Here is a 72089-nt window from a genome sequence, read left to right as displayed (position 1 = left end):
TTCTCGAAGCTGGTCTCAGGATACACGAATCGCCAATAATTCAATTATATTTTGAGATGCCGAATTCTCAAACAGATAAAGTGCATCTTTACACTTTGGACCCAAAACGGCAACTGCCCAAGTCATCCCTTGGAAAACCGCGCTTTCCTTGGGAGTCGCCAAATTCCTCTCCCTCGCTGTCCTTGTCTAGCATAGACCATATGGTTATCATATGGTCGTCGAACCGCCTAAATCTCTGAGTCTCTCATTGTTTTCGTGAAGTAAGACCCAAAGTTGTTGTCAAGCGAGTTTAAGACATTTCACAAAAATTTCCATTCCGACATATATAAGAACAATTCGATACGTACTTTTAAGTGTTAAATGTGTGTTTATATTTAAGTTATACACGAATATATGTGTGTGTCATAGGTTAGTTCATAAGTGTTGACGAACGTCGAAAAGTGATACAATAATTGTTCTTTGTTTGTGCGATTGATTATCCAAATATGTGAATGAATGAGTGAATTTCAGAAAAACTGTGTGAACAAGTGGAAATTATTTTTTTTATTTTACAATTTTTTTGAAAGTCAATGAAATTCTCAAGCAAGGTACTAGAAATTTTCATTGACTGCTTTTGAAACTCTCATGCAAAAGTACTAGACTGTTTTTAGTATTTTGTGTCGTATCCAAAAGTCAAGTACCGAGTCAATGAAAATTTCACGTAGTTTTTTTTCCGTGCACACATAAAAGAGTATCTCTTATACATACTATTCACTCATCATACTTTTCTATATTTCTAATAAATTGTTCGATTATGATTAATAAATCTAAATTACAATTACACCACATTTAAATGTATGCAGTGTCTTACATTACAATTTATATTATACATAAACAATATAACTTGAAGATAATATAATATATACATAATTTCTAATAATTAAACATACTCATGTGCATATATATATACATTAATTATTATAGAAATTAGAAATGAAATCAATTTATATTTATTTATCAGAAAAAATGCCAAATGTGGAATTACCAAAACGTGCCTTTTTCATGAGAAAAAGGATATAACGAAATTTGCAGACAGATGTAATTTTATTGCTCTACCTAAAAAGGGTTATCTTACGAAATTGGTTTGCATATTTTTATGACACCTTCTTTACCTACGGTTTACAACTCTATTGGATTTCTAGAAAACGTTGTTTTTTAGTTGACAAGAAATTCTATTTCCTTATTACTGGAAATGTGTTTTTGAGTCTTAGACTAAGTTTTATGATTTTATTAGAAGAACATATTGCTTGGAAATCCCTAAGGCTATTCTTAATTCTTCTTTTCATTCATATTTTTAACATAAGAATGTTTTTTGAACACATTCTTACTTGAAGGTATATTTGTAAAATGACGATGCTAAGTTCAATTCAATCTCAAGGCTTTAAGCAAAATATAATTAATATTATATTTTGCCGCGACATTTTAAACGCATCTCGATTAATCGAGAAACACTCGAGCGAGATAATAGTCGCTCGTCACAGTTTGAATCGCCAAGCCAAGAAGACCAACTCGAGTATTTCCGATGGTCCCGATTTTAACGTACGACTGGGCATACTACCCCGAGGCGCACTAGTGTTCTGCACATCCCAACACATGCATAACTGTGTATATTTTATATATATTCCATCTGACAGCTGTAACAGCTGCAAGTTTTTATTATCTTCTCCATATTGAATAATAAGTGTAAATATTAAGTGAACTTAATATTTTTAATACAAAAATTTCTAAAAAAAAGTGAGAAGTGTATTTAACACTAGTGTTTTAAATTATGATTCGTCTTGATGAAGAGTGTTAATTTAAATAATAAAAGTTGTAATGGGATTTTCATAACCATTTTTTATCTTACAATAAAAAAAGGGCATGTTATATTATAAATTATTATCGCTCCTATTATAATATATAATTCATTATATATTTATTATTGCTGCAATTATATTTATTAGTCACTATTTTTGCGCGCTCGGCACGCCCCTTTTCTTTCTGCTATTAAAAATAAAAATGTTTTTACACCGAAAAGTTTCTAATATTACTCTAAAGATACACATAGTTCTTTAATTGGTAAATTTTGTCGAAAATCTCCGCCTAGAATTACAATTTTACCACCAAAAGGTTCGTTGGAATAAATAATCCATAATTTCTAAAGCATATTTTGGAGCCATTGGTGCTTCATCCCAAATAGAAACATCTATATTTTTTAAAAAGAGGCCTTCTAAAGATTGAACATTAATGTTTGAAGATAAATCACTGTATAATGGAACGGGTAAGCCTAAAATTTTATGAACAGTATTTCCATTAGGAAGCAGAGTCGCAGCTATACCTGTAAATGCCATGTTGCAAACATTTATTCCTTTACTTCTTAACAATTGACATAGAACCATCAAAAGAAGAATCCTTTAGGGGATAAAGTACATAATCAACTACAATTTTTTGTTTTACATTTAATTTAGCATAATTCTGTTCTTCTACGTTAATATGTTCTGCAATATTTATATTATTAACTTGTTCAGTAAAAATTTCATCTTGTATATCTAATAACCCCTGAAAGTTAGTTAAATTATATCCTTCGTTAAATAACATTGTTTAAATATTTCTACAAGCCCTTTGTTCAGCTTCAATGTCGTTTATTTTTTAATAATCTTCTGACATTTGACCCTTAAATTGTTCCCATATATAGTTTATCCGGATGTACAGGATGACATTGAATTAAAATTCTTGTAAATAATTGGCGAAGTGAATGAGGCATCATCCATAATGCAGCTTCTTCGATTGTTCTAATCCACTCACTATCATCTTCTACAAGTCCTAATGCCAAACAAGCAGTTGTAAAAGATTCATGAACAACTCCATTAACTGTTCTCAAACTTTCAAAAGAAGTTGCTCCTTTTACTGTAAGCAACAATAATCTAAGATGAAATAACTCCAATTGATGTGAATTAACTGAATACATTCTTCCCTATACTTTTACTTTACGAATTCTTTGTTGAATATTATTTTGCATGATAATTTTATGTAAAATAGGATTCATATTTTCATCAGGAATTTCTGCAGAAATATAACGATTAACACTTTTAGCTTTTAATATTTTAGAATTATCTTTCAATATAACTAACAAATGAATGTGTGGAAATCCTCGCTTTTGAAATTCAATAACATAAACATAAGATTTGACTTTTCCAAATAATTTATTATCAACAATAGGTTTAAGTAGATGTTTAACTTTTAATGCGAAAACCCTAGTTACTATATCAGGTCTATCAGCAGCAGTTTGATGGAGGAATAAATTTTCCTGTACCTCTTTCCAATTTGGATTACACGTCATTGTGATAAATAAATCTGGTCTACCATGACGAGCAACAATAGCCATCGAATCCTGATATTGTTGCATCATATTGCGAGGTGATCCTATAAAAGTAGAAGGCAATATAAGCGCTTTTCACACGTGTACATCATTTTCCAACACGTGATTGAGTAAATAATCCATCAGTCCTTTATATCTTTCACTTCTCACTTGAGCTTGATTATTTTCACAAAATCTTAATCTATCTTTTTCTATTTTTACATCATTTTCAACAACCCATTGTTTAAACAATCTACCTCCATATAAAAATTGATTAAATTCTTTATCTCTTACAGCAATTTTGTATTCAATGTAGGCAGACCTAGAAATAGTATGATTTCTAATTCTGTAATCACTATCACAACGAATCATATTAATATTATAACCCTTCTTTCCAAGTGGATAAAATATGGGATAAATCCATGGTTCAACATTCGGATCTAAATTACTAACCAATTTTAATTCCTTTGTAGATTTATTTTAAACCGTTTCATAAGATTCTGGTATTTATCCTTCAGAGTCTGCATTAAAAATTGCAGCAACTTCATTAAAACTTTGAGAATTGTATCTATTTTTATCAAAGCTTTTTTTCAACGTGAACAATAATTGTAACTCAGGAATTTCTTCATTATTTGTCTTGCTAATTCAGCTTCTATTTGAATTAGCTCTGACATCATCATGTGAGATTTTGTGTATGCATTAGAATTTCTCATAATATTTTCTATAGATTTTAAACCGTCTTCATCCAAATTTTCGTTACTTTTTAATCTGTATCTGATTAATTCCTCAGGGTCATAAATAAATAATTGACCAAAACATAGATCCTCACCTTTATCCGGATATAAAGCACTATTAATTTGATAGTAAATTTGACCTTGAATTTTGTAACAGAATGGTCCTCTTCTTCTGTCATTAAAATTAATTACATTAGCATTTAAAGATGCAAAAAAAGAATTATTATACAGCCTTATATTCTTTTTAAAATGACCTGATTTTTTATTAAACCCTTCTAACAAAAGCCTTAATTCTTTTGGATATTGTATTAAAGTTAACACAACATCTCCATAACTACAGCAGTCATTAAAACTAACTTTTTTACCAGTAACTTTTTTATCTTTAAAATGTTTAGCTTGACAATGTGTGCAGTAATTATTTATCGGACCTAGACAATTTTCAACATTAAACTCATTTTGAATTTGATGCTTTAACCACTTCGGCGGCATGGCGTTCCAATTGGCGTTCCATGAGTAAGTGTCAGAAGAGGCAAAAAAATTCGAAAATGGCGTTCCTATTTAAACTTTATTTCTATACTCTGTAAACACATTAAGTTTACTAAACCAAATGTTTTATACTTTTTGAGATTATGAATCTTAAATTAATTTTCAAAAATTCAAAAATAGGCGGATCCAATATTGTGAACCATTTTGGGTAAATGTTGGAACGCCATTCGTAAAAAGTATTAAAAATTGGTTACATTAAAACCCTTATAAAACTATTTAACACCTCGAAAAAATAATTTTTTCTTGTCCTATTCGTCTTCATTTATCTCAAATAATAAGAATATTTGATTTTGGAAAGTTTAACTTGACTACAAACTTTTGAAATCGAGTTCAAGTAGGAACGCCATTTTCGCACTTTTGCCGCTTCTGCCACTTACTCATGGAACGCCAATTGGAATTCCATGCCGCCGAAGTGGTTAATACTCCTTCCACGGTGGGCTTGAACCAACTTTAAATAAAAAGTCTTGCGAAATGGGATTTTTTTGTGGATTCCAACACTGGAGACCTCTCTGAGTATTTTGCAATAAAAATTAAAATAATCCATCGGGCCGTTTTTGAAAAAAGTAATTTTTAGTATTTCCATCGTGAACTATGTATACAAGCACTTTAAAAAAAAGTACAAAATTTAATTTAAATTTCATGAGTGTACAATAGTATTTTGGATCGCATAATCTGAATTTGATGTTGGATTTAAGAATTTCAAAATGTCGAATCCAATTTAGCGACCAAACAGTTTAAAAATTGTTTAGATCTTCTTGAACCTCAATACTTGAGGGTTTTCGGGGTCACTAAATCTGAATTCAATGTTAGGTTTTGCAAATTAGAAATGGCGGATCCAATATGGCGACCAAAAAGTTTAAAAAATTTTTAGATTTGCTTGATACTCATTACTCGGAGCTTTTGGTATCGCTGAATCTGAATCCGAATTTCCGTATTTGAAAGAATTACTTTTATTAAAAAAGAAAATAGACAAATAAGATTATATAAATAATGACATTACTTACAATTAAAATTAACACTTATTTACACATTATAGCACTGTAATAAATTATCTATTAAAACTGCTTTGATTAATCTTTGGACGGGAAAGCGAGGTTCATTAGTCTCCGCAAGTATCTCTTTTTCAAATTTCTCCAAATCCGTATAAAAAAATGAGTTTATCCTAGAAATTCTCTTAAATAGACTAAAAGTACCATCGAATAATCTCAATATTTTTACAGTTATCATATTCCAACTGTTAATAATGTCACGTGGGTATTAAAACATTTTACCAGCACGAACTGGCAATCGGGGTCCAGAGGACCCCGCAATGTCATAATGATAAAAATTGTACTAAGTGTGTTACATACAAATAACAAAATAGTGTTTTTCTTTCAAGAAATTTGCGCCTACACAAATTAATCCTGCCTTGCACTCAGAACGGTGTGTGTATTTTCCAGGATACTGCGCAAATCTAACAGTTCGTTAAATTTAAAATCTTAATCATCATTTTTATATTTTAAATTTAATGCATTAAAATTAATAATATAATAAAAAGAAAACAAAATATATACAAAGATCTACGTTTTTGTAAGCGTTTTTAAAGCGGGGTCCAATAGACCCCGCTTACCCACTTACGTAATTTTTTTAGCTTGCCCGCCCAAGGGTTAAAAAATATTTCAACAATGGAAACCATTAAATCCACATACTATTTCAAAAATTTTGTTTACCATATTGGATCCACCATTTCTAATTTTCAAAAATTTACATTGCATTCAGATTTAGCGATCCCAAAAACCCCCAAGAATTGAGTTTCAAGTATATCTAAACAATTTTTAAACTTTTTGGTCGCCATATTGGATCCGCCGTTTCTAATTTTCATAACCTAACATTGAATTCAGGTTGAATGACCCCGAAAACCCTCAAGTATTGAGGTTCAAGTAGATCCAAACAATTTTTAATTTTTTTGGTCGCCATATTGGATTCGCCATTTTGAAATTCTTAAATTTAACATCAAATTCAGATTATGCGATCCAAAATACTATTGTACACTCATGAAATTGAAATTAAATTTGATTTTGTACCTCTTCTTAAAGTGTATGTATACAGAGTTCACGATGGAAATAATACTAATACCATTTCGCAAGACTTTTTATTTAAAGTTGGTTGGTTCAAGCCCACTGTGGCTTCACAATAATTTCTTTGACATCAAGTTTTCTTTGTTTTTGACAAAGAACTTGTATCACCATTTTTATTTTTTAATTTAAGGTTCTCAGCATATTCTATTTTGGATTTGACTTAAAGTTTTTTCTTAGTTAAAGTGTGTTTTTCACTTTATAATTTACGTTATCAATTGTACGTTTTAATTTTTGCCTCTCCCGATAATTTTTTTGAATTTCAGTCCTACTTTCTTTAAGTGTTTTTGATGCAATATTTCTTTCTTTATTTTATTTATAATTCTCGGGAAAAATTTTAAAAAAGAATTTAGTTATCTTTTAAAATCCTTCGAAACAATTTAATTATTCTCATAAATACCCTACTAAAAATAAAATCACAAAACGACAGAAATTTAGTCAGAATCTCTGACGTTTTTAGGCTGCATTTGTTACCCAGTAAAAAAAATTCGATACACGGACCGCGGAGTTCGTATACGAGCTCGGTAGCTCGTATGAGAAAACTCTCATACGAGCCTTTTCCGTAATGAGAAGTGTATAGATGCTTGTATACGAGGTGACTTTTTAAGCATTTTTCTTAATATAACACTATTTTAAAGTAAATGTAGATAATAGAAATGAATTTTCAAAGTAAAACAAAGCTAAATTCATAAGGGAAATGAAGTTTTAAGAAAAAAAGAATAATTTTGTTCAAAAAATTTATTCACACTGAAAAAAGGTTAGAATTTGATAATTCCTTGTTACTCTTACTTACCGACATTAGATATTTCTCGATGCAGTAAGCACGATTTTGTATTAAATTTAATTATTTTATATAAGAACATTTTTATAATAAATAAATAATAATATATTATTAATTAGTAATGAAGAATAACTTATTTATTCTACCGCTAATACAAAATCGTGCTTACTGCATCCGAGAAATATCTAATGTCGGTAAGTAAGAGTAACAAGGAATTATCAAATTCTAACCTTTTTCAGTGTGAATAAATTTTTTGAACAAAATTATCCTTTTTTTCTTAAAACTTCATTTCCCTTATAAATTTAGCTTTGTTTTACTTTGAAAATTCATTTCTATTATCTACATTTACTTTAAAATAGTGTTACATTAATAAAAATGCTTTAAAAGTCACCTCGTATACAAGCATCTATACACTTCTCATTACGGAAAAGGCTCGTATGAGAGATTTCTCATATTTCTCATACGAGCTACCGAGCTCGTATACGAACTCCGCGGTCCGTGTATCGAATTTTTTTTACTGGGTACGATTGCAGCCACAGAACGTCAGGCTTGAGTCATGCTTAATCAGAAAGCTTCAAAAGTAGTCAGGTTTTTTTATACAAAGTCGACACCCTTTTTTACCTGGAAAAAGGTCAACTGAGCGTCATAAAATTGAAGGGAAATCTTTTTATTTGTTTATATTCATATTTATTTAAACATTATACTTGTTTTTCATCGACTTAGAATTCATCTAACAATATATGCTCTTATTATGCATGCAGTATATCCTTTAGAACTTAAATTCAAAAATGATATCCTTTTTTATTTAACAATTACGGTTTTCGAGATACGTTACAGTTTCCTTAAAAAAATGTTTTTTATAATAAATTTTAGATATTTGTAATTGTGGAGATTTCTGGATTTTGAATTTATATTCATTTTACTTGAAATTTTAAAATTGCAAAACTTTTGAGCAATAAAAATTAGGTTAGAGACCCGAACCTCGTAACAATAGACCCGCAATTCTATTGTCAATAAAGGGCTAGGCACAAATTTCAAGTTTTAACGGTACTTTACATTTACCGGCTATATTTCGGTGAGGGGCTGTAAATAAAAAAAAAGATTTCAATGCTTAATAATCACAATCCATAAACATCAGGATTTAACAGGAGCATAAAAAATCCTTTAATCAGAATTAACCAAAAGCTTCAGGAATCGTCAAAGTAGTCACAAAACATCAAAATTTCTGACGTTCTCTCTTTATTTCTGATTTTATTATTAGCAGGGTAGTACAATTCTTTGCAAAAATTCAATGACTTTAATTACAATTACTAAAATATTTCATGATAGAATTTATTTTTTAAAAAATTTTTAGAGAAATTAATTATTTCAGAATATTGTGATAAAATTCTGAGAAGAAATTAAGTATTTTCTAAAAATCTCTTATTATATTAAGTTGAAGAAAGAACGACCGACCGACCGACCGACCGACCGACCCTAGCCGTATATATATGTATATCTTTTAAAAATAATATTAACACAAATGTATACATATTCACAATGTCACGCATGCGCAGTAGTGTTCTGTCAATGTTACGCATGCGCAGTAGTGTTCTGTCAATATTACACATGCGCAGTAGTGTTCTATCACTGTTACGCATGCGCAGTAGTGTTCTGTCAATATTACACATGCGCAGTAGTGTTCTATCACTGTTACGCATGCGCAGTAGTGTTCTATTAGTGCCACGCATGCGCAGTAGTGTTCTGTCAATATTACACTTGCGCAGTAGTGTTCTGTCAATATTAGGCATGCGCAGTAGTGTTCTGTCAATATTACGCATGCGCAGTAGTGTTCTATTAGTGCCACGCATGCGCAGTAGTGTTCTGTCAATATTACACATGCGCAGTAGTGTTCTGTCAATATTACACATGCGCAGTAGTGTTCTGACAATATTACACATGCGCAGTAGTGTTCTATTAGTGCCACGCATGCGCAGTAATGTTCTGTCAATATTACACATGCGCAGTAGTGTTCTGTCAATATTAGGCATGCGCAGTAGTGTTCTGTCAATATTACGCATGCGCAGTAGTGTTCTGTCAATATTACGCATGCGCAGTAGTGTTCTTTAAATATCAGGCATGCGCAGTAGTGTTCTATGAATATCAGGCATGCGCAGTAGTGTTCTATCAATGTCAGGCATGCGCACTATTGTTCTATGAATGTCAGGCATGCGCAGTAGTGTTCTATCAATGTGAGGAATGCGCAGTAGTGTTCTATGAATATCAGGCATGCGCAGTAGTGTTCTATGAATATCAAGCATGCGCGCATAACACCCACACATGTATACTCACACATATACACTAATCACATGTACATGTATACTCACACATGTATACTGCTCATATGCAGATATAAACTCCTACATATACACAAATCACATATATGTATAGATTTAATAAACGATTGATAATATAAATTGTTGAATTTTTTAAGGTTCGTTGATGCACGTAGTGTCTGTTGAAATTTTTTTAAATATACGTAAATACCTCACTCGCTAATGCTGCGCTGTCTGTGTTGTAATGGAACTTATTTATTTACTTGTGTATTTACTTATTTATTTCAGGGTTGCCACAAGACATCGATTTTAAAATTCCATGACTTTTCCAGGTTTTCCAGACCATTTCTTAAAAAATTCCAAACCAGAAATAAAATTGTTTTGGTATGTTTTTAGCTAATTACGACAAAAAGTATAAAATCCTTTAAGTAAATTGTTAACAAAATAAGTTATTAATTTTTAATTTCATTATTAACAAAAAATTAAGTTAAAATTTGTAAGGTTATTTGAGATACGCTCCGAAGAAAGATGAGGAGCAAATCTTTTTAAATTTAAAAATTTAGTTAAGTTTAGAATTTTTCACAATTATTAAACCAGTATTTTAAAAAGCATTTTAATAACATTTTATGAAACTGAAGTTACCTACGTTTATTCAATGACAATTTTTTCTTTGCTAATTATTTATTTTAATGTTAGAAGCCTTTTAAAAAATTTTAAAAGATCGAAGTCGGGGAAATTATTAATTTTGATTTTTTACACAGATTTTCGAAAAATCCATATATTATTTAAACAAAATTATTATTTCCTCACCTCATAAGCAATTTTTTCTTTTACAAATTATTTATTTTAATGTGACAAGTCATTTAAAAAAATTGTAAGAGGATCTAAGGAAGGCAAGGAAATTAGTGATTTTTAATTATTTTTTCGTAGATTTTCCAAATATCCCGAAATTTTAACTAAATTATTATTTCCTTGCTTCAGAAGCAATTTTTTTCGATTGCAATTTTTTAAAGGGCTTCTTACATTAAAAAACAATTAGCAAAAGAAAAAATTTTCATTGCATAAAAGTTGGTAGCTTCAGTTTCATAAAATTTTGGGGTTTCTAAAATGTATTAATTTAAAAATTATTTAAAGGAAGATAGAGACCAAAAGAAACTAAAATTTAGAAATGCCATATTGATTTCAATTGTAAGCACTAAATTTAAAATCAAAAAGTTGTATGTCAACTTGAAAACTTGAAATTTTTACGACTTAAACACAAAAAATTGAGCTTTTAGTATCAGGCTTTATAAAATTCCCTGACAATTCCAGATTTTTCAGGTTTTCCATGACTGAAAAAAAATTCCATGACAATTCCGGGTTTCCCAGGTTTTCCAGGTCCGTGGCAACCCTGTATTTGTTTGGCAGACATCAACAATAATTTTTTAAATGGATAATCAGTGAAAAATGACTTATATTTCTGTAAGTTAGTGTTTCACTTCGATCCGCGAATTTCATTTTTTCGAGCGATTATTTGGTTATCGTCTTTGGTTTTCAAACGATCATCTTGTTTATTCTTTTGTTAATTGTCAAATCGTATCGTCTAATTTTCTAATTGTCATCGACCGAACTTCTCGACTGCTTCTCGACTTTCCCATAACTGACAACTAAAAATAATACAATAATAACCTATTTTTTGAAAAAAATCGATATCCAAAAACATTTAAATTCTTTTTTATTAATTCTATTAAAAACTAAAATTAAATTCATTTTAGTGAATTAAAATTATTATATCAAGTTAAAAATTAATTCAAGGTGTCTAGTGAATTATTATTTTTAAATTCCCGGACCAAAAATAAATATTCCCGGATTGATTTTTTAAAACAGCAATTACTATAAAATTTAAATATTAATACTTTTAATAAAGAAATTTTTAAGAAAATCAATTTTAAAAAGTCAATAGACATCTTTATTTAGAGAAATATATATATAATATTACTTGTTATATATTACTTAATAAATCTATAACATTGTAATAGTTGAATCTAAATTTAAAATTAACCTACTTTTTTATTTTTCTATTAGTTGGGCTTTTTTGCGGAGTATTATTATTATTTTTAATTGTGTATTTAAATAATAAAAATTAAAAATAATTATTTTTAATTTTTATTATTAAAAAAAAAAAGTTGTCTGTTCATTGAACAAGACCTACATGTCTTATAGTATTTTGGCCCCCTGAATACGAATATGAAGTCAGAATTGCTCCATCACCCTCTGTTTTCTTTTAAATCGAAAAAACTACCCTTAAGTCTAAAATTCAAGAATTAAAGTAAAAAAAAAATAAAAACACGGTTTTCTTCGGAGTAGAAGAATATATTTATGCGTTTTTTTCTTTCAACAACTCAGAAATAATGTCAAAATTGCTCCACCACCCCTACTTTTTTTTAAATCGAAGAAAGTACCCTTAAATCTAAAATTCAAGAACTAAAGTGAAAAAAAATGAAATAACCGGTTTTCTTCGGAGTAGAAGAATATATTTATGCGTTTTCTTCTTTCAACAACGAATAATGATAAATTAACTCTGATTCTGCTTTTTAGTTATGAGAACAAAAATAAAGGAACGTATGCTTTTGTCTAAAACTAATTGTTTTTATTGTTGTTAGTATACTCTGGGTTCATACTTAAAGGGGTAGTTTTTTCAATATAAATCAATAAGAGGGTGATGAAGCAATGCTGATGCTTTTTTAAAAAGTACATAAATATATTCTTCTACTTTGGAAAAAACCTGTTATATCATTTTTTACTATAATTCTTGAATTTTAGATTTAAGGGCAGGGGGTGATGGAGCAATTTCGTCATTATTTCTAAATTGTTGAAAGAAAAAAACGCATAAATATATTTTTCGACTTCGCAAAAAAACTGGTTATTTCATTCTTTGACTTTAGTTCTTGAATTTTAGATTTAAGGGTAGTTTCTCCCATTTAAAAGAAACAGGGGTGGTGGAGCAATTTTGACATTATTTCTGAGAGGTTAAAGGAAGAAAACGCATAAATATATTCTTCTACTCCTAAGAAAACCGGTTATTTCATATTTTTTTACTTTAGTTCTTGAATTTTAGATTTAAGGGTAGTTTCTCCCATTTAAAAAAACAGGGGTGGTGGAGCAATTTTGACAATATTTCTGAGTGGTTGAAGGAAGAAAACGCATAAATATATTCTTCTACTTCGCAAAAAAGTGGTTATTTCATTCTTTGACTTTAGTTCTTGAATTTTAAATTTAAGGGTAGTTTCTCCTATTTAAAAAATCTGTCCGCGCAAGCGCGGACACATTCTCATCCGCGCTTCGCGCGGGGGCTCGCTTCGCTCGCAAGTTTCAGCGCGCCTCGGGGCGCGCGATTATTGATCGTCGCGCTTTGCGCTCCGGCGATTATTTCGCACGTCGCGCTCCGTGTGTTGTTGCGCGCTTCGCGCGCAAATGGCTCGCTTCGCTCGCCGGGGTCTGCAATTGTTGTGCATTATTTATGTTTTTGTTTCCTATTATATGTTTCATAAAACAGTTTTTTTTTCTTAAAGTTACTACGACTTTAAGGATTACATTCTCATCACATGTTTAAGTTTGCTGATGATTGCGATATTAAGTGAATTTAAATGTATATTTTTGGTCTTGATGATTAAAATTGTAAAGTTATTTTTAATTATACTAACTCCCTTAGTAAAAACATGATTTGCAGAAGCAGCTAAAATATTTTTAAAGAATTAGTATCAAATTTTTTGTGTAGTGTAGACCGGAGCGTAATGACTAACTTTTCACTCTTTGTTTATTTACTCAGACATTTTTGTTTTAATTAAGTGTTTATCTCCTAGAAAAGTTACTCTGGTATATTACTTTCTCATATGTGATGAGAATGTAAAAAACCATTTCCAACAAGATATGACCAAAAATTGAAATGTAAAAAGGGGTCACACCAGCCCAACTGTATTAAAAAAATTTCATTGATTTTCTAAAATGTTATATCTTTTATGAATATATTTTAGTTACAACATTTTAGAAAACCGATAAAATTTTTTTAACCCAGTTGACCTCGCCTGACCCAAAAACTTAAAAAAAATTAAGTTTCTATGAAAAAATGTTGTAGAGAAAAGTTGTTTGTATTTTTCTAATCGAAAGTAATATAAAATTAAAAATATTGAAATTTGAAAAAATTGAATTTTCAAAATTTTGAAACTACTGTAGTTTGTGTAGTTTTCGACGAAAATGGCTGGCTAACGAACTCGATCTGTATTTTAACAGTAACTTTGTGCATGCAAAGTTGCAAGTTGATGCAATAAGTTTTTCAAGAGTTATCGTAGGGACACCATTGTGTCTACAGACAGACACGAAGACAGACATACAGACAGACACTTTTTCTAGACCATGTTTAACAGACTCAGGGGACCCCAAAACGTCGAGATTTCAAAAAATTAGCGAAAGTCAATTTTCGACCAAAACTAATACTTTCTCATGTGATAATAATGTAAAAATGATTAAAAAAAAAAATATATTCAAATAGTGCAATTGAAAATGAAAAAATCATATTTCGAATTTTATATCGGTTAACCAGAACTCAAAAAAAATTTGTTTAATTTAGAAATACTAAAAAATTAAATTTTTAATAACTTCAAAAAAAATTTCTGAGTAATATGTAAAGCAATATTTCTAAACAATGTTGAGAGACAAAAAAAAATATTTTAATATGAAAATAAAATTTTTTAATTCTAGATAAACCGTTTGGCTAAATCTGGCCCAAAAACTTAAAAAATATACCTGGCCCAAGAACTTAAAAAAAAAAAAAAAAAAAATTCATAACTTTTTTGTTTTTTGTTGTACTGAAAAGTGTCTAAAGGAAAAGTTGTTTGTTTTTGCACCAAATTTAAGGAAAAAATTTTAAAAAAATATTTTTTTGAAAATTGTAAAAAATACAAAATTTTGAAAATTTCAAAATTTTGTATTTTTGTTGTTTTTTGACGAAATGGGCTGCCCAACGAACTCAGGCTTCATTTTTATGGACTAAAAAAGTGTGCCAAATTGCAAGACGATTCATAAAAATTTATTCGAGTTATCGTGGCGACAAATTTTTCTACAGACAGACGACAGACAGACAGACAGACAGACGGACAGACACTTTTCTAAAAACCATTTTTTTGGAATCAGGGGGTCATGAAACGTAAAGATTTAGCAAAATTAGATATTGCTCAAAATCGCACAAATCCAAGACTTTCTCATTTTTGATGAGAATGTAAAAAACAGGGGTGGTGGAGCAATTTTGACATTATTTGAGTTGTTGAAAGAAGAAAACGCATAAATATATTCTTCTACTCCGAAGAAAGCCGTGTTTTTATTTTTTTTTACTTTAATTCTTGAATTTTAGACTTAAGGGTAGTTTTTTCGATTTAAAAAAAACAGAGGGTGCTGGAGCAATTCTGACTTCATATTCGTATTCAGGGGGCCAAAATACTATAAGACATGTAGGTCTTGTTCAATGAACAGACAACTTTTTTTTTTGTGTGCCTGTGATTGTAATCATGCCTAAATTAAAAAAATTTAACATTTTTAGGTATAAAATAATTTTTTAATAAACATTAATAAAAATTTAGTTTTCTAAACATTATTCAAAAGTAGACGAAAGAACAAAGTTTTGTCCTCTTGATGTAATTTTTCTAAATTCAATAGATTAAGTTATAGATAATTAAAAATAAGTATACTTAGATTTCTTTGAATAATTTTTTAACACAATTAAATTTTTCAAATATGTCTACAATAGAAACCTTTTTGAATAGTTGAAATTGTGCAAAATTTAATTGAAAATAATTAATTTATTTCAAGTATTTTGTTACAATTTTTTGAAGAATTTTAATTGCAAATTTTGAAAATAATTGAATTACCAAAAATTTAAAAAAAATTTTTAAAGGTAAATTAGGATATAAGAATTATTTTAAGAAATTCAATTATTTTCGAAAAATAACATTATAATATTTTTAAAAACTAATATTATTAGAATTTTTTTATAGTAATTTTTTAAGATTTAATTATCTTCGAATAATGTAAATAAACATTTATGAAAATTTACTTCAATAAGACGAGCGAACATGACAGCTTGGTTATCAAAACAAAAAGAAAATCGTTTTTTGTTCGTTTCTCGGATCGTGTTGCTCGAATGAAACACTACTGTAAGTGTAATTTTCAACTGACTTTTAGTAAAATTATTTGTTTGACAGAAATTTACAATATTAATAAATAAATCACAATAAAATAATAATCAGTGAAGAATGACTGATATTTTAGTACTTTTCAACTGATTTTCAGTAAAATTCCACTGATTATGAATCCAAAGTCACTTTTTAAAAATACAAAATGGCGAATCCAGGATAGCGGACGAAAATGAAAGGTTTAGTAAGAGAATACGTAAAAATAACATTTCGTATAATGTACAATGACATTTTTTGTAAATGTCACTTCATAATTTTTGTCTTATTACACAATGATTTTAAATAAAATAATTTATATTTTTATAAATATTAATAATTTTTTACATTTTCTAACCACTATAAGGTTTTAATTTTGTAAATGTTCAAATTCTGGTTTAGAAAGAAAAATTTATATTATTATACAACTATCTAGACTTGCAAAAACCCAAAGTCTAGACTTTGTTGTAACAATATTGTTACAATATATATTGTAACAATATTGGTGACGGTGACATGCGTAAGAATAGTGCAGTAAAAATTTCAAAAAAACACCCTGATCATTACCTACAGAAAATCCTATTAGTAAGAAAAGAATGGACGTATCTTCGCCCTTTTCTTACTAATTATTCAGAGAATCAGGCTAACATTCAAAATCTAACCTTCTAAGTTTAGTTATTTCAAAAAAATTATTTTATTGATGCAAATAAATATTTATTTTAATTAAAAACTATGCATTATTTAATCAAGTAATTTTTATAATTGATTTAAAGCAATATTTATTAAATTAAATTATTCTATTTAATTGACTTAAGTAATTTGTATTTGGTTCAAATAACTATTTAATAGATACCATAAATTAAAATATTTATGTCCAGTAAATATTTACTTAGTTCAAATAAAAAAAAAAAATAAGTAAAAACTAATAAGTTTAAATACAACCGAACGAGCGTTAGCGAGTGAGGTATATGTTGCTAGTTTTAATAAAATTCAATAATTTAATTTCAATTATTAAGAAACATGATTATTTTAAAAACTTGAGAGAAATTGTTAATAAAATTCCATTACTGTAAATTTTTTCAATTAAAATTATTTAAAAAAACTCTATTATTTAAAAAAATTGAAATAAATTCTTCACAAGAATTTATTTGCAAAATTTCAATAAAATTCATTGCAAGAATTAAATTATTTTCATAAATAATAAAAATCTTCGTAGAAAGTCAATTATTATCAAATTTTTCAATAAATTATTATGTTGATTTTAAAATTGAAAAATTAAAAAAGAAACTTTTTTTAAAAAGTTAGGAAACTAAAAAGCAAACAACAACTAACACGAAAATGTAAAGAGATTACCAAAATATAACGATTATTAATATATATTATATTATTATCGTTGAGAAGATCATTAAATTTATATTTTTTTATTTTCCAAGAAACAAAAAAAATAAAAGTCAGTCAGTTATTGAGAAAAAAATTATGAATATTATAAACATTATGAATTTAAATATTTATATAAAATGTGTGAACTTTAAATTTGAGTATTATTTTATAAAAAGTTCATTATGCTAAAGAAAAGTGTGTGCTGAATTCAATTAATTTTTTTTTGGAATTACGTGAAATAAGTTTTCTATAATGATGCTTATTTGATTTATATATTTTTCATTTTATGAAAAAAATGTAAAGCACTTATAAACTAAAATTTCTTACATCTTTTAACCTTTGGAAATAAATAATTATTTTAAAAAATTCTTTTCTAATCAATAAAAAATTTTAAACAAATTTTTTCTAGTACTTATTAAATTATTTTGAAAAAAGAACAATAAAACAGAATCCTACTGTCACAAAATTCAATCTACAAAAAGTTTGCTTTCCAAAAACTTAAACTTTATTCTTTGAAAAAGTAACATAGGTACGCAAAAAAAGGTACATGGCCGAGACATTTGCAGGTTCGAATTAATAATTAAGAAATTAACAAAAATTAATAAAAAATATAATATTTTACGAACAAATATAAACTTTTCTTACTTTTGAGGAATCTATCGTAAAGATTATCAAATTTCGCATTGATAATTTTAACTATTTTAACAAGTATAATTTTTACCATTTTTTATAAATAATTATTTATGCGGTATTTGATCATTATTACAATGATTGGCTCTTAATTAAAAAAAGTTTATGTGTTTTGTAAAATATTTAATTTTTTAGTATTTTTATTAATTAATTAATAATTAAAAGACAATTTTTTTTTGGTGCATTATTATTAAAATTGCATTTTGCTGAATACAAATCCAAAGCCTTGAGTAAAATATCAAGAATACCTAAATGGACTGATTTAATGAAGAAACGATTAAAACAAAATAAATTGGTTATTTTTTCTCCTTTTTTTAAATTCTTTGTTTTAATTATTATTTTTAATATTGAGCATTTTCTTTATTTTTTTATATTTATTATCATTTAAAATAATAAAACTCTTAAAAATAAAGTTAAGCTAAATTTTGGATTTCTATGGTTATATAGCTCCTTCATTTAATAAATAATTAGCTAAAATTTCTTTCAGTTGGTTTGCAAGTCTCGGGTTTACATCGTTATCTGCATGTATTATATTTTCACGGGGGTTTTCAGCTGCACCATTATTCCTCTCAGGTTGATACAATCTGTCTTCTTCCTTTAAATTCAATTCTTCGTTTATCAAGAAGTTATGCAGACACACTAGACCGAGAACGATGGTAATGGAATTTTCTAATTTAAAATCTACACTGAGAGAAGACCGAGACGTAATAGTTCCCGCTAGACGTCGCTATGAGCTACTCTGCTTGTCGTGTTTGAGTTGTTCCGAATCGGATGCTGAGACTCCCCGATCCAGTCAAACATTGTTCTCGCATGTGAGAAAACAACTGGTGGCAAACACTGAAAGTTCTGTGTAATCTCGCTTCAGGACGTTCCACGTTTCGCATCGGGGCTTGAGACATCCCGATTCGAGGGTTCACATAAAAACATTCAAAAGTACAACTCAAGGCTCGCACGGGACGTATTAGTTCCCGGACTTCTCTCAGTGTAAACTGTTTTTTAAAATACGCCATTTTGTGGTGATAAGTCCAAAAGCATCTTCTATACAATTTCTGGCTCTTGACAATCTAAAAAATTAATTATTACTATTATTTCAAAAAAATTTTAGTGTAAAAAGGACTGAGTAGAAAAAAGCGGGAGATTAAAAGTGATAACAAAATTTTCAAAGAGGCATATATAAATGACCCTTTGTTTAGTTTTCGAAAAAAGTATCTTCCTAGTTTCTAAAATATGTTTTCTATAGAAAAACGCGTAAACATGTTTCATAACGTATTCATAAGAATTAATATTATTTTCCTTTTGTATCTTTTTTTAAAAATGGTTTAAGACAGTAATTTTATTATTCGAAAGTCTATTTAAAAAATAAATTTTCTTGAATCGTTAATCAGAAACCTTTTTAAGACCCCATGATGTGTATTCCCTTATTGTATTGTGCCGCAATTGGTAATAAAAAAAATTTGGATGTAAGAATATTGAAAACTAAGAAAAAAGAACGTAATTTTACTACAATGTAACTGAAAAATTATACATATTCTAATCTAAACTACCTTGTGTTAAAATTTTGTTGCTTTTCATTCAAACCATTATTTCGTGAAAATGGGCGCATAAGGTAAGGCTTTTGAGTGAAATTTTCATCACCAATAAAATAGAATGGAAACATAATTTCGGAGTTTGGTAACTGAGCATTTGGTGGAAGGTTAGCTCTCCCTGTTTCTAATGCTTCATGCAGATCAGTGTATTGGAAGGCTGAAATGTCGCTAACTGAACCTAAAAAAGATAAACATAAAGATAGGATTATAAATTTTAAATGTTTATGAGATATTTTTTTAAATAATCTACATACCTAAATCAATTATTAAAATAATTAACATTTGTATTATTTACAATATTGTAATGTGTATATAATTATATATTTCTTGTGTCCATAGATTGATTTCAAAAGCACTAAAATTAAATAAAATAGTAAATAAGCTACACATAAAAAAATTTTATCTGAAAAGTAGTAAGTTTTTCTAGAATATCAAAAGTCTTAACTGAAACAATTACAAATTTGGCTAATCGAGTGAAATTTGTAGCTGTTATAGAATGAATATTTTTTTCCTAGCCACTTTTTCTAAAACGTCTTTTGAATTTTTTTTATAAAAAAACGACTTCTAATCGAATATGTCTTTTAAAAAAGCGTTTTCCTCTAAGTTTTACTTCCTAAATAATTTTTTTAAAAGTTATGATTTTTAAATTTTATTTTCCTAAAATTTGTGAAATTCTGTAATTATATGATAGAAGAGTAAATTGTTAGAAAATAATGATTGGGAAATGAAACTGTTTTGTATATTTTATCAGGGTTTCTACTAGTCATAGAAAACCTGAAAATCATGAAATTAAAATTGGATTTTATTTTGGTTCATAGAATCATGGAAATCTCATGGAATTTCTAATCAGATTATTTAATTTTTTAAAATTTTTATTACTTACCCTGGCAAAATTCTCTTTACAGCTTTCTAACACTGAATCAGTGAAATTTTACTGAATTTCAGTGACTCTATTCTCATGATTTGAATCAGTGAAATTACACTAAAAATCAGATAAAAATGATTAAAATTCCCACGGGGGTGAAACGCAATGTAATACTGATGGCAGAGCAATACACTAGTCATTGCGCTACTATAGAAATAGGCATATCTTTGACTTCAGCAGTTTTGCGCAGCAACATGGCGGCGCTGGGCGGGGAATTTTAAATTCTTGTAATTTATATATGTATATTTAAAGTACACTCTAAATCTGAATCAGTGAAAATTCCATTGATTTCAATTCAGTGGCCCAGGTTTCTTTGATAAATCAGTGGTTTTAACTTATTCTCAGTAAAATTCCACTAATCAATTAAAGAAAACTGGGCCACTGAATTAGAATCAATAAAATTTTCAGATTCAGATTTAGAGTGTTGTATAAACACTATACTAATAATAAAAAAAACCTTTTTTTGATAAAATACTTTCTGTATTTAAATCAAAAAGGTTTTTTTTTTATTAGTAGTGATTTACAATTTTAACTTATTCTTTTTATCTAAGTGTCTTCTGGGAAAAGTAATAACAAAGCTAACTCGATAAAATTACTTTGAAAAGAAATAAGACAAAGTATTTTAGTGTAAACAAAAATATAATTTATTTATCATTTTTAAATATATACACATACTTGACAATACAATTTTTTTAAATTGAAAAATGAAACACTTAACATGACAATATAAATTATATTAAATCGTTTTTTCCAAATATTTCCGAAACTTTAATTCACCATTTTTTAGAAATATTTGCAAAAACCGTTTTTAAAAATTTAGAAACACATAACATATAAAAATAACGAGAATATTTTTATAATAATAGAGAAAATTTTTTTATAGTACTATTTATATATATATATATATATATATATATATATATATATTATATTACATAAATATATTAAAATTAAATAGAAAAATATTATTTTGACGCGTTAGTCAAAGAGAACAATTACAATTAATATTAAAATAATAATAATAATCGTTGTAAAAAATTTCTTATTTATTTAAAAGAATATTAAAAATTCGTTTTTACACTTACAATAAATAATGAAAACACTGCTGCGCTGCGACAAATGTCAATATTGCAGAATTGTCGAAATTCGCTCTTCTTCTCAGTAAATGCTGGAATAATGCTGAAAGGAAAAGTAAACAATTAGTATAGTTCATGAAATCTTAAAGTTATTTCAATTTTATTACTTAATATTTTTTATATTATTTAATAAACACTCTTTTATTTATATATGTAATATAAATTATAATAAATTTAAAAAACAATCAAGCTGAATTATAATTCTAACCTACAAAAACATAACATGCATTAATTATTTCTAAATTTTTTTGGAAACTTTTTAATTATAAGCTTGGGGTACTTACCATTGATTAACCTCAAATTTTTTTCATATTTGCACGTAAAAGCACTATTCGAATTTCACAGGTGAGATATTTATAAGTATCTCAAGTATCTTGTTACCTTGTTGTGATGTTGTTGTGACATCTTGTTTATGTACTTTATCCACCATTGTACTGCTGGAGTCATCAAGCGACCATTAGAATTAAGAAAATAGTATCTTCAAAACTCCAGCAGTTTTGCGCGGCAGTGACGTCACAAAAAATGCTCCCCTTCCACTAAGCGTTTCACCCCCGTGAAAATTCCAGTCATTTTTCACTGATTGACTAATTATAAAAAAATGAAATTTTCAATGTGTGGCAGAAATTTTTAGTAATTTTTTAATTAGCCAATCAATGAAAAATTACTGATATTTGTGTTATTTTCAACTGATTTTCAGTCAAATTCTACGGATTTTGATTTAGAGAAAGGAAAATAAATATGAATTTTTACGGAAAATGAATAAAATCTATGAATTTTAATATTTTATAAAAACAAAAATTATAACCTTTCCTGAATTCAATTATTTTCTACAATTTTCTACTAAACTTCATCTCTAAATCAATCAATTTAAATAATTTTTCAAAAGTTCTTGTAGAATTAAATTATTAAAATACAAAAACAAATTTTTTTATAATAATTGTGAGTTTCCTTATAGTTTTTTTAAGTTGTTAAGAAAAAATTTTCAAAAAATTATAGAGAAATTCTTACAATTAATTTTTAAAAAATATTTTAAAACCATTTTTGAATCATAACAGTATTTCAATTTTTAAAAATTTCCAAACTATTAAAATTTGTTAAAATCTTTTTAAAATAATTAAATTTTTGAATAATTTTTATTATAAACAGGACCATGATTTTTAAAAAATTTTAATAAATCCAAATATTAAATTTTGAATCTTAAAAAATCATTACAAAAAGATTTTAATAATTATTTTTAAAAAATTTTTAATTTTTGATAATTCTATTATTTTCAAAATTTGCAATCAAAATTCTTCAAAAGTTGATTTTCAAAAATTGTAACAAAATACTTTAAATGAATTAAATATGTTCTGTATAAGATTTTAGAAAATTTAAAATATTCAAAAACAATTTTTGAAAGATTTGTTTATATTTATTTTTCGCATTATAAAAATCCAAATAAGTTGCACTTTTTTACTAAAAATTGTGGTATTTTGTTGCAATGTTTTGAAGAAAAGTAAAAAAAGTCACAATTTTTGAAAATAAATCGAAAAAATCAGAATTTTTTTAATTTCTGACAAAAAAATTTTTTATGACATAAATGTTCATAAATTTACCTGACTTAACTGACGAAAAATTTTGTTTTAATGTGTCATGGAAATTTTATCATTTATCGCCTGGAATTTTATAAGGAGAAATATGTAGGCCCTGTTTATGTTTCTCAATAACAATTATTCTTTTCACAAAATTTAGAATTTCTTTTCAAATAAGAAGAAAATATGTTGCAAAATTCCAATTTCTAATCATAATTTTTAACCAAATTTTTAAATATTAATAATTTGCAAGATTATTATATAGATTTTACAATTTCCACAATTAGTATATTTATAAAAAAAAATTTTAGAAAATTTTAAATATCTTTAGGAAAAAATTCATATAATTTTTATTTAAAAAATTATTTGCCCAGTTACAGAATATATTTTATTTTTACTAACCATAGTCGCCTACGTCTATTCACGAGAACCGGTAGTTTGCATCAGCAATTGCCAATAATTTGAAGCTGTAGTATTTTTTACAATTAAAAAATAAACTACCGGATTTTGGCGGTCTTTTAATTCGAATTTCCTTTCCGTCAATAGCTCCCACACAGTTAGGTAAGTCCCATTTTCTTTGAAAGTCGTTTGCAATATTGATGTAATTTTCAACTTCATTATTTGTGAAATAGAGGGGACCCAAAACCTCCCAAATTACTAAGCACACCTCCACAACAATCTCATAGGTAGTAGACCGCCCAATTCGAAAAAATCTCGCACTTGTAGGAACACTGTCTCCGTTTCCAAGATAACTGTAAGTAAAAATTCTTTTTTTTAATTTGCTTTCTTTTGTATTATGAAAATTCTTAAATTATTTGCAAAAAATTTATTTCATTTAATTAAAATGTTTTTATTAGACATATTGCAAAAATCATAGTAAGTTCCCTTTTTCGTAATCCCAGGACTCGGATCGTCTTTAAGACTCAAAAAAATCGCTTTAGTCGCATAAATTTACAACAAAAGTCAAGAAAAGTCGCATAAAATTTCCAAAAATGTCGGAAAAAAGTCGCATGAAATTTTAGAAAAAACGACAAAAAGGAAACACGAAATTGTCAAAATTGTGAAAAAAATCACATTTCTCAACAACAAATACATTAATATCAAACAATCAGGAATAAAATTTTAAAAAATTTAATAAAATTCATAGCAAAATTTTAATTAGGTATTTTTAACATTTTTTAAAAAATTCTCTTTAAAATGTCAATTATTTTTATAAATAATAAAATTCTTCTCCGAAATTTAATTATTTAACAAAAATTTTAATAAAATTCTTGTCAAAATTCTAATTATCTTTATAAATAATAAAATTCTTCGCAGAAATTCAATTGTATTCAAAATTTGTTTTAAATTTTTGTCAAAATTTTATAAATAATAAAATTATTTCCAAAAGTAACATAACTCTTCTCTAAAATTCAATTATTTGAAAAGAATTTTAATAAAATTCTTGTCAAATTTTCAATTATCTTTGTAAATATCAACATCTTGGTCATCTTTAATTATTATAAAACATGAAGACATCAATTGCTCTAAGTCGAAGACTCGGAGTGATCGATTTCTTCATGTTTCGTAACAATTTTTTATAAGTTCTTTAATTTCAAAAAGATTTGAATTTAAATCTTTTGAAGAATTTAAATTCCTATGGAAAAATAATAATTAAATATTTATTTAAAATAGAAGTTATCGGTGTTTTCGAAAAATTTGAAAGAAATTTGTAAATAAATATAACAGAACATTCTTTTTATTTTATTCGTATTATACTAAAGAAAATCTCGAAAAAGTCGATTAGTCGCATTTTTTCAGAAAAAAGTCGAAAAAAGTCACATTTCCTTAGAAAAGTCGAAAAAAGTTAAAAAAGTTGCACAATCCGAGCCCTGTAATCCTCGTTACTATCCCCTGTTTCCCTCTTTACCCTTGAATTAATAAAACCTTCGAACATAGTTAAAAAAAAGTTTTTTATTTTTTGCAAGATTAAAAAAATTATTTAATTTATTTTCTTTCATTAATTTGATTGAAAATTTCATTAAGGGGACTTAATGCCATATATTTTTTAAGTTTTGTTTTATACACGGAGAAACTTTTTCTTCTAATATTGAATATATTTGGTTATCTTTATTCTAAAAGTACGTTAGAATGTGAGGATTTTTCGTGCGTTGTGCTAATAATTTCAACATTAATACGAAAATATGATAAGTTCGTTATATATTAAGCAACCTTCGGTGTACAACAATTACTATCTGCATTAGAAAAAATAGTCTTATTTTTCTTTAGAAAAGAATAAAATGCTAGTTTTTGTTTGTGAAATAATACGGTAATTCTAACCTTTTTTCCACATATAGATAGAATATATAACAGACATTCTAACGTAACATACCAATTTTGGAAGGACTGCGGGCGGACTTAACCGATTTCGCCCGAGCATCACCGAGTCCATCACCTGACGTCGCGAACTAACCCTAATGTTTTCGAAGATGAAATTCACACGTGTATGAAGGAAAAAAACCTTTTATTAATAAACGTGAATGTCTCCTCATGCCAAATTAAATTCAAGAACTGTTCCTCAATAGGGTAACTGTACCAATTGTCGAGGGTTTTAGGCAACATGTGACTTTGACATTTTTTTTCTCGGAAGTAAATGCACTTTAAAATTTGATTTTTGTATATTTGGACGAAGGATCTAATAATGTTTAATATTCATATTTATTTTTTTAATATAAACTAAATTGTTAAGCAAAAAATATATTTAAAAGTCAATCGAGCAAAGGCACCATTTGTCGATGGTCTTGTGCTAATTTCTCGAGGGTCTATTCCAATTGTCGAGGGTATGACATTTTTAAACATATAACCCAATATAACCTAACAATTAACCTGTACAGATATTAGAAAATCGAGTAGATATTTATTTTTTCGATAAAAATATTATAGAACATTACCAGAAAACAAATATATTTATTTAACTATAATTGAATAATTTATAATATCGATATAAAACATTTTTATAGTAGATGATACAGGACAGAAAATTATTTAACTGTTTTTTAAACTTTTATAAATATAAGTTAATTAAATTTAATCAATTTTGTTAATCAGACATTAATTGAAAAAATAAATTAATTTAAGTCACATTAAATTTGTAAACGAATAAAATAAACTTTTATTACGAACTGTAAATATAATGGTTAATTATAATTAAACTAAAAAACAAAAATATTAACCTTCAAAAATGGCGGAAGGGAAAAGAAGGAAAAAACGATATGGAGATATGGGCAGACTGAACTTGAGGAGGTGAAAGAATTCAATTATTTGGGTTTCTGGTTTACAAGCAGAAACAATTATAATACCCAAATAAGGAAAGTTGCTGGGAAAATGCAGCAATTGATTAACAAGGCTTGGGGTGAAGCGAAAAGAGCATCAATTAATGAATTGCACAGGAAGTTATTTTTAATGGATACGACAGTTAAGGCGGGGGCACTATACGGAGTTGAAATATGGGGGTGGCAGAGAAATGATATAATTGAGAGAGTACAGGCAAGGTTCGTAAAGGCAAGCATGGGTTTACCAAGAAACACACCGAATTATATATGGAGGATGGAGGCAGGAAGAAGAGAAATAGAAATAGAGGCTTTTAGGAGAAGCATCAAATTTGCAATCAAAGTATCGAAATTGAACGAGAACAGATGGGCATATAAGTGCTTAAGAGAAGAGATAAGAGGCATAAAAAATGGGGAACCAACAAGATGGGGAAAAACGATGATGGAGGCTCTAACAGAATTAGGAGATGGACAAATAATAGACATGCTTTGGGAGAATCAAGATGTAGAAAGAATTGAGAAGAGGGCGAATGAACTAATATTAATTAAGGAGGACCAAAGTGTACAAAAAGACTGGATTAGAATAGACAAATCTAGTTATTGCAAATACTACAAAGAAATAAAAGAAAGTAAAGGAATGGAGAGATACCTAAACAGGAAAGATATAAAAGAATGGAAAAAAATAATCTGGATGAGATGGAGATGTGGATGCGCAACAAGAGGAGGCAAAAAAGGCTTTGAGAATGACGGATGTAGAGGCTGCGGGTTAAAAGAAGAGACGATTGAGCATGTAACATGTTGCGAGAAGATAATAGGGAAGTTGGGCAGTGAAGCAAGAGAATTGCTAAAGAAATGGAGAAACGGCAGTGAAAGAGAAGAATGGAGGAAAAAAATAGTGAATAAGTTAAATCAAAAAATAGACAAAGACATTTGCAAAATATTAAATGAAATCAGTTCTCTTTTGGAAAGTGAATTGTAGTTTATTTAAAAGAAGTTTATCATATTATTATGGAAAATCCCTTCGTTTTAATTGTTGGCATGTAAATAGTGAAATGTGAATGAGGCTTTAACACACAAGAAACAATGTATTGTATTGTCAAAGAAATAAATAAATAATAATAATATAATTAAACTATAGTACAAAATTTTTTAGTTTTAAATAATGCATTTTTTTATTAATTTTTTTTCGGTCTTCCTCGTTTTTTTTGGTTGATTATTTTCTGTTGGTTGTAAATTTTTGGAGCATTTTTTTTCTTTTTCTCTGTACCTATAAATGTTTGGCATTTATGTTTGACGTTTAGTAAATAAACACTTAACCATCGATAAATGGTGCATCAGCGAAAAAAGTGACTACACCAATTTTCGAGTCATTACCTCGAAAAATGGAACTGTCAAAAAAAAGGAACCAAATACCGATGATTTGCTGTTAAAAAATATTAAATATTTTTTTTAACAAAAAAACATGCATACAAAATTAATTTAGTTCGTGTACAAAATTATAATAATAATTTTGTACACAAAAAGTCATTATAAATACGTTTAATTTGCATTTCTAAAAATCTGTTTTAATCAACCTGAAGTATTAAGAAAATGGAGATTCGTGTAAATTTGACAGCAGTGAATTATAATATTAATTAAATAATTTTTTTAGTAGAATCGCTACGAAATTTGTATATATAAATATACAGTTGAAAATACAAAGATTATTTAGAAATTTTTTTTGTTCTTAAATATTATATATTATACTATTTATCTAAAAAAGAAAATTATTATCCTCGACAATTGGAGCACCCTCGGCAATTGGTGCAGTTACCCTATAACATAATTTTTTTCACGACTTTTACTTATTTACATAATTTGATTAGTAAGTTATTTTAAAAAATGCTCTCTCTCGAAGGCACATATTTTTCCACTCGTTTAATATATAAGGACGATTCAGCTGTGTACTTCTAACGAATCGTGCGATCTTTCGGTTTCCGTGACCAATCGTCGTGTCTTTACTTGCGTGTGCGTGTGTGCGTTAATAATATAGGTTAGGTTCTTACGTCGTGTTAAATATATTTACCTACAGTTACAGTGACATACACTAATGCCATCTACCATCAGATCCAAGTATCACTATCGTCTCTATGAGTATTTAATGATTAAACGAACTTACAAGTGAAGTTTGATCATAATTATATGAATAACTTGTTCGAAGATATAATAACTTGTAGTACCGCAACTTGTTGTCGGATGACGCCACTGTTCAGAGATAGAAAGAGAAAAACTCACTCCCTCTCTCTCTCTCCTTTGTCTATCTCTTACTACCTACTCTCTACCTTTCATTTAGTTTAGAGAAGGCTTAAATAGTTATTAATAATGTAATTATTAATTATTATTACATATATATATACAATTATATCTATATAATTATACCATACATATACAATCATATAAATATATCATATTTATTTTTGCTTACTGATTTATTTTTATTATTTCTACTTATTTATCTTATATTAAATTGTTTTTATTTATCTATCTTTATTTTAGGGGGGGAATTAGTTTTAATCTTCAATTATTTGTAACTCACAATTTAGTAAATTTGTTACTATTGTGTGTAATAAAAAAGGGTGGGAATTTATATCTTCGAACAAGTTATTCATATAATTATGATCGAACTTCACTTGTAAGTTCGTTTAATCATTAATTATATTTCATTTAACTTGTTCGAAGATATAATAACTTGTAAATGTTTAGAGTAGAATGTAACATTCTGTAAGATTTACAATGTTTTCTTAGTGAAAACATTTAACTTTCATTTCGAGCCTACAAAAAATGCTTTTGCGATAAAAAACTTAAAAGACTGATGAATAATTCCATCAATTTATTACTATTTATTTTTATTTTATTTGTATTTATTTATTATATTTCTTTATTTATTTTTATTATTTTTTAAGTCAGTTATAGTGCTAAAAATAAAGCTTTTTATGAGAAAACAAAAGAGAAATTATTTAGTGTTTCGACTAATTACCGATATTTTTAACGTTATTAATATTTAGTATCTTTGTCAAGGCTTTGGAAGTTGAAGCAAGTCCTTTGAAATTATAACGCCAAAGTTTTTATCAAAACTTATCTCTTCCATGACCATTTTATGAAATCTTTAAAGAGGATTTTATATATTTTCCTTAATATTCTTTTGTAAGATTTCGGATAATGTAACAAGATTTTGTCAAAATAAGAATAGTTTTTTTTTTTTTTTTTTTTAAGAAAAGGAAAGATCTAAGGCTGGCCTTCTGTGTATCTGGACATCTTAATTAAATTGTTATTTTATATCCTATTGCGTGGTCTTTAATGTCAGACCTAGAGCTATCATTAGGTTCAACTGATCTCTACTCCTCTAGTATGTTTAAGACGCGATTTACTTTCCGTAAATTCTGTAGATTAAAATTTGAATTTTTTTTTTTCAAAGGTTGTAATCTGAAAAATTTTTTTTTTTTTTTTTAAATACTGTGGTTATATTGTAAGGCAGCTTGATGTCTGCTAAATGTAATATAATCGAAAGATATCTACTCATATAGAAATTAATACTCCACACTACTCACTTTAGTGAAAAACTTATTAGAAAGTGCTTAAACCCTATTGTATCACTAGCTGATAATTGATATTATTTAATTTTCCTGCAAAAAATTCAACTAAATTTTTAAAGACGGATTAGATTAGTCCTAGATGTGATCTAACTAATAAAATTTTCGAAACCAAAAAAATAGAATTGTTTTAAGAATGTTTGATTGTCCTGTGAGAAAAAATTATCTGGTTAAACTACTAACTAAATTACTAATGTTTCCAATTCAGATTTAAAAAATCTGAAACTCTGTAATCCAAAGAATAGATATTTAAAAGGAAACTATCTTTTTTGAAGAATACTTGAGGTTGAGGAAAATATTTGAAAGGCATATCAAAATTCACATTTCTAGTCAAATGTAAAAACATTTATAGCTTACGTTTATGGGTCACTTTATGCAAGAACAATTTTTATAATATATTTACATGCCAAGATGATATTACATATTCTTAAAATAGTATTCCTAAACAAGGAATCTATAATGTCCCACGCTGTATCTAAATACGATATTCTAGAGACCCTTGGATATGACGTAAACTGCGAAAATCGAGATGAGATGTTAGCTATTCCTAATTTAGTTTTGTTAGTTTACTCCTTTATATCTAATTATGTTGGTATACACGCTAATGTTGTGATACTATGTATTTCAATTAATAACTCTTAGAGGCTAAAGAGTTAAGCGGCAGAAACAACTGCCTTTAACTTCTAAATAGTTTACATGTTTTCTTTAACTTTTAGTTATTTATTTTATTCTTCTTCTTCTTCTTCTTATTATTATTATTATCATTATTATTATTATTATTATTATTTATTTATTTATTTATTTATTTTTTTTTAAGCGTTATTGATTTACAACTAGCCTCTATAGACCATAATGGACTAGATAATCTAAAATTATTTCAAGATAAAGAATGACTAGATCTTATTTCATTCAATTTTTTTTTTTTTTTTTTATTATTATTATTATTATTTATATTATTATAATTAATGTATTAATTTTATAGATTCTGACATTTTAAGTAATCTGACGATGATTTTGTAAAACATACATAATTTTTATTTTGAGATTAGGAATCTCTCTGTTTAAGTTTCACTACATTACAATATTAAAGATAACTTTCTTAATTTATATACACTTATTTATTTTGTAAGATAACTAATACTTTATTCTTATCCTTTTATTATTATTTTTTATTTTATTTTTTATTTATTTTTTTTTTATTTTATTTTTATTTATTTATTTTATTTTTTATTTTTAGAATTCCTGAGAAAGAACTTTAATTAGTTAATGTAAATTAACTCTTATTATTAACGACAAAACCTAAATAAAAGACATTAACAAGTCTTATTGTTAGATTAATGTTATTTGGACATTCTTTCCCAATTGCTTGATAATTAGAAAGTCATCTAAATAAAAGTATGAATCTGATAACAATTTCCTAATCAGATCATATGAAGACGAAAAGTTATGATAATAGTCAAAACAGGAGATCTTTAAATGCTTTGTTTAAATTAAAGTTATTAATAATATACATATAATTTATGAAGAAACCAGTATGATATTGTATACTTATCATTTGCTTCTATAGATAGCAATTGATTGACTGGTAAGTGAAAGCCTTATTTGTGTATAAAAAGGTATTTTTGTACTAAATGGCAAATCACTTTGTCTTATATTATTTGTTTCCGTCTTACTTTCTTTAATATCAGCTTGTTTATTGCTGTAATTAGAAATAAAACCTAGGTATAGGGCTAAAAAACATAAGTATATTTGACCCTGGAGAACAACAGACGTAAATGTAAATCCAATCCTTTGCGCTGAGGCTCTAATAGCTGGTACTGATGTTGCTAGAATGTTTTCTTATTTAGGGTGTATTGTTTCTGTATTACTTTAAAACATCCTTGATGGCCTTAGATGAGTCAGACAAGGCTTTCAGATGATTTCCAAATAAGAGTATTATTTAAGAAATGTATTAATTTTATTATTTTTGTACTATATTTACCAAAAATAAAAACTTTCCTTGCTTCGGTTATAGAGGAAGGCAGTTAAGATTCTGTCAACAATTTTCTGAGAATAATTTAATAATGGGATTTAATGTCATGATAAACCCAGTAAACGAAAACTAATTGAAATGAATTAAAAAGAATTCACAAAGAGCTTTCGTGAATCCCGCTTTGTGACAAATACGAATTGGAGCCATGATGCAATTTTTCTGAATTCGTGAAACTGTATTGAACTTCCGAACCTTCTATCCGTACCAATTCGCTGGACAAGTTTTGAGCCTTTAATTTTTTTTCAATTCGTTAGCACGAATTCAATGCATTCCTTGGCCATTTCTTTCGAATGCGAATTCGTTTGGACAGATTGGTACATATTGAATTAAATTCAATTGAATATACAAAGAGCTTGAGTGAATCCCGCTTTGTGACAAATACGAATTGGAGCCTACCAAAAATGTTAATTCGTTTTAATTCATTTGAATTAGTTTTTTTTTACTGGGAAGCTATTAATGCTGAGCCAGACATTTTCTAATAATTTATTAGGATTTTTAATTTAAATTGAGATATATTTAATTTTGTCACTAATATTTCTGATAAATATATACAGAAATTTTCACACTAAAAACAATCACTAAAGGATTGATAGAACTTCCTTTCCCATAATAGAATTTTTTTTTTTTTTTTTATAATTCTTCTTTGTTTTTTTTTTGTTTTTTTTAGTTTCTTTTTTTTTATAATTCTCCTGTTTTTTTTATTATTATTATATTTTTCTTCCTTCTTAAATGCCTTTGGCTAAGTTTATTGTCCAAATTGTATTAAATACATTCGATTTTATTTTGAAACTCATCCTTTGAGACTTTTTCTTTATAATGTATCTGAAGAATGCACGGAAGTAGCTCTTAGACTTAACGAATTATTTGTCGTTAATTACTTTTTATTATTTCCCGTCCTCAACTCATGATTGAGGATCAGGAATCCCTCTCAGCTATTGGCAACAATTCGGGATTGAAGCTCAGCCATGTTGGGAAAAGCAATGCTTGCATGTTTAAATTACTTACACGTACATATTCGAGCTTACTTCCTTATTATTTGGAGACTTTGTCTCCTCATGCTGTATAGCATGAACTTTCTTTAAAATCCTATAAACGTTCCGCTTCTGCTCTTCCACACTTCCAGTTTTTCCATCTTCTTCACACACTTTTAATTTCGTTGAAAACGTGATGTGGCTGTCACCAACGCCAAGAAACGAATGAAAGGTAGAGAGTAGGTAGTAAGAGATAGACAAAGGAGAGAGAGAGAGGGAGTGAGATTTTCTCTTTCTATCTCTGAACAGTGGCGTCATCCGACAACAAGTTGCGGTACTACAAGTTATTATATCTTCGAACAAGTTAAATGAAATATAACTATAGACAATTAATTTGTTGTGTTTCTTTTTAATTCATGGCTTTCCCAACTTTGCAAAAATTATTATTTTCTTTCTAAAACAACATACTAATTTTCGTTAGTTTCCTTATGAAGAACTGTAAAATATATACTGAATGAGTGTTTTTGATAGTCTCAATAGCAATTTCTATAACCTATGTCGTTTTTCCCTTGAATCTAACCTAACATACTAAAATGTCTCACCAGTTTTAAGAATTAGTGGTATTAAAAGTTTCTCCGTGTAACAATGTAAATTAATTTTTTAAAATAGTTTAATATTGTTGTTTTTGGGTGTAAATATTAATTTACTTAAACGGATTTAAGCAATTATTTTTTTATTTGTTATTGTTAAAATATAAATATATCACATATTACAAAAAGAAAATTAAAAAATTTAATCTTTTTAATTTAGAATAAAAAAAATAAAAATAAATAATAATTATAATAATTAAAATAATATAATATAATAATAATAATAATAATAATAATAATAATAATAATAATAATAATAATAATATAATAATAATAATAATAATTGTATAATATAATAATTGTTTTTATAATCAATTTTTTTATTTGAGCAATTAAATTAATATGTTATCAAAATTTAGATAATTTCAATTAAAATTGAACTAATTTAAAATAAATTTAAACCATTTAGGGTAAGTGTGTCAATTGTGGTGGGTGCTCCAATTATGGCGACTTTGTAAAAAATAGAATTATTTACTATTTTAGAATAATATAGTTATTTGAAAATGATAGAAAAAGTTATTTTCGACCTTACTCGATATAATTGTACGAAAAAAAACACATTTGAACTATTATTGGTTTAATTATTTAAGTACAAAAATTGTGCCCCGCCATAATTGGCACATTTTCATTGAATGTGCGTGCTCCAGTTATGGCGCGCAACACAACCTCTAAATACACGTTATTTTCCCCGCCGTAATTGGCGCGCCGAAATTGACTCAACCGCGCCATAATTGACGTTTTTAATCCTAATTCTTATTGCTTTAATTTTGTTTAAATAATTAATTTTTATAAAGTTTTTATAAAAGTTTTATTATCTATATGACATACACGGGCTTTTAGTTTAATAAGCCATAAATTTACTTCTTTCATTATAATTTTTGAATTTTCTATTTCAAAGACGGCTAAACCAGAACCGCGCCATAATTGGCACACTTACCCTACCTTAAAACAACAGCTACTCGGAGTCTTGAAGGTAAAGGACGTCGAAAACTTCTTTTTCTCAGTCGATGGCCTACTAAATTGTGCAACGTATTGAACTGATCTGGTGTCATTCGCACCATTTTATAAAATTCTTCTTCATCATTTTCCAAAAAGTAAAAAAATAATGTTTGATAAGCACCAAATATATCTCGCACAGCGTCGCGAATGTGTGGTTTTACCCACCAACGTCGAAAATGACCTTGCCTCCTTCGCAGACGGAAATATGCACGTACTAATTGCAACCATTGGAAAATAATCATAAATAATGGCATCAAAATGTCTATCATTTTGAAAAGCAACAAAAATTGAGTACTTTAAAAAATAATTACTGATTCTTATTCGTGGTTATGTGTTAATAGTTTGTCATTCGTTTTGCATAAAGTTGACAATGAATACTATCAAGTTATTTTAATAAAAAAACTAAAAACTAAAAAAAACCATTTTTCAAAATATAAATAATTATTATTTTTTAGTGTTAGGTACTCCAATCTTATAAATAAATATGTAAAAAATGTTAGCTTTGTCAGCAAAATTAATTATAATAATTGTTCTGATAAAAATTACTTAATACAGTACATAACTATATTTTTCTAATTATTTAAAACTGGTTCTTTAATAATATTCCCTATAAATAGTTTAGTCAATTTCTTTCTTAAAGCTGAATGTATAAAAAAATTTATTGTTTTACATTTAATATGTTAATATTATAAGAGTAATAATGATTTTATTTAATTTTTACTATGATTTATTGTTAATAATAAAAATAAAGTTTATTTATTCAAAAGTAGATGTACATTCTATATTCTCATTATATATACATTAAACATACATTAAACATAATTGTTAATTGGAAAATACTTTAAATTGAATAAACTCTTGAAATCAATAAAAAATTTATAACACAGTTAATTGATGAATTTCATAAAACTTTGAAGATGATAAACATGTAATTCTTAATTAATGTAACGTCAATGTAAAGTTATATGGAATGCAAATTAATAAAAATATTAATGCTGGTAGAAATGTAGGAAACGTATTGACTACATAAATGTTTTCATTTCATTAAAGATTTTTGGAAACAACTCATCTTGTTCTTTTTCGCTAAGTTTTTTCCACTCTATTTCTAAATTATTGAAAAGATGCTCAGAACTTGTATTTTTACTATTGCTTTCAAGTTGTCGTCTCATCAATTGTTTTTTTAATTCTATATATTCTGTAATCTCAGATGACATTACTTTTAGATTGTTTGATGTTTCAATAATTACGTCTCCAACAGCATTCGATTTACTATCTTCTTTCCTTTTTTTCCAATGCAAACTTGTCAAAAGGCGGTACAATCTTTTTCTTTTTAATTTTTACTTCTGATTTAATGTTACTCTTCGTGTCACGTGATTTTTTTTCATTTTGCTTTGTAAGAAACGTCGAAACATTTCCTGAAAATAAAGATCCAGGTAAATCTTGATTCATTAATAAATTTGGTCTCATTTCCATTATTTGCAGATCATCATCTTTTGAATTATGAGTAAATTTTGAACACGAAGGTAATGGTGATATTGACGATGGTGATGAAATGCTCGATGGAATACTTGAAGTGGAAGATATTTCAGATATACGTGAATTTAATTTAGGAAAAGAATGTCGATGTAAGTTAGTTCGCGATTGTTCAGTAGAAGGTTCAGTAGAAGAAAGATTAGCTGGATAAAAAATTCTTCCTCCAGTAAATTCAGAAGCAGTTGCAAAAGAGTTTTGCTTTAATGATTGTTCAGGAGACAAAATGAGTGAATTATTTAATTCTACTGCACTTCCTAGAGTGAGTCCAATTGAATCGAAACTCAAAGCTGGTTCACTAATAATGTTTCCTACAAATATGTTTCCTTCATGTAACAGTGACCTTCTGAGTTCCTGGTTTCACTATAATCATGATCAGCAAACTTTTCTCTTGAAGGTATAAAATTTGAATTTGGTTCACTCATTTCAATATCATTTTCTTGATTATTTATTCTGCCAGGGTTACAGGAATTTAGAGGCATTCTGAAATAAATATATATATATATATTTATATATATATATATATATATATATATATATTTATATATATTTATATATATATATATATATATATATATATATATATATATACACATATATATATATATATATATATATATATATATATATATATATATATAATAAACTTAATTTATATTAACAAGCAATTTGGTTTAGAACAGAACGAGAAATATATCTAAATATTGTTTTAAAATACCTTGTCACTGAAGTTGCTGGTGAAGCAGAGAAATTGAAATTTTCAGTTGCGAAAAACCTTTGTAAATTACTGGAAATTAATTTAAATAAAAATATAGTAAACGTAATTTTAATTAAAATTAGGGTGTCTATTATTTTCGTTTAACAAAATTCCTGGTTATTTCCCGGCTTTGTCATTATTTTTCCCGATTGTTTTTTCTCATCAATTTAAAATTTATTTCATTTTGAACATAAATAAATCTACATATGGCTTCACAAAATTTTATTAGTTTTTATGAATAATTAAATTCTTTTTACAAGTTTCTTTTTTGAGAATAACGTATTTTTTAATAATTTAATTGAAAACATAAAAAATAATTGAATTAAACAAAGAATTTTTAGAATTTTTTTAAAAACAATCATCTGTTTATAATTACAATTAAAAAATATTTATTTTTTAATTTTATTGATAATAATTAAGTTTCTGCAAAAATTTTTGCTATTTACTATTTCATTAAAATTTTTGACAATAATAAACAGTAATAATTAATTATTTATTTAATAAGTAATACTTTAACCCTTTAACGTCCAAATTTTTTTTTCCATTCAAAATTTATGACACTTGGTACCTAGGGGTTTTCGGGGTCCCTGATTACGAATCTGATGTCAGATTTCAAAAATTCAAAATGGCGGATCCAATATGGCGGACCGGAATTTTAAAATTTGGTGAATTTTTATGAAACTTGGTATATAGGGGTTTTCGGGGTCGCTGATTACGAATTTTAAGTCAGATTTTAAAAATTCAAAATGGCAGATCCAATATGGCAGACCGAAAATTTAAAATTCGATGGATTTTCATGGAACTTGGTATCTAGGGGTTTTCGGGTTCGCTGATTACGAATTTTAAGTCAGATTTTAAAAATTTAAAATGGCGGATCTAATATGGCGGACCTAAAATTTAAAATTCGTTGGATTTTTATGAAACTTGGTATGTAGGGGTTTTTGTGGTAGCTGATTATATATCCAATGTAGCTTGGAACTAGTGGCTTACTAAGTCCACGTCGTTAGTTCTGGGTCACGCAAAGTGTAAGTTGGTTTCGTATTTAAAAATTATTAAAGACCTAATACAGTTTCTAAAATTTATCCATTATCTTTAAATGCGACATTTTGAATATTGAAAATATGACATCTAATTCGTAATCAGTGACATCGAAAACCCCTAGATTCAAAGCTCCATATAAATTCATGAATTTATAATTCTCGGTCCGCCATATTGGATTTGCCGTTTTTAATTTTCAAAATCCTACATCAGATTCGTAATCAGCGACCTCGAAAACCCCTAGATACCAAGTTCCATGAAAATCCATCTAATTTTAAATTTTCGTCCGCCGTATTGGATCCGCCATTTTGAATTTTAAAAATCTGACATTAGATTCATAATCAGCGACCTCGAAAACCTCTACATACTAAGTTTCATAAAAATCCATCAAATTTTAAATTTTTCTATACGCCATATTGGATTTACCATTTTAAAATTTCAAAATCCGACATCAGATTCGCAATCAGCGACCTCAAAAACGCCTAGATACCAAGTTCCATGAAAATTCATCGAATTGTAAATTTTCGTCCGCCATATTGGATCCGCCATTTTTAATTTTCAAAATCTGACATCAGATTCGTAATCAGCGACCTCGAAAACCCCTAAAGACAAAGTTTCATAAAAATCCATCAAATTTTAAACTTTTCGATACGCCATATTGGATTCACCATTTTGAATTTTCAAAATCCGACATCAGATTCGTAATCAGCGACCTCAAAAACCCCTAAATACCCCTTTTTCCATGAAAATCCATCAAATTTTATATTTTTGTCCGCCATATTGGATCCGCCATTTTGAATTTTTAAAATTTGACATCAGATTCGTAATCAGGGACCTCGAAAACCCCTACATACCAAGTTTCATGAAAATCCATCAAATTTTAAATTTTTCGGTACGCCATATTGGATCCGCCATTTTGAATTTTCAAAATCTGACATCAGATTCGTAATCAGCGACCCCGAAAACCCCTAGATATCATTTTGTAATTAAATATATTAACCCTATTTGAAGATAGGTTTTTTTATTCTTTATGGTACAGCATATGTACCGCTGGACGTTAAAGGGTTAAGAGAAATTTAATAATTATAATTATTAAATAATAATATAATAATACTATTTGAAGAAGCAAAACATTAATTATTAACTTCCCTTGATTATTTTCAAAAAATTTTAATAAATTTCTTTAAGAAAAATTCAATTATTTTCAATAAAATCTAAAAAAATTTCAATTAATTTAAAAATTCTAAAAATCTTTTTTTTCATAATTATTAAAAAAACTTTTCAAAAATTTTAATTTCATTAAAAAAATTTATCTATTTCTATGTATAAAAAATAAAGTAAAAAGCGATTTTTAAAAATAAATTAAAATAATAAAACTTTTATTAATTTGGTGAAAAAATTCCCGGTTTGGCATAAAATTCCTGGTTTATTCCCGGTTTTTACCTGTCAAATTAAATTCCCGGCTATTTCCCGAATTTCACGATTAGTAGACACCCTGTTACTAATTTGGTTTAGAGCAGAACAAGAAACATATCTAAATATTGTTTTAAAGTACCTTGTCACTGAAGTTGCTGGTGAAGCAGAGAAATTGAAATTTTCAGTTGCGCAAGACCTTTGTGAATTACTGAAAATTAATTTAAATAAAAATATAATAAACGTAATTTTTAATAAGAAGTAATTTAGTTTGGAACAGAACGAGAAATATATCTAAATTTTGTTTTAAAATACCTTGACACTGAAGTTGCTGGTGAAGCTGAGAAATTGAAATTTCCATTTGCGCAAGACCTTTGTAAATTACTGAAAATTAATTTAAATAAAAATATAATAAACGTAATTTTTATTAACAAGTAATTTAGTTTGGAATAGAACGAGAAATATATCTAAATTTTGTTTTAAAATACCTTGACACTGAAGTTGCTGGTGAAGCTGAGAAATTGAAATTTCCATTTGCGCAAGACCTTTGTGAATTACTGGAAATTAATTTGTCAATTTAATAATATTTACTCAAAGTAGTAAAGCTTTTTATAAACCTAGTTAAATAAACTTTAGATTACCTTGCCATAGATGCTGCCGAGGAAGGAGGCTCTCTATGATGAATTTCATTCAATAAAAATTTCATATCTTCGTAATAAACCCAATTCTCGTTTCCATCTTTATGTTTGCTCACAAATTTTGACCTTAGATTTTTCCAGCGTCCTTTGGGATCTGTAAATTTCGTTTTTTAACTTAAAGTTTCATTTAATTTGTTAAAATCTACATAAGAATAGAGGAATTAATTTTTGTCAAAAAATAGATATTTTGAAAAATGGTAATTTAGAAGAATAAAGATATTAAAAATTGATTTTATAACTTGCATCAAGAATGAATTTTTACTGCATTTTCTAAAACAAAAAGGTTCTTAAGAACTTCATATTATTCTTATATAAATTTTAATATACTGAAACTGGTACTTTCTTTAGCAAAACATTAATGTATTTGCATTTTTACATGAAATTTAAGTTTTTCTAAAAAATACCAGTTTGATTGTTTAATTATATCTAAGCTTAATATCTCAATGCTATTTTATCTATTTAAGTTAATTTTAATTTTATGCAATTTAATAAATTGTTAATGTATTTAAATTTCATTTTTAATATATTTTATGTTTTACTAGTTTTAAATCAGAAAAATTTTGTATAGTTTTATAATTATTAAAAAATTTAATCCTATATTATATTTGATTTCTACGAGATTTAAAACTATATTGCTAATAATTTTTGGTTATAAAAAAATATAAAAAAAAATAAAGCTCTTAGTGCACGGAGAAACTTTTAATACCACTAATTCTTAAAACTGGTGAGACATTTTCGTATGTTAGGTTAGATTTAAGGGAAAAACGACATAGGTTATAGAAATTGCTATTAAGACTATCAAAAACACTCATTCAGTATATATTTTACAGTTCTTCATAAGGAAACTAACGAAAATTAGTATGTTGTTTTAGAAAGAAAATAATAATTTTTGCAAAGTTGGGAAAGCCATGAATTAAAAAGAAACACAACAAATTAATTGTCTATCCCTACTAAAAAAAATAATGACAAAACATCAGAAAAATAATCAGAATTTCTGGTGTTTTTGAGCAGTTTTTCTTACAATTGCAGCTCAAAAACATGAAAAAGAAATAGAACCCTTCAAAATACTGCCAAGAATCATGAAAACTTTTATGACTGCCACCGAATTTTTTTATAGCATAGCAAAAAATCTTTTTTGGGGATGTATTCTTGTTCCTTTATGTAAAAAGGTCGTCACGCCTTTTATAACTTGGGTAGAAAATCGAAAAACCATTATACCTTTTTTAATGTTTAAAATCATTTTTGTTTATTTCAACATTATATTTAATGTTTATAAACTCAGATTATTTTGAAGACTTTTACGTATACCTTATACTGTCTTGGATTAAAATTCAAAAATGATATCAGTTTTTACATATCAGTTATAGTTCACGAGATAGCTTATAATTTCTTCAAAATGACGGTTTTGAGAATAAATTTTAGATATTTGGAAACATGCAATATCACAGATTCTAAATTTTTAAATTATAAACTTCCATTAGTTAAATTGATCAAGTTTCAAGTAATAAAATTTTTGTTTAAACAATCATAAACCTTCAGAACAATGCCTTTTTTTGCCCACTCGACTCAACTCAGTCACAATGACCAATTCGCTACGCACCTTTCTTTAACAATAGATTTCCGAGTCTTTTGTGATGATTTTAAAACAAGAATTTTATAACTTAAAACTTTTGCATTTTAACTAATGCAACTTTGTAACATAAAAATTTAGAATCTATGGTATTTTACGATTTCAAATATCTAAAATTTATTTTAAAAATCATTTTTTTAATTATCACCCAACCTTATAATTTATTTTAATAAATGTTTTTTAAAATAAATTTTAGATATTTGGAATCGTAAAATACAATAGATTCTAAATTTTTATGTTACAAAGTTGAATTAGTTAAAATGCAGAATTTTAAAGTTATAAAATTCTTGTTTTTAAATCATCACAATAGTTTCGGAAAATCTATTGTTAAAGAAAGGTGCGTATCAAATTGGTCATTGTGACTGAGTTGAGTCGAGTGGGCAAAAAAGGCATTGTTCTGAAGGTTTATGATTTTTTAAATAAAAATTTTATGACTTGAAATTTGTTTAATTTAACTAATTGAAGTTTATAATTTAAAAATTCAGAATCTGTGATATTTCATGATTCCAAATATCTAAAATTTATTCTAAGAAACTTCATTTTGAAGAAATTAAAAGATACGCTTCAAGTATGGTCAGCTTGGTTTGTAAAGTGATGTGAGAAGCTGATAGAGTTCTCACAAAACATCAAATCCATTCTAAAAATTCTGTCAGAAATAATCTGAAAAATGACAAATCATCAGCGTCAAGAAGAAGCATCAGAAAATCTGACGAATAATCAGAACTCTGATGTTTTGTCATGATTCCTCATTATTTTTTTAGTAGGGATAGATACTCATTGAGACGATAGTGATACTTGGATCTGATGGTAGATGGCATTAGTGTATGTCACTGTAACTGTAGGTAAATATATTTAACACGACGTAAGAACCTAACCTATATTATTAACGCACACACGCACACGCAAGTAAAGACACGACGATTGGTCACGGAAACCGAAAGATCGCACGATTCGTTAGAAGTACACAGCTGAATCGTCCTTATATATTAAACGAGTGGAAAAATATGTGCCTTCGAGAGAGAGCATTTTTTAAAATAACTTACTAATCAAATTATGTAAATAAGTAAAAGTCGTGACAAAAATTATGTTATATTGAGGAACAGTTCTTGAATTTAATTTGGCATGAGGAGACATTCACGTTTATTAATAAAAGGTTTTTTTCTTTCATACACGTGTGAATTTCAACTTCGAAAACATTAGGGTTAGTTCGCGACGTCAGGTGATGGACTCGGTGATGCTCGGGCAAAATCGGTTAAGTCCGCCCGCAGTCCTTCCAAAATTGGTATGTTATGTTCAGGAAGGAAGAGTAAGGAGACCGAACTCTGTGTAGAAAGCGCTTTAAAAATCTCAGAGAAATATGCACGAAAAGTGCCAGGCTCACAGCGTTCTAGTCGACCTCCAATTAAGTTGATCATGCGCATAAGCTGTGTTGTGTCTCTGTTTCTCGTAAAAATTGTGCGAGTGAGATGTAAGATCTAATGTTTACATTTAGCCGGTCTTGGTGAGATACATACATAATTATACAATACATTTTGTTTTAATAATTATTTATTTATTTTATTTAAAAAATGTCGTGTTGTCTGCCAGGATGTAAAGAAAGAAAAAGAGTCTAAAAACAAGAAGAAGAGACTACTCTTCTATCCTTCTACGGTATGTAAATATACTCTAGTTATAAACACAATTCTTCCCTACTAAAAATAAAATCAGGAATGGTAAGACAAATGGTCAGGCCGCCTGACCACTTTAATCCAGTTTTCTTACGATTCTGGATGGATCTCGTCAGAAATCTATCACAACTGATCAGGAGGAAGTTTAAAGTGGTCACAAGTTTGCTACTATCCCCTCCTCTTTATTGACCACGCCCATAATTGGTGACTATTTGAGACCATTTGTATCTCATTTTTGACCATATTTTTAAGCCACTTCTGTTTTATTTATTTAAACAATATGCAAAAAGTTGCAACAAATTAATTTTAAAAAATATATTTTATTAATTAATATCAGTTTGTTTACATACGGAACAACTTGAAACTAATTCCCGGAATTAAATTAAAATTTGGACCCTACAGGAATCGAACCCCGACGCATGACCTAACATAGTGGCTAAACTAACTGCCCTAACGACTGCGACTACCGAACCGACTTACATATTTCTGGATTCAACTGTCTATATAAAGAGCAACTGTAAAATAGTAAAATTCAATTACCAATATTATCAATAAATCAGAATAAACTGTTAAATAATTTTTATTAATTAATTATATTTCAATTTAGTCATAATAGGTTATTTGAATTAATAAAAATTAACATTATTAATTGAATCAATAATAAATTAAGTCTTAACTTTACAATTTGGAATGTTTCATAAACTATAATACGAATACAGATTAATAATAATTATTATTATATCTGCATTTAAAATGAATTTAGTATTTAATATTAATTTAATTTAACATTATAATTTATAATAATAATGAATTATTAATGCAATATTGAAATTTTTATAAATTTTAAATTTAAATTATTAATAATCATTATAGTAAGAAATTATTCTATTAATGATTAATAATAATTTAAATATAACTGTATTTCAATTATAATGCAAATACTTCTCATAATAAGTACTGACTGGTATAGTAAATTACTAATATTATGAAACAAAATTTATTATTAATTAACTATATTAAATAATTACAAGTAAATATACATATATTAAATTAATATTAAATAAATATATTAAATAATGTTAAAAGAATGGTCCGAATGTTTTGATTTATTTACCTACTTTTGCTGTATAATTAATTCAATAATTATACCAATTTGAAAAATGAGAACTTTTGTTAAGTTAAAAGAACAATTTTTATAATAGAATAATGTATTCTGAAATGTAAAAAATAAATTTGAAAGATTTTATATGCATATATAAATTTTTATGAGACTTTACCAAAATTAGAAAGATGTACCAAAATTTTTATAGGTTATGTGTTCACACATTTCAGAAATAGTCAAGAATTTCAGAAATGGTCAGGAATTTCAGAAATGGTCACAGCTTCGAAAATGGTGGGAGTAAAGTGGGAGGAGCTTGGAAAGTATTTGGTTAGAAATGGTGAGAAACGTTCGAAAACGTCAGAAGTGGTGAGACTTAGAGTTGCATTCCGAGCGAGAAATTCTCGTTCTGTATTATTATTATTCTCGATTAACGAGAATAGATTCACAAAAAAATGTATAGTGTCATTTGTTCGTGCTCGTCTCTACGAGGCTGTATTCAAATTGGTTATTCTCGGTTGGATATTCTATTTTGAATGTCAAGCAAATCCAAACAAATCAATCAACTGCAATAGAAGTAAAATGTCGAGAAAAAGAAATTGTAATGAAGGGTTTGAAGATTTGACTTCGAATGAAGACTCAGAAAATCACAATGAACCTCAAAATGACTGCGAAATTTTACCTTCGTAAATATTTTGTTTCATGAAAATTATTTTTTACTTATAACAATTTTTTTTATTTTTAATTTTGTAATAATTGTCTTATAAATTATATTTAAATTGTAATAATTTATATTGTAATGTATTTTTATATTATTAAAATAAATTTATATATGATTTGATATATCATATAAAAAGGCAAAAATATTTCATAGGTCAAGTACTGTACCACAGAAGGTTACAGAAAAGCAAGTAACCTCCAAACGAAGAAAACTTCATGCACCGCCTCTATCCAAGTATTTTGAAATATTTTTCGAAAACGAATTAAAACAAGCACGATGTAAAGTGTGTGAATCAAATGAGCCGTCGATAAATAAAGTTTTGAAAATGACTGATGGGAACACTTCAGGACTTCAACGCCATCTTCAGAGATACCATGAAAAAGAATTTAAAGATATATATTTTGCTCCAAAATCAAACGTAAAAATTTTATGAAAGTATTTTATAATTTAGGGAAAAAATGCGACAAAGCGAAATTTTGATATTAAAAATACTGATGTTTAAAAACAAACACGAGTAAATAGTTTAATAACAATTTTGATACTGCAAAATTATTGCAATACAAATTTTTATTAAAAAAAAAAATTTTGTTCGTTTAAACATTTGGAACCTTATGATTCTAAAATTTTTATTTGAATTACTGAATAAAAATTATCTTGTTTAAAGAAAAATTTATCTGGTTCAAGAAAATATTTATTTGATTCAAGTATGTCATTTTTGTTTGATTCAAATAAATAATTCTCTGATTATTATAGACCACTAATCGGTTAATCTGTTGAATTAATTTTTTTCAGTGTCATTTTTAAAGAAAATTAATTGCTCACTGAATTCTAAAAATTAAATATAGTAATAAAAATATCAACGTTCACTTGAACATTTGTAATTTTGTAGATATTTACAAAAATTTTATTTGTTTTTGAATTATTTCAAATTTAATAATAAATTTTTGAATTTCAAATATTAATTTTCATTTAGTTAATTCTAATTTTCTTTTAATTAATTCAATTCAAAATAAACTTAAAATTTAAGTGTTTAAAATTTAAAAATAAAACTCCAAAGAAGATGAGTTTTCGAAAACAAAAAACGTAATTAAATATTTAAAATTATGCTGATTAAAAATTAATTTTCTGAAAAACCGAGGAATAAAAATCAGAATCTGGATAAAGCATTTAATTTGACTTAACAATTTTTTCTATAATTTTCAATAAAAAACCATTCATTTTTTCTTTAAGATAATTTTGTTTAAAAATAACGTAACGAATTTAATATTGTTTAATATTTACCATCTTTAAATTTGTATACCCTTTTATAAAGTTTAATTATAATATTAATCAAAAATATAAGTTAAAAAAAAGTATAAGTTTTGCTTAATTTTGTTTCAGAAATTTTAAAAAAAAAATAAAATAAAAGTTAAAAGAAAGTAAAAGTATTGATTAATTTTGTTTCAGAAATTTGACCAGGACACATTCCTTGAAAAATTAGTAAATTTTGTAGTCACAAAATATTTACCCTTTGCTTTCTTTGACGACGAGGTTTCTCAAGATTTCTTTCAATATATAAATCCAATAGTCCATGTTCCGCAACGAAACCAATTGAAAAGTTTGATTGAAAATAAATTTTACGAGAAACAAGAAATTGTTATGAAAATTTTACAACAAAATACGTCGAAAATATCGTTTACAATAGATGGTTGGACATCTTTGGCCAACAGAAGCTGTTTTGGAATCACTGCTCATTTTGTTGACGATAATTGGGTCCTTCAATCTCTCGTGATAGATTTTTGCCCTTCACACGGCCAACATAAGGGTAAAGATATAGCTGCTTGTTTTTTTAAAATGCTCGAAGAAAATAAAATTATTGAAAAAGTTATGGGAATAACGATGGACAACGCTGCTGCCAACACGACATGCATGAGTGAATTAAGCAAACTAATAAATGATTTTGATTCTGAAAGTCATCATTTCCGGTGCCTAGCGCATATTTTAAATCTTTCCGTCCAGGATATGTTGAATGTTTTTAATATCGATGATAAAGAATCACAGAATGAAGAAAGCGAGCAAAGTGAAGAAGAAAGTGAATCAACTGAAAGAGGAGACATGGAAGAAGACGAAGAATCAGAATCGACGACATACACATATCCTGTAAAAAAATTGAGAAGCTTGTTCAAAATTTTAAAAAACTCCGAACAATGGCAAAACAAATTAAAAACCTGCTGCCAAACCTGCAATATCCAAATGCTGTCTCCAAACATCGACGTCAAAACAAGATGGAACTCTACGTACGATATGATTATGCTAGCAATTAGAATGCAGCCGGCAATAAATTTACTATGTGAACATAATCAGAAAGTGAAAAAATTAAAGATTACAGAATATGAATGGAATATTTTTAAAGAACTCACGAAATATTTGCGTCATTTTAAAGTCTTGACAGATTTATTCAGTGGTGAGAAATACCCTACCTTAAACTTAGTGGTCATTGGAGTGAATTTACTACTGGATAGATTAGAAACTTCCATTGAGAAGCTTTCTAATAATTTGGAAAAATTGAGCTCAATAGAAGAGATAGTTTTAGACGCACTTCAAGCAGCATACTCCAAAATAATGAAGCACTACAAGAAAACGAACTGGACCTACTGTACTGTGCTGATTTTAGACCCTAGGTTTAAAGTCGAAACTTTCGATAAAACGATTTGGGGTAAAGAAATGAAGGCCATGTCAGTTCAAAAAATTGAAGCAGCCTTAAGTGCAGATTATTCTCAAACAATACAGAACCATGAAAAACAAGTAATGCAAAAAATTGAAATTATTGCTTTTTTAATATATTATTTTAATTTTAATTTTTAATTTTTTTCTTCTTTTACTTCTACTTTTGATGACATTTTATTTAATCACTTTCATTTTTACTTTTATTTTTGCTTTGATTTGTCTTTATTTTATTAATTTAAATTAATTATAGGGTTGCCACAAAATTTTAATTTTAATTTAATTTAAATTTAATTTTAATTAATTAAATTTTAATTTAAGATTTTAATTTTAACGTTTTTCAAAATTCAATTATTTATAAAAATCCACGCTATAATGTTTTTAATATTCAATTATAATTTTAAATTCTAACTAAAATTAATTTTTAAATTAATTTTTATTAGAAAATTTCCAAAAATTCAATAATTTAAAAACAAACATAAATATTTTATTCAATAATTGCATATTTCTTAAAATTTAATTTTTATAAAGAATTTTATCAAAATTTTTAATAATAATTATTGAATTCTTTCGGCGAATTTAAAGAAAAATTCTAAAAATAAATGCAATTTTCTATCATTTAATTTAAAATTGTATAAAAAATAGATTGAAATTCTGCGATAAGTTTTGTTATTTATAAAAATAATTGAATTCTCAAGAAAAATTTTATTATTTATAAAAATAATTGATTTCTAGCGGGGAATTTTATTCAAATTTTATATTATGAAGATAATTTAAATTTTGAATTGAAACCTTTAAAGTTAATCTATTTATGAAGATTGTAAAAGAAACTTTTTTAAACTCCAATTAATTTTGAATTTTTTAAGTAAAATTATTCATTAAATAATTTATAAGTAATAATTTTATGATAGTTCTTCAAGAATTAAGTTATTTCAAAAAGAAATTATTGTCAGAAATAGAAAAAATTAAAGGTTTTGTATTAAAATTCGTAAAAATTCGTGGTAATTTCATAGTTTACCAGGCAAACAAAAAAAGGATGAAAATTCAGAGTTTTCTCATCAATTTTTAAAATTCAATTTTTTTTCCAGTACTTTTAACAAAAATCCCTGACATTTCCCTGGCTTTTCCCTAAATTCCCTGACTTGTGGCAACCCTGAATTAGCAATTTATGTCTGCCCAATTTTGTTTTCTTTTGAATAATCATCTGAATAAAGCAAATAATAATTGTAAAATATTGTTAGTAATACGGTATATTTAATTTTGAAACTTCAAATAATATTTCACAATGAAAATTATTTTTAATTTCAATTTGTAATTTTAAATTTCTCTGACAATTATAATTATTTAAATAATTATAGATAACTAATGAACCAAACTGCAACAACTATGTTCAAGATATATTGGACAGTGATGAAAACGATGATTTAAATTTAAATTCATTGTTTGAAGAAGATCCTGTTAATGTTTGCATTAGTGACTGGAAAAGAGAATTGAATATTTATTGTTCAGAAAAAAGGGCTGACAGCAAAACCGACATTCTAGAGTGGTGGAAAAGCCACCAAAAAACCTATCCAATTTTATCTAAAATGGCGAGGGATTATTTATCAATCCAAGCAACATCAGTGTCATCTGAGCGTTTATTCTCAAGGAGTGCTTTAACGATTACGAAACATCGAAATCGTTTGAATGATTCATCTATACGATTTTTAATGTCGCTTAATTCTTGGTCTACCTGTTCCTTAGCAACTTCAATTCAAGAGAAAATCAATGTACAATGATTATAAAACAAAAAGTTTTAATATTTTTTTCACATATGCTTATTAATTTGGCATTATCAAATAACTGTATTTTTTCAGTCAATTAAAGTTTGTATTTAATGTTGAGAATATAATGTTCTATTTTTTTGGTGCATCTAGAAGTAGAACAATAAATTATTTATATCATATATTTTTTCATGCTAATTGAAAATTATTAAAATTCTAAGTATATTAAAATTAAAAATATGAATTATTATTACTTAAAATGTTTTTACTACATCATACTTTTTATATAAATGAATGTAATCACAGAAACTTATGGAGTATTATTTTAATACCAAAATGGATTAAAATAATCTGTAAGGATTTAATCTTAACGCTGTAATCCATCGAAGGATTATTTAATCAATATGTTTTAAAAGTGATTTGATTTTAATTCAGAGGCACATTCTTTTCATGGAAAAAATTATACCATAAATTAAATTATTTAATCTTTTTCTGTGTTAATTTAAGCAGCAAAGTTCTTTAATAACTCTTAGTTTATTGTGTATAATTTACACATATATTGTTTTATTTTAATTTTTATAACGAGAAATAAACGAGAAAACATGAGATTCTCGTTATTATATAATCTCGCCTTTGAGACGAGAATGAGACGAGATGTTCTTATGGAAAACGAGAATGATTCTCGTTCTTATATATTTCTCGCTCGTCTCGCTCGGAATGCAACTCTAGCACGAAAAGTGCTATATCTGATTTGTAAATCCGTTCATTTACTTTTACAATATTAATGAGATATTTATTCTCAAAAGTTAAATTATCGTTGAATGACATTATAGAATAATTTTATCTTATTTCTCAAAACAAAATTTGTATGTCGCGTGCATTACTATTGCAATTGTTTTTTTACTCTTCTATGTGATACTCAAAAAAAAGAAGTATCGTAAAAGTGAGAATAAAAAAACAAATGTTAAGCGATTTATTTATGTGCAAATATAATAAAATACCTTAGCCGCATTTATTTACAAAAGTAGAATTCAAAGCTAGAATGTACACAAAGGAGATACAAACTAATAATGTTTAAATCATCATTACATCTTACACTGAATAAAAGTTGTTAGATTTTACAAAATTGAAATAGAACCTTTAATCGATGTAAGACTGTCAAAAAATATTAAAAACATTTTTATTAAAAATTTTTAACATTAACCACATTAACATATATTAAAAACATAACCTATAATTTTTTGCACCGCTAAGATTTCACTCCATACACAATATAATTTTTCGTAACAGAATAAAGGCCAAGGCACAGTAGATTCGCGATCGAAATGCATGAATTGCATCTTTAGACCTTTAAACATAAACGGAATCCGCAAATAGTTTTTCCCGTTTACTATAGCGATTCCGTTTCTGAAACTTAATAATACTAATGGGTAAGACTCCGTCAGAAAAAAAGCGATTTGCAAGTGGTCTTCCGATTTCTTCGAAACCTTGGGAAATAGAAGTCTTATATGTATTAAATTTAACCCTAAAAGGATTTTGAAAAATTTTCAAAATGGCGGCCGCTACGCCATATTGAAAATGAGTGTTGCGTTTTTTTCAAAAATTAATAACTCTGAAACTTTTTGATCGATTTTAATAAAATTTACAGGCGATATAGTTAAAAATACGTAGTTTAATTTGATATTATGAACAAAAAAAAATTTCCAAAATTTGTCAAAAAAAAAGTCAAAAAAATTTTTTGAATTAATTTTTAGTTCAGTTGGCCTAATTTTTGAATTTTCTAATAAGTAAATATCGATTCCTTGTAATTTCACCTTTCATTTCATAAAAAAAAATTTATGGAGACTCTAATAGTTCTCGAGATATTGCGACTTTAGTGGGAGCGCGCACCGCGGAATTAAACTCCGTAGCGAGGCGGAATATGAAGCGAGCGTACAAACGTGCACAATAGGGTGTCCGTAACAATGCGACTTTCGAATTTTGTTTACGCCACCCCCCAGTTTAGTTCCAATAAAATAAAAAAAAATTTCCCAAAATTTGAAGCCGATTGATTAATATTAACACGTGCCAGAGATCCATCGATATTTCCCATTAAAAATACATAGGAAAAATGCACTTTTTAAAAAAAATTTATAACTTTTTTAATTTTCATGCAAAAAATTCTCCAGGTCACATTTGCCTTCATTTTTAGCTGCACTATAAGATAGCACTTTGCCAAAAATTTAATTTTGAAAAAATTTTAAAATGGCGGATGATTAAAGTGGGTCATAAAAATGCACCACAATATATCCAAGGTTTTAACACATAAGTGTTGTCAAAAATTCAAAAAAATTACTTACTCGGGGCTATTTTCGATCGTTCATCATGAATCTGATATCAGAAATTAATTTTTCCAAATTTTCGATCCAATATGGCGGGTTCAAAATTTTGATTTTCTACATTTTTAAAGTAAAAATTCTAAAACAACGTCAAGGGCGATTTTTGAAAGCGCTATTTACACTCAGAGAAAAAGTTTATTTCACTTAACCAAACTGTTTAATTAACCTATTTTATTTGTCACGATAAAACAATTTTGTTGATTTAAATAAAAATTTGGTTTATTTTAATAATTATACGTAAAATTTGTTTGGTTATTGGAAAGAAATTTTTTATTTGAAGTTGTTTGTTTCATTTAACCAAATTCGTGTTTTGAATAGAGAATATTGTTTAGTTAAATACAGTTTGTTCGACACAACACACAAATTTGTTTGATTCAACCAAATCATTTTATTTGAGTCAAACAAACATATTTGCTTGTCTCAAAAAGTACATGTGTGAATTTAAAAATGGCGATCTCACTTGTCTACAGTCCGCGTTCGCGGCAAATTTATTTGTTAAATCGGTAAATCAAAGAAAAAAAATTATAAGTGTCGGTTAAATAAATATTAAATACATTGTGTTCATTGACTTACTGCATATTTAATTTGTACCAGTGAGAAGAATATTTACAAAAAGGTTTTGTGAAGTTTTCAGTTTGTTGTTTCGAATAAACTTTTTTCTGAGTGCACGTATAAAAATCATAATTATAATATGTTTAATGTAATATTTCAAATGTTTTTTTATAATTAAGTAATTTTGTTTATATGAAGAAATACATATATAATATTTGACTTAATTGTTATTTATTTTCCTCTAATAATGTTTGAGTTTCCTAATTTAATATTTTCTAGTATACATATTATTGGTTAATTTATAATTTATTATATGTATAATTTTAAAATATCAATAATTATATAATAAATTATAAATTAACCAATAATACGTACTAGAAAATATTAAATTAGGAAATTCAAATATTATTAGAGGAAAATAAATAACAAAATTAAGTAAAAAAAAATATTTATTTAAATGAACCAAATACGTTTACTAAAACTATTTATTTGAATCAAACAAATCTTTTCTCTTGAAATAAACAAATTTTTTAGTTATATTAAATAAAATTTTTTGGTTAAGTGTAATAAGCATTTGGTTAATACAAATAAACGTATTGGAAGAAATTTTTTGGTTGAATCAAACAAACGTTTGGTTGACTGTATAGCAATGCATTTATTTGGTTGATTCAACCAAAATTTGGTTGATTCAACCAAAATTTGGTTGATTCGAACAAATTTTTTTCTGAGTGTACGAATCTAATGTTAAAATTTTATTTTTCAAATTATTCGATCCACTATGACGGATTCAAAATTATGATTTTCTACATTTTTAAGTAAATAGTCTAAATATTAATTTATAGATTAATATTTACAAAAAATAATTATTGGGATGTTTTAGAAACTCTTTTATAGAAATTTAACTTTTTATACCTCTGCTCTTAAAAATCGATTATTAAAGGAATATTTAAAAAAAAAATTTGAATCCGCCATGCCATATTAGATTCGGTAATTTAAAAAATAAATTTTTAACATTAGATTCGTAAATAGCGCTTCCAAATATCGCCCTTGACGTTGTTTTAGAATATGTGACGCGACACGAGAAAAGGGACCTATCGCCGCAAAAGAGAATTTTACAGGGAGAGCGTTTAAAGCGACGCCATGCGCAGAAAACCCGTGTATTTACGCGTACATGCTTAACTTTCGGGCTTTATATTATTAACACTATTTAAGTTTTTCAACTTTTGATTTTTTCACGTGAAAGAGCAAAGAATAATCTGTCGAATAGCACCATAATCTCAAAATCGATTTTTTTAACGATAGGTCCCTTTTCTCGTGTCGCGACACATATTTACTTCGAAAATGTAGAAAATTAAAATTTTGAACCTGCCATATTGGATCCAAAATTTTGAAAATTAATTGTTACGGACACCCTATTGTGCACGTTTGTACGCTCGCTTCATATTCCGCCTCGCTACGGAGTTTAATTCCGCGGTACGCGCTCTAACTAAAATCGCAATATCTCGAGAACTATTAGAGTCTCCATAAATTTTTTTTTATGAAATGAAAGGTGAAATTACAAGGAATCGATATTTACTTATTAGAAAATTCAAAAATTAGGCCAACTGAACTAAAAATTAATTCAAAAAATTTTTTTGACTTTTTTTTTGACAAATTTTGGAAATTTTTTTTTGTTCATAATATCAAATTAAACTACGTATTTTTAACTATATCGCCTGTAAATTTTATTAAAATCGATCAAAAAGTTTCAGAGTTATTAATTTTTGAAAAAAACGCAACACTCATTTTCAATATGGCGTAGCGGCCGCCATTTTGAAAATTTTTCAAAATCCTTTTAGGGTTAAATTTAATTCATATAAGACTTCTATTTCCCAAGGTTTCGAAGAAATCGGAAGACCACTTGCAAATCGCTTTTTTTCTGACGGAGTCTTACCCTAATAATAATAATTATTAACTAATATTAATTAATTAAACTCATTCTTTGAATATATCATAATTCTTATATGTTGCGATTCAAATACACGCGCTTTATTCTACATTGTGGCGCAAGCGCAGTCGAATCTGGAACGGCTGTTATTATTTTCAAGTTGGCAATTGTGCTGTGTGTGTTCGCAACCAGAACGTCCAGAACGAGAAGTGAAGAAAATAGTGCTTGTATATTGAAGACGCCTCCTCAACTTTATATATATTATATATATATTGATTAAATGTAAGTTTTTTAACAATTGTTTTAACATTACGACAATTATTTTTATGTTCACTGTACTTTTCTTTTATATAAAATTGGCGAGATTTTATCTTAAAATAAGAAAAATGAGGAAATTTCTCTTCTCCCTTCACGCAGTTTTTCCACCTTCACAAATATTTTGTCCTGCCTAATTTCTGGAGAAATTTTTTGAATTAAAGTCAATTTCTAAAAGATTTCAATACGTATGTATATGTATAAGTGATTAAAATATTTGAAGTATTGTTTTTATAGAAAACAAATTAACTTACAAATGTTTTAATTTTATTTTACAGTTCACATTACGATTCCATTAAAATTTGTCATTTGTTTCATTTTCTAATTATATATAATTTTTATTAAGGTTAAACATTCTTTACAATACAAAATACATATATATTTCGAACATAAGCATAAATGTAAATTTCTGAGTTCATAATTGTATGTTATAATATTTCCTTAATCAAAATACCTATTTTATCAACAGATTTATTAGGCTTTTTATTTTTTGTTGTGTATTTATAAAAGCCACTTTCATTGAAATGAAATTACCTAACAAATTGATAAAGTTGTACATTTTAAGTTAAAAAAAATGTTTCACACTCTAGTAATTTTCATTCTTTAAAGGAATTTAAAAAGGTGGTTAAATTTCTTCAAAAATATCAATATAGACACAAAAAAGAGTTATCAGAAGAAACTTCAAAAGGAAAAATTCGATATATTTTAAGTTAAAAATTCTTTTTAGGTGTAACAATTTTTCTAGTTTCCTAACAAAAATTTATATTTTATTTTTTACATTGTTATTGAATAACAGTTTAAAAAATTCTTTTTTTTTAATTCGACTTCTAAAGAAAAGTACTATTTTAAAAAAAATTTCCTTAATTATTTATTAAATCGAAATGTATGTAATAAAGTTTCTATATGTAAGTGAAATTTCTTCAATATAAAAACGTTTTAAAAAATATTCTTGTGTCAATCTTGATTAAAAAAAAAAAAATTTCTTTTTATAGAAAAGCAGTTCTATGGAGGTATTCCATGAGCTAGTTATAGAGTTTGTTCAATCGAAGAGCATTATTTACGATAAATCCTCATCTAATTACAAGAATGTTAGCATGAAGAAAGAAGCGTGGAAAGAAATTTCGGACAACATTTCAGAAATAATGGAACGATTTGTACCTGGTATATATAATATTTAACCAGGGTTGACACACAAACTATTATTGTTTTCTAAAGTTATTGTTCTTATTTTTGTAATCTAATTTTACTTAAATATTTCAAAATTAATTAAATTTTAAAAGTGTTGCGTTTACAATTTTTATAAATAGATAAACTTCAAAAGGTTTTAATTTGAAGTTTTAGAAAATTTCAATTTTGAATGAATGAATTAAATAATAAAAATTTCACAGGAATTCTAGTATTTACAAATTTTTTATAAATTGCTTCGTACTAGTGCTTTTTGTACCCAAAATTCAATTATTTTAATAAATAATAAAACTCTATATTGTTTTTTAATTACTTTTATAAATAATAAGAACTCAATACAATTTAAATGAAATTTTTCGAAAATTGTAATTATTCTTAAAAATTTTATTAAAATTCATCAAAGAAATTCAAATAGGGTCAAGAGTTTAAATAAATTCTTGTCAAAATTTCTATTTTTATAAATAATGAAATTCTTCTTTAAAATTCAATTATTTTCAAAAATTATAATAAAATTTCTTGTCAAAATTTCAATTATTTTCAAAAACTTTTCTCAATTCAATTAAATTTTTTGAAGAGAGTCAATTATTTTTAATATAATTTTAATTTTATTTCTACAGAGATAAAATTATTCTTAAAATTTTTTTTAAAATTCGTCAGAATTGGAATTATTTATAAATTTGTTGATAAAATTCTTTTCAAGAATTCACCTATTTTCAATAATTATAGTAAAATTTCTTAACAAGATTCAAATATTTCAAAAAAAAATATTAATGAAATTCTTCGAGAGAATTCAATTATTTTCAAAAACTTTAATAAAATTCTTTATACGATTTAAATTATTGTCACCACAATTTTAATTAAATTTGGGAAATTTTTTTAATTTTTTTTAAAGTTCGTAATAAAATTCTTCAAAATAAATCAATTCTTCTCAAAAATTTTAATAAAATTATTTCAAGAATTCAATTATTTTCAAAAGCTTTAATAATAAAATTCTTTCCAAGAATTCAATTATTTTCATAAATAACATAATTTTCGCAGAAGCTCAATTATTTTCAAAAACTTTTTTCAATTCAATCAAATTTTTTTTAAAAAGATTCATTTATTTTTAATACTATTTTAATCTAAATTCTCCAAAAATGAAACTATTCTTAAAAATTTTCTTAAAATTCGTCAAAAGAATTTTAATTATTTTAAAATTTGTTGATAAAATTCTTTATGAGAGTTCAATTTTAAGTCACATTCAATTATTTAATAAATTATTTATTTTTGTAATTAAATAATTGAATTTTCGTAGAATTTTCTAATAAAAATTGATTTAAATATACATTTCAGTTAAAATTTTGGATAATAATTGAATATTCAACTTTCTAAATTTGGATTAGTGACTGACTTTATGCTTTTAAATTAGTAGATTTTACCAATAAATAGTCGCTTCTACTAATTTAATAGTAAAATTTACTAATTTAAAAGCGCAAAAAATCAGTTACTATTTCCAATTAGTAAACATTTTTACTAATTGAAATTTAAAAAGAAAGTATTATAACGTGAATTCTTAGAAATAATTGAATTTTTAAAAGGTTTCAAATCTAATTGATAAAATTTCGTAAAATTGAATTGCAAATAAAAAAATTTGAAAATTTTCAAAGACATTTTTTAAAAATTATTAAAAATAATTAATTTAAAGAAGAATTCTAGTTAAAAATATAACAATATTTGAATTGAAGTGATGAAAGTAATTTTGAATAAATTACAGTAACAATATTCTTATATTATAAAATAATGATTTTATTACTTAGTCAGTGGCGGATCCAGGGGGGGTCATGACCCCCCCTGGGGCGAAAAATATACATAAAAAAAGGTCTCCTCTGGAGTAAATTCTGGATCCGCCACTGTACTTGGTCATTCTTAATTATTATAAAATTGTTTAATTTAAAAAAGGTTTGAATTTGAAATTTTTGAAAATCTTAATTCTTATGAAAAAATGCTAATGATTAAATATTTATTTAAAAAAGAAGCAATAGAACATTTTTCTAAGTAATAATTTTTACGCTGAATGAGAATATTTTTTAAGTCAAGGAGAAATAAGAATTTTATCAGGAGTTCAAGGGAAAGTCAAGGAAAAACAATAAATTTTTGTTGTCAAAAAATGTAGTTTTAAAAACCTAGAAATTCAGTTTTTTAACCTGGAAAAGTCATGGAATTTAAAATGAGCAAAAGCATGGCAACCCTGATTAATTAATTTGAATTATTAGACATAGTATTTTTAAAAATTAAACAAAAAACTTTTATAAAATTATGAAGAAAATGTTTTTATATTTTATAAATTATTATGTAAAATGATGATTTTCAAATTTTAGTCGAATGTTTTTTTGCAAATTCCTTTTTCATGATGATTATTTATATAAAATAATACATGAAAAGTGAACATTTAAGAAAAAATAAATATTTTTAAGTTTTAAGTGTCAAGTTTAAAATTTTATTTATTTATTTAGAAGTTTTAAAATTTCTTACTCATATAATTAATTTTAATTAAATTAAATCATTGACTAATCGATAATTCTCTATTGTTAGTGAAAGACGTCATGAATAAATGGATTGCTTTAAAAAAGCGTTTCATCCACGAACGAAAGCAATTGATGCAGTACGTCCCGTCCGGATCTGCTGCCAAAGATTTACGATCAGATTGGAAGTACTTCAGCCAACTTAAATTTTTGGATATACATGTGAGCCATCGAAGGTAATTTTAACACAAACATTATTTTAAATTCTGCCTCCAAATATTTTATATTGTATCTCTAGGATTCATATATATATATACTCAAGTATAAATATTATTTTAATTGATAAAATTATCAGGGTATATGTAAAGTAATGAGTTTTTAAAATCTTATTTATTATATAACCATTAAAATAGAACTATTAATCTATAACTATGTAATTAAATTTTTATGTCTCAATATTTTTGGATTTCATTTACTCCCGATTTTTTGAGTTGGACTTTTTCTCTACACACTTATTTTTAAATATCTTTATTTAACAAAAATCTTAATTAAACAAAATTGCAAATAAACTTTTTTTATTTCTACTGACAATAAATTATGAAAAATTTCTTAGAAATTCCTTTAATAAAATAATCAAAACTCCTCCTAAAATGATTCACCCGGCTAGAAGTTCAGGAATTAACATAGGTAACGTTATCTCACAAATTTTAAGTAATATTTAGACAAAAATCTAATTTTATTTATATAGATAATATAAATAATAGGTAGACCATAAAATTGATAAAAATTTTATTTTAATTTGAAATATTAATATTTAGAACGATAAGTAACTTCAAACTCGTGAAAGGAACTAATGAGAGTAGCGAGGAAGAAAGTGATAAAGATGAAGATTCACTCGATTCGGATATCGAAGACATCTTTCAAGAAGGTACAATCTGTATACCTAATTCATAAAATTTTTCAAATTTGATGCAATTCAAAATATAACGTGAAACATTGATTTCATTCGTAAATGTTAATAAAATCAAACAATATTAAAACTTTAGTTACAAATTTTACTTGGTAAACTTTAATTTCACTAATTATTTGGACAGTTGCAAAAACTTTTACTTGGCGACACTTTTTGTATCAAAGATGTTTCTGAAAAAGAGATGATTAATAATAAATCGGAAATTAGTTATAAATATCTTCTTTTTCAATTCTTTAAAAAAAAAATTCAAATATTTTCAAAAATACGAAATTTATTAAAATTTCCTGAAATGTATATCGAGATTTTATTTTATAATTTTTCTAATTAAATTTTATGCTCTAATTTATAATATTCCAGTATATTTAACAAATATGTTTAGAAGTTTTGGCTCTACGTTTGTCTAAATGCTAAAAAGTACCTATCTATTTTTTTTAGTTGTCTTTGCTTAAATTCTATAAATATATAAAAAATATTGAATAAACTTAACAGAATTCTTCTTTTTATCATTCGTCATCGGACAAAAAAATTGAGAAAAATTAGTTAAGATTTACTAGATTTATTTAATTTTATCTATTAATAATTGCTTTAAATTATATTTTAAAACTGTTCAAATAAAACAGCTTTTGTTCAAAAATCAATTACGCAATTAGGAAATTATATATTTTCAGATTCGAGTAATCGCCAAGAAGAAGGAGAAAAAGAAACGAAAGAAAAGAAATCCGACAATTACATACAAATTTTAAAAGAATCTTGGATGAACGTTCCAGAAAACAAAAAAGTTGATTGTTTTAATGCAATTTTAGCAATAATGCAACAAAAAAATAATTGAGTTTTAGTTATGTATTTCCTTTCATTGTAATAATTATCAAATACCGCATAAATAACACAGGCCTGTAAATTTTGGCTTAGTTCTGTTACAGAAAAAGTGTTAGGTTATTCTTATAGCTTTTTTGACGTAGAATACGAATCCGATTTAAAAAATGGCCCATCACGTCAGGATTTCTTGTAATATTGCCTTAAATAGCAAAAAAATGGCTATTTTGAACATTTTTCGGAATTTTTTTTGGTTAACGAAAATTTTTTATCAATTTTCGAAATTGCATCGTATAGTACACTATGTCTAAACTTTAAAACTCATTTTTCAAAATTGTTTTACGATTTTCAAAAAAAAAGTTATGTAGATTTGAAATTAAATGTCACTTTGAACTTTTTTTTATACCTACATTTTCCTAGTAAATAAAAAAATTTCAAATCTACATAACATTTTTTTAAAAAATCGTAAAGCAATTTTCAAAAATGGTGTTTAAAGCTTAGACATAGTACTATATGATGCAATTTCGAAAATTGAAAAAAAATTTTTAGTTAACCAAAAAAAATTCCGAAAAATGTCGAAAATAGCCATTTTTGGCTATTTAAGGCAATATTACAAGAAATCCTGACGTGATGGGCCATTTTTGAAATCGGATTCGTATTCTACGTCAAAAAAGCTATAAGAATCACCTAACACTTTTTCTGTAACAGAATTTGTTCGTAAAATATTATATTTTTTATTAATTTTTGTTAATTTCTTAATTATTAATTCGAACCTGCAAATGTCTCGGCCATGTACCTTTTTTTGCGTACCTATGTTACTTTTTCAAAGAATAAAGTTTAAGTTTTTGGAAAGCAAACTTTTTGTAGATTGAATTTTGTGACAGTAGGATTCTGTTTTGTTGTTCTTTTTTTCAGAATAATTGAGGCCTTGGATCCAATAACTCGCCCGACGCTCGGAGGAACGCGCAACTGCCAGTCAGTGAGCAGTGAGCGCCTCTGGGCCACTCACTGCTACCCGACTGGTATTAGCGCGTGCCTTCGAGCGTCGGGCGAATTATTGGATTCAAGGCCTCAATTTAATAAGTACTAGAAAAAATTTGTTTAAAATTTTTTATTGATTAGAAAAGAATTTTTTAAAATAATTATTTATTTCCAAAGGTTAAAAGATGTAAGAAATTTTAGTTTATAAGTGCTTTACATTTTTTTCATAAAATGAAAAATATATAAATCAAATAAGCATCATTATAGAAAACTTATTTCACGTAATTCCAAAAAATATTAATTGAATTCAGCACACACTTTTCTTTAGCATAATGAACTTTTTATAAAATAATACTCAAATTTAAAGTTCACACATTTTATATAAATATTTAAATTCATAATGTTTATAATATTCATAATTTTTTTCTCAATAACTGACTGACTTTTATTTTTTTTGTTTCTTGGAAAATAAAAAAATATAAATTTAATGATCTTCTCAACGATAATAATATAATATATATTAATAATCGTTATATTTTGGTAATCTCTTTACATTTTCGTGTTAGTTGTTGTTTGCTTTTTAGTTTCCTAACTTTTTAAAAAAAGTTTCTTTTTTAATTTTTCAATTTTAAAATCAACATAATAATTTATTGAAAAATTTGATAATAATTGACTTTCTACGAAGATTTTTATTATTTATGAAAATAATTTAATTCTTGCAATGAATTTTATTAAAATTTTGCAAATAAATTCTTGTGAAGAATTTATTTCAATTTTTTTAAATAATAGAGTTTTTTTTAATAATTTTAATTGAAAAAATTTACAGTAATGGAATTTTATTAACAATTTCTCTCAAGTTTTTAAAATAATCATGTTTTTTAATAATTGAAATTAAATTATTGAATTTTATTAAAATTTTTAGAAAATACTTAATTTCTTCTCAGAATTTTATCACAATATTCTGAAATAATTAATTTCACTAAAAATTTTTTAAAAAATAAATTCTATCATGAAATATTTTAGTAATTGTAATTAAAATCATTGAATTTTTGCAAAAAATTGTACTATTTATGAGAATAATTAAATTGTTTCGAAGGATTTTAAAAGATAACTAAATTCTTTTTTAAAATTTTGTAACGAATTAAAAAAGCATTGAATTATTTCGGAAAATTGATTGAAAATCATGAAATTATTGAATTTATATTTTATAATTTGCATAATAAATTTTTATTATTTTGCTAAAAAAACATTTATTTTATTAAGATTAAATAAGAAGAGTAATAATCAGTAATAATCCATAACTTTGGAAAAGATAACCACCATTTCAATTGACATTTCTGAACAAGAAACGCCGTGGAAACGAAACGCGCGTAAAATCCGTAACTTGCGTCATATTTGACTGAAGATGACAGTAGCTGGGTGCACGCCGGTGCGCACCTCGAAGTTTACAACCTCTATAGCAGAGTCTACAATGAGAGAAGGTGCTCATCGGTGTTCATAGCTATAGGTATACTAAAGCATGCTGTGGTATATCTATAGCTATGAACATCGATGCGCACCTTCTCTCATTGTAGACTCTGCTTATTGTGGACTCTGCTTGAAATACTTCGAGTGGTCAAGACCACTCGAAGTAACAGTTCCGTCTACGAATTTCAAAGTTTATCATGCGCAGTAGTGACATATCTACATTGATTGTGAGGAAAACAAACAGTTTGAAAAAAATAAATTCAGAAATATCAATTATTTTAAAAGTGCAAAAGTGTGTGATTGTATTGTATAAATACAGAAGCCAAAAATAATGGAAGATAAAATTTCGCTGTACTCCAAAGACAATAACCTGCAAAATATGAATAAATTTATTTAAAAAGAACCACCAGTCCACTTAAACTATTAATTATTATTGAAATACAATTTTTCTTTATATTAAAATATTTATTAAAATTTAAGAATGTAATATAAATATAATAAATATTTGGTAATTTTAAAAGGGACAATATTTGTGATCACGCAAAATAAAATTATAGTAAATCATTATTTTGAGAAAAATAAACTTGACCTTATAAGAAACAAAAATAATATATTAGTATCTAATCAGTTTACAATAATTTTAATTTAAAGTAAAGAATAAAAATTTTATTGTAAGAAAAAAACTTTTAATTTGGAAACAGATTAAATAATTTTAACATTATTTAAAACAAATTAAATATCATTCAATGCAGGACGACTTTTTTTATTTAGTCAATTATTTTTATATTAAAAAAATTTAAACAATATTCACAAAATTATTTAAATATAAATTTATATTAATTTAAATTAATTATCCAATTTTATTGTTTTAAAACGAAAATAATAAACTTACCCTTTCGCAGATTAACTCTTACTATCACTTTACTATGAACACTATCATTATCAATGTCACGCCAAAGTAATATCATTGGTACATTTATAAATCTACAAGAAAGTCACTATAAGTTGATGACGGCAACACTGTATAACATATTCGTATGCGAACGACAGTCGAATGCTATTTCGAGTGGTGCGCTTGAGAATAAGACTTTCGATTCGTACACGAAACTTGCCCATCGAATTTGCTCGTACACGAACGAGATTCGTGCGGTTTCAAGAATAGCGCCCCAGGCGAGTTAGTTCTCCTGTATGAGGCCTAAGCACAATAGATTCGCGAAAGTCGTTCGCGAACGCAAAGCATGAGTTAGAAAAGGACAGAGATATATTTGTGTCCTTGCCTATCTCATGCGTCTCGTTCGCGAACGACTTTCGCGAACCTATTGTGCGGTGGACTATAGACCTTTTCATTTAAGGAATCTGTACTGCGCAAGCGCGGAATATATATATAGAACTTCCGACAAAGTTTCGAGCACTTTTTGTACAAAATGCACAGTGCCAATAGTGAAAAGTAATTAAAAAATATTACTAATGAATGTAGAAAAAAAAATTAGCGTGTATTAAAAATGAGCAGTATCCCTGAGAAAAATAATCCACAAAAGAAAAAAATTGATGCACAAAAGAAATGTTGTTTTGGGAATTGCAAAAGTGATACTCGTTGCAAGTCTTATTTGACTGAAAATTATTACTTTATTTCTTTCCCAAAACCGTTTAACAGTTAGAAAATGAAATATTAGGAATGAAAATATTCGAAGTAATTGCAAAACTTGTCAAGTATGTCGAAAATGAGACCTGTTGGTAAGGTTATGTTCATAACATAACACAACCTTATTTACATGTAAACAATATAGACTTTTTTACCCTTTAAACACTGACTTCGTCTTCATAACCATATTTTTAATTGACAGACAGTATTTTTCTCTACCTGTTCAAACATTAATTTTGCTTTTAGAATGTCATTTTCATCGAGTTTTTTATTTGAATTGTTATTAGCACCGGTCGTATGAAATTTCCTAAAAATCAAATCGATCGAATATCCATTACATCGAATTTCAAAACATCGAATGCTCAATACATCGAATTTTCAAAACATCGAATGCTCAATATATCGAATTTTCAAAACGTCGATTGCTCAACACATCGAATTTTCAAAACTTCGAATGTTCATTAGATCGAATTTTCAAATCTTCGAATGTTCATTTGATCGAATTTTCAAAACGTCGAATGCTCATTTCATCGAATTTTCAAAACTTCGAATGTTCATTAGATCGAATTTTTAAAATTTCGAATGTTAAATTGATCGAATTTTCAAAACTTCGAATGCTCATTTCATCGAATTTTCAAAACATCGAATGCTCATTTTATCGAATTTTCAAAACTCTTAATGCTTATTACATCGAATTTTCAAAACGTCGAATGTTAATTTTATCGATTTTTCAAAACTTCGAATGATCATTTCATCGAATTTTCAAAACTTCGAATGCTCATTACATCGAATTTTTTAATCATCGAATGTTAATTTGATCGAATTTTCAAAACGTCGAATCCTCAGTTCATCGAATTTTTAAAACATCGAATGCTCATTTCATCGAATTTTCAAAACTTCGAATGTTGATTTGATCGAATTTTCAAAACTTCAAATGCTTATTACATCGAATTTTCAAAACTCCGAATGCTTATTACATCGAATTTTCAAAATGTCGAATGCTCATTAGATAGAATTTTCAAAACTTCGAATGCTTATTTCATCGAATTTTCAAAACGTCGAATGCTCATTTCATCGAATTTTTAAATCATCGAATGTTAATTTGATCGAATTTTTAAAACGTCGAATGTTAATTTGATCGAATTTTCAAAACGTCGAATGCTCAGTTCATCGAATTTTCAAAACTTCGAATGCTCATTTCATCGAATTTTCAAAACGTCGAATGCTCATTAGATCGAATTTTCAAAACTTCGAATGTTAATTTGATAGAATTTTCAAAACTTCGAATGCTTATAACATCAATTTTCAAAACTCCGAATGCTTATTTCATAGAATTTTCAAAACGTCGAATGCTCATTTCATCGAATTTCCAGAACTTCGAATGCTCATTTCATCGAATTTCCAAAACTTCGAATGCTTATTTCATCGAATTTTTAAAACATCGAATGTTAATTAGATCGAATTTTTAAAAAGTCGAATGTTCATGTCATCGAATTTTCAAAACTTCGAATGCTCATTAGATCGAATTTTCAAAACATCGAATGCGTATTTCGTCGAATATTCAAAACGTCGAATGTTAATTTGATCGAATTTTTAAAACTTCGAATGTTAATTTGATCGAATTTTTAAAACGTCGAAAGCTCATTTCATCGAATTTTCAAATCTTCGAATGTTCATTTGATCGAATTTTCAAATCTTCGAATGTTCATTTGATCCAATTTTCAAAACGTCGAATGCTCATTAGATCGAATTTTCAAAACTTCGAATGCTCATTTCATCGAATTTTAAAATCTTCGAATGTTCATTTGTTCGAATTTTCAAAACTTCGAATGCTCATTAGATCGAATTTTCAAAACTTCGAATGTTAATTTGATAGAATTTTTAAAACTTCGAATGTTAATTTGATCGAATTTTTAAAACTTCGAATGTTCATTTTATCGAAGAGAATTTAACATCTGAGTTTACTATCTATGTAATATGTTCTTCCTAGGGAATTTTGAAAGTGCGCGAGATTTGAAATCGTTATGGTAAGTGACAATTTTTTTTATTGAGTAAATCTTTTTTGTTTGTTTACTAATTACTTGTCAGTAAATGTTTATTATTTTGTTATATAAGTATCACTATTATTATGATTATTTTAATTTATATGATAGTTTTTATTATAAGGTAATTAAATTAAATTGTGGTTATCTATTACAATCATAGATGGCTCTAGTAATATGAATATGTGTTTTACAAATTTTTATAAATATTAATCTATTTTTAGTATAATTATTAATATTGTTATTCTTATTATTGTGTAATTGTGAATTTATTATGTATATTTAATGTAATATTGATTTATTTAGAAGTCAGTAAGATGATCGTTAAAAAAAAGTAGTGAATATTTCTTATTTGTCTAAATATTTCGCTTCTAAATGAAGAGTTCAAGTTTCTTTTATCTATTTATAATGAATGATTGAATGAATGAATGAATGAATTACTTAATTATTGTGCATAAATTAAAATTATTTTCAAATTAAATAAAATATTGTGTATTGTTATTATTTTGTTATTTCTTTATATAGTGAATATTAAATTGCATTACTCTCTACTTTAAATAAGAAATAGATTCTATATGTAAGTAATACTTAAATTTTTATTGTAAATAAATAACAAGATTCCTACAGAAATCCGAAATTAAAATTCCATACCTTTTCCATGATTTATAGGTCAAACTTTTACGACATTCCAGTGCAATTTTAAATATAATTTCATTACTTTTGGGCTCTTCGAAAATAGTTTACTTATTGAATAGCCTCGACTCTTTGATAAAAAATTTAAAATTATCTAATATTATCAAAAATTCAAATATCCGAATTGCTTAAAATTCAACATTTTTTCCTCTTTTTTTATGGGATTTAGCTTCATTATTTTTGGGCTCTTCGAAAACAGTTTACTTATTAAATAGTCTTGACTTATTATTATTATTATTATTATTATTATTATTATTATTATTATTATTATTTTTTTTTTTTTTTTTTGTAGTCGGAAGTGGAAAATCTGCGAATTCAGATACCTGGGTAATGAATTCCAGGTTATGTGGGGGTGACCGCTCTTGTTCCGGTCTACCCACTAAAAACCACTCCCGTCTTAATTTGGGACACTTGATCCACCTGCGGAACTACCGTCAGGCCTTCAACTTCGCAAATGGTGGTCCCCTTGTCCTACTCCTTAACTGGGCCTTAATCCGCCCATACAATGCGGAAGCGTGGGTGGGAGGAAAACTAAGTGATTTCCTCCCCCCATGCTCACACACAGCTGAGCACTGGATTCCTTCGGTCAACCTCGTCTTCCGTCTCTATGTTTTTCTTTCATTACTTTAATAATGAAGGATTCAATATGCCTCCACGAGTCCACGTTCTGAACCATGGTAGACACCATGTTATCGGCGTTGATTTCAAAGCCAACTGCCGTAAACATGGCCATTCTATCATGGCTCCAGTGCCCGCAATAAAAGAGAGTATGCTCCGCGTCATCTACTGCAGCGTCACAGTAGGCGCATTTTGCTACTCTCTTAATCTTAAACCTGTGAAGGTACTGTCGGAAACATCCGTGACCTGACAACACTTGTGTCAGGTAGTAGCCAACTTCACCGTGCTTTCTTCCTAGCCAAGTGGCGAGGTTGGGGATCAGGCGATATGTCCACCTTCCTTTAAGATCCCCATCCCATCTCTCTTGCCATTGTTCAAGGAGTCTACATCTCGCCTCTTTGCGGATAGCCGCTTTGGCGAGATTTCTACTCTGCTCTTGCGAGGTAACTAGATCTTTGTTACGCTGAAAGACTTCCTGTCTTTCCCTCGCCAGTAAGTCCACTGGCGGGAGACTCGCAAGAACTAGAGCAGCGCTCGTTGAAACTGTTCTGTAGGCTGAAACCACTCTCCGCGCACAACCACCCTGTGCGGAGAGTAGCTCGTCAGAGATGCCGCGGTTCTTTAGGGACTCAGCCCATGCAGGGGCAGCGTAGAGCTGCTTTGCTTGAACCACGGTCGCCACTAATCGGCGTTTCTTTTCCCTGGGGCCACCGACATTGGGCATCATCCTAGATAGGTTTCCCATACAGTCGGCGGCATTCAGTGACGTGATCTTAGAATGTTGGTCGAACTTTAATTTTCGATCCAACGTCACTTCCAGGTACTTTAAACTGTTTCCCCAGGAGACTTCAGTCTGTCCTATTCGAATCTTCGGGACCTCAAAGGATCTTTTACTTGTGACAAGCAAAGCTTCTGTCTTCTCTGTAGCCATTTGTAGGCCGTTGAGATCTAACCAGAGCTTTGCTCGTCTCAAGCTTTCGTTGACCCTTATTTCTAGAATCCGAGAAGTCCGCGCGCCACACACTATAATGACGTCATCCGCAAAGCCAACCATTATCGTATCTTCAGGTAAGTCAATTCTAAGGAAGTCATCGTACATGACGTTCCATATAAATGGACCCACCTTTGATCCTTGGGGAGCTCCGCATGTCATTTCATGTTTGAGATGACATGCATCGCTCTTGTATTCAACCCATCTGTCGCTGAGATAGTTGTCTATCATTCGCAACAGATAGGTTGGTACCCCTTTACGACGCATCGCCTTGATGCAATTGTCCCACTTTGCGGAGTTAAATGCATTACGTATGTCGATGGAAATAAGCGCGCAGAATCCCTTCTTCTTGTCCTCTTTGACTTTCTTCGCATGGTTTACAACAGTGAGTATTGCGTCGACTGTTGACCGGCCTTTACGAAAGCCAAATTGATTCTCCGATAGGCTATTTTCGCCTATCAGAATTTCCTGAAGTCTCTGCAGAACCATTCCCTCTAGAAATTTGCCCATCGTATCCAATAAACAAATTGGTCTGAACGATGTGACCTTATTCAGAGGTTTATCGCCTTTCCTGAGAAGGACCAACTTCTGCGTTTTCCAGTCACCGAAGAACTCTCCGGCTGTTAAGCACGTATTAAAGACGTCAAGAAGCAACTCAGGATCCACTGCGACAATCTCTTTTAAGATTTCGCTCGGTATCCCATCATTGCCCGGCGCTTTACCGTTTCTTAACGTCTTTGCCACCTTTTTCAATTCCTCAATCGTGAAGAACTCCTCGTCTCGTACTACGCAGTGAGTGTAGTCCTCTCCAGAGAGAGGGCTAGGTTCCGCATAGGGAAACAGTGCCTTTATGATTTTCAGGACCCAAATCGGATCATCCAAACCAGGGGTTTTATGCCTTGTCACTAATTTCTTAACGACAATCTTAAAAGCCAAACCCCACGGATCCTTCTCGGAATCTCCGATTAGGTCCCTCCAGCAACGGCGTTGGCTACTTTTCACGGCCTGCTTAAAAGTACGTCTGGCTTTATGCCATGTTTCCCGCAGCTGGAGGTTTCTCTTCGAGTGAGTAAAATGCCTCCTTGCTGCGTGGCACTCTCTCTTAAGGCAGGCCAGTTCTTCATTCCACCAGTACATAGATCCCTTTCCCGTTTTTATTTCTGCCGGCGAGGCATAGAGTGATTGCAAGCTCGAACAATCACCCGCCTCGCCTCTCGCACTACACCCTTTAAAGAAGCTGGTTTCCTCACCCAGTTTGACTTGCGAATAAGTCGCGACTCTTCTAGGGACTCCGCCAGCTTCTCCCTGTTTAGTCTCCTGAGGTTCCAAGAGGCTCCCTTGCTACCATTTTTTGGTGCGGTTCGTCCTCGAAGTTTTCCCTTAGAGACTAAAAACTCTATGTACTGGTGGTCACTCAATGTTTCCTCATCCAGTACCCTCCATTCTCTTATTCTGCGGGCTAGGCGAGGAGATGCGATTGTTAAATCAAGGATAGATCCTGATTCTCCCCTCCTGAACGTGAACTCGTGGCCCCGGTTTAACACCACCAGCCCATTCGTCGCCAGCATATCGGAAACCAAGATTCCTCTCCTGTCCAGACGAGTCTCCCCCCATTCCGGCGACTTACTATTGAAATCTCCCGCAATGAGGACATCCCCGTCGAAAGCTCTCAGGCTCTCTTCAAGCGAGTGAATCTCGGTGTCGAATTTTCCAAGTGGGTCGTTGGGCGAGAAGTAGCAGCTGTATATGCGAATACCCGCCATCTCCACCCAAACATACCCCTTGTCCGTACCTAGGAATGAACCGGCGGTGATATCCGGATTACATATATGTATTGCTGATCTACCTGATGAGTCTTGAAACCAGTTTGAGAATCCTTGCTTCTTATACTGCTCACTAATGAGCAGTATATCCACTCCTCTCTCTCTGGCAGACTGCATCAGGAGATTTTGGGCAACACTACCCTTTCTGAGGTTGACCTGGAGAAATCTTACCTCTTCTGCTTAAGCTTCTTTAGTTCTTCCCTATAGACGGGGCAGGACCCGCTTCCTGGAGCGTGCTTTGTCTCCTTCATCCCTTTGTCCTCACAAGTTGTGCAATGGGATTCCCCTGCACAGTTCTTGTGGGAATGGTCTAAGGAGCCACACTTCCAGCAAGCTTTGCTCCTATCGGGTCCTTTGCAGACCCTTGCGATATGCCCATAACTAAGGCATTTATGGCATCTTTCCACTTCCACCCTGCTGCGGATCCTGCAGTTTATCCAACCTACCTTAACTTTACCAGCGGTAAGCAGAGCATCCGCGTCTGCTTCTGGTAGTTGGATAACTGACATCTTTACTCCTCCATGCAGGGTGAAGAGTCTGCAGGACACCTCTAAATCGGTCCTGCCCAAAGCTTCTTTTAAGGCCTTAGTGACATCTTCAATACTGGTTGTCTCATCCAAATCTCTAATCTCTAGTGATCTCTTTGTCACCAGAGGTGAGACCATTGCTTTGCCTTTGAGGGCCTCGGTCAATTTGCTGCTGAACGTTGAGAACTCCTGCCCCCTTTTAAGAACGAAAAGCAGATCTTGCCTTTTCGTTCTTCTAATGGACAGAACCTCTGTTTTTGTTTCAGCAGGGTTGACCTTGGCGAAAAGCTCTTCAATAAGTATCTTTGGAGGAACTTTTCCGTCCTTCATTGATACTCTGATGGCGTCGGTATTTCGTTTCTTTTTCTGACCTTGTCCACTGGACGATTGTTTTTTCTCTTTCTTCTTCTTCTCCGTATTTTTCTTGTCTTTCCTGGAAACAACTTCGTTCCAGCCGTCAGGATTTTTTTCTTCTTTCTCTGACGGCGTAGTGGATTTAGTTTTTTCCTCCTTCTGTGTTAACATAGAGGCCGGTTTTTTTGTCTGCCGGTCCTCTGGGGATGTTGAGGCGCCTCTCTTCGTGCTTTTGGTAGAAGAGGGGGCTTTATCCCCTTTCTTTTGTTTCGGAGTGGTCAATGGCGTTTTAGGACGTGCCACTTGACCAACTCCTCGGTACCTAATAGATGGCTCCATTGATTTTTG

At 27.7% G+C, this 72089-nt stretch overlaps 2 protein-coding genes across 2 annotated transcripts; both read right to left on the bottom strand.

The window, feature by feature from the left end:
- Nucleotides 1-36776: 36776 nt before the first annotated feature.
- On the bottom strand, nt 36777-64276 carry LOC122506086. The gene is made up of 8 exons (XM_043618080.1): nt 64153-64276; nt 63944-64035; nt 40323-40473; nt 40170-40238; nt 39997-40065; nt 39824-39892; nt 37192-37260; nt 36777-36956 (listed from the first exon to the last, which is right to left on the bottom strand). The coding sequence occupies exons 2-8, from the start codon at nt 64017-64019 to the stop codon at nt 36785-36787; spliced, it is 675 nt and encodes a 224-aa protein (XP_043474015.1). The 5' UTR covers nt 64020-64035; nt 64153-64276; the 3' UTR covers nt 36777-36784.
- A 5915-nt stretch (nt 64277-70191) lies between these two features.
- On the bottom strand, nt 70192-70977 carry LOC122506100. Its single transcript, XM_043618093.1, has one exon. It carries the CDS (start codon nt 70975-70977, stop codon nt 70192-70194), a length of 786 nt encoding a protein of 261 aa, XP_043474028.1.
- Between the last annotated feature and the right edge of the window lie 1112 nt (nt 70978-72089).

This window comes from Leptopilina heterotoma, unplaced genomic scaffold (genome assembly GCF_015476425.1).
Source record: "Leptopilina heterotoma isolate Lh14 unplaced genomic scaffold, ASM1547642v1 Lhet_396, whole genome shotgun sequence".
NCBI classification, from domain to species: domain Eukaryota; kingdom Metazoa; phylum Arthropoda; class Insecta; order Hymenoptera; family Figitidae; genus Leptopilina; species Leptopilina heterotoma.
Note: the sequence above shows the minus strand (reverse complement) of the source record. Positions and strands in the feature narration are given on the sequence as shown.

Excerpts from the sequence above, each read along its gene's own strand:
- LOC122506086 (XM_043618080.1), bottom strand. The coding sequence starts at position 64,019 with ATGATATTACTTTGGCGTGACATTGATAATGATAGTGTTCATAGTAAA. Across the intron at positions 40,474-63,943 it reads AAGAGTTAATCTGCGAAAGG|ATCCCAAAGGACGCTGGAAA; the intron begins GTAAGTTTATTA and ends CGAAATTTACAG. Across the intron at positions 37,261-39,823 it reads CCAGCAACTTCAGTGACAAG|TAATTTACAAAGGTTTTTCG; the intron begins GTACTTTAAAAC and ends ATTAATTTCCAG.
- LOC122506100 (XM_043618093.1), bottom strand. The coding sequence starts at position 70,977 with ATGCAGTCTGCCAGAGAGAGAGGAGTGGATATACTGCTCATTAGTGAG.